At 41.4% G+C, this 60,948-nt stretch overlaps 1 protein-coding gene across 1 annotated transcript; it reads left to right on the top strand.

Annotated features, from left to right (window-relative positions):
- The first annotated feature begins 270 nt into the window (after positions 1-270).
- Positions 271-53,585, top strand: CPZ (carboxypeptidase Z). Its single transcript, XM_060778006.2, has 11 exons — positions 271-617; positions 16,444-16,473; positions 21,933-22,307; positions 26,262-26,471; positions 27,909-28,105; positions 29,172-29,333; positions 30,007-30,165; positions 37,094-37,229; positions 38,118-38,257; positions 48,862-48,961; positions 53,040-53,585. The coding sequence occupies exons 1-11, from the start codon at positions 521-523 to the stop codon at positions 53,390-53,392; spliced, it is 1,959 nt and encodes a 652-aa protein (XP_060633989.2). The 5' UTR covers positions 271-520; the 3' UTR covers positions 53,393-53,585.
- Positions 53,586-60,948: the final 7,363 nt, after the last annotated feature.

Raw genomic sequence — 60,948 nt, 5'->3', positions numbered from 1 at the left:
AGAGCTGGAGCAAGGAGAAAGGAGGCAGGCAGCGGTCCCAAGGACACCAGGGCAACGCTGGGTATAGATGTTAATTCACACTTTAAAAGTGAAGTGTGCTGTAGTCCCAATTGGTGCCCGAGGCAAGGCAGGCAGCCCAGCGGATTCCTTGAAAACCGGGCACGAACTTTTTCCTTGGCTGTTTTGCACAGGTTCACATTCCTCTCCTGCAAGTGACCTATATTCACTTCGGGCTCTCGTTTCCACGTGTCACTGGCTGGACGGGGAGGCAACAAAGCCTACCGAGCGTCGCATGTTGCTAAAGGGAGCTTTGGCGAGCTTCTCCCCGCCCACATCCTCCGATTTCTTCCGTCTCCCCCTTTCCCTCTTCTCCCCATTCCTCGACCCAGGCATCCCAGGCAGCGCTGTGTGTAACACGATCCCGGGGCCGTATATCCCCGAGTAGGCGGGCAGGCGCTTTCCCCGCTGGCGCGGAGGAGCATCGCCGGTGCCACATCACGCACAAAGGGCTCCCCCAGCAATGTGGCTCCTGTGGCTCCTGTGGCTGGAGGGGTCTCTGGCCAGCAGCACCCCGGAGCCAGCCTCTCCTGTCTGCCAGCCGGGCTCCAGAGCTCAGGGTAAGCCTCCAGGATCGGGGCTCTTGAGGCAGTGGGTAAACCTAGGTTGGATTGAGGGCTGGGGGTCTGTTGCTCTTCCAATATACAGTCCCTCCAGGTATATGGATGTTTGCCCTCTGCTGTGAGCAAAGCAAATAAATAGGGTAAGTGCAATGTGCAGACAATCTTAAATCTCTACTAAAGTGCTTCTGGGACATATTGCTGGAGTTTCCTATTCTGGAAAGGCACACCGGAACAGCCAGGTCTTCAAACTCTTCCTAAAGACTGCCAGTGTAGGGGCTTGGGGAGGATATTCGGGGGGCCACCACAGAAAAGGCCCTGTCCCTCGTCCCCACCAGACACGCCTGCGACGCAGGTGGGATCGCAAGCAGGGCCTCTCCAGATGAACGAAGAGAACGCGTGGGTTCATAGACGGAGATGCGGTCACGCAGGTAGGCAGGTCCCAAACTCATGGGCTATCCAGTCCAACCCCCTGCCAAGAAGCAGGAATATTGCATTCAAAGCACCCCTGACAAATGGCCATCCAGCCTCTGTTTAAAAGCTCGGCAGTGACCAGGGGAGCATTTGCACGACTAAAGCTTGTGCGCCAGCTGCACCTGTACCTTGGGAAGTCTGACTTGGCCACGGTAGTCCACGCTCTGGTTACATCCCGTTTAGACTACTGCAACGCTCTCTATGTGGGGTTGCCTTTGAAGACTGCTCGGAGGCTCCAACTAGTCCAATGCTCGGCGGCCATGATTCTAACAGGAGCGGAGCGAAGGGAGCATTCAACCCCCCCTGTTGCGCCAACTCCACTGGCTACCGATTTGCTACCGGGCTCAATTCAAAGTGCTGATGTTGGCCTTTAAAGCCCTAAATGGTTCCGGCCCAAGCTACCTATCTGACCGCATCTCTGCCTATGAACCCACCAGGACTTTGAGATCTTCCGGGGAGGCCCTGCTCTTGATCCCGCCTGCTTCTCAAGCACGGCTGGCGGGGACGAGAGATAGGGCCTTCTTGGTGGTGGCTCCTCAGCTGTCGAACGCCCTTCCCACGGACATTAGACTAGCACCATCTCTAATGGTATTCCGCATAAAAGTGAAGACCTGGCTGTTTGAGCAGGCATTCAATAATTGTGCAATGATTGGTTAATGAACATAGGAATGGAACAATGGATGACGAATCTGGATCATGTTTTCTGATGATGAGACGATAGTGAATGATTATTGTAGTAATTGTTTATTAATTGTGTAATGTGTTAGGTTATTAACTGTTTTTACATTGTAGCGTTGAATTTTTGTTGTTCTTATTGTTGTAAACCGCTGTGAGTCGCCTTTGGGCTGAGAACAGCGGTATATAAGCAGAGTAAATAAATAAATAAATAAATAAGAAGGAGCCTCCACCACACTCCAGGGCAGAGAGTTCCACTGCTGAACGGCTCTCACAGTCAGGAAGTTCTTCCTCATGTTCAGATGGAATCTTCTTTCTTGTAGTTTGAAGCCATTATTCCGCGTCCTAGTCTCCAGGGAAGCAGAAAACAAGCTTGCTCCCTCCTCCCTGTGGCTTCCTCTCACATATTTATACATGGCTATCATATCTCCTCTCAGCCTTTTCTTCAGGCTAAAGCTCCTTAAGCCGCTCCTCATAGGGCTTGTTCTCCAGACCCTTGATCATTTTAGTCGCCCTCCTCTGGACACATTCTAGCTTGTCAATATCTCTCTTGAACTGTGGTGCCCAGAATTGGACACAATATTCCAGGTGTGGTCTAACCAAAGCGGAATAGAGGGGTAGCATGACTTCCCTAAATCTAGACACTATGCTCCTGTTGATGCAGGCCAAAATCCCATTGGCTTTTTTTCGCTGATATATATTTTCTGTTCATTGTGGGAGTTCTGTGTGCCATATTTGGTTCAATTCCATCATTGGTGGAGTTCAGAATGCTCTTTGATTGTAGGTGAACTATACATCCCAGTAACTACAACTCGCATATGTCAAAGTCTATTTTCCCCCAAGAGCGCCCCTAGGCAAAATCAACTATACTGCAACTATACTCCCCCAAGGCACTTTCAAGCCATTTAATGCTAATCAAGGTGGTCAGTTGAAACATTCACACCTAGCTGCAGCAGAAAAAAGTCCTTTGTCCCACCCTGGTCTTTCCACAGATATGTAAACCCATTTTCCTAGTTCCAACAGACCTCACTACCTCTGAGGATGCTTGCCATAGATGCAAGTGAAATGTCAGGAGAAAATGCCTCTAGAACATGGCCATATAGCCCAGAAAAACCTACAACAACCCACATATTACACTGCCATATACAATCCAGATTATCTGATTTGAACTGGATTATATGCCAACCTAGCAGTTCGAAAACATGCAAATGTGAGTAGAACAATAGGTACCGCTCCAGCGGGAAGGTAACAACGCTCCATGTAGTCATGCTGGCCACATGAGCTTGGAGGTGTCTACGGACAACCGGCTCTTCAGCTTAGAAATGGAGATGAACACCAGTCCTCAGAGTCGGACACAATTGGATTTAATGTCAGGGGAAAACCTTTACCTTTACTTACTTCCTGACAATACCCTACAGCGCTGACTATGAGCACCAACTCCCAGAGTTGGACACGACTGGATGAAATCCTGAAGAAGAGGAAGTCCCCCAAAACAAGGCAACCTCAACCCATGGATCCTTTGTCACATTATAATTTGGATAATATTTTGAACTGCACAGCAATTTGAACTAGTTGGGCTTTATTTGGACTGTATTTTGAAGACCGTTTACTTTCTCAAGGACTACGAGATAACCAAGCAGCACTCAGACTTGTAATTTTTTTGTGTGTGGTTTATATGCAGTGTATTTATATGGTTTATGTTAACATAGTTCTGTTTGGATAACAGTTTGCAACTAATATTTTGTATTTATGAGCACCAACCCCCAGAGTTGGACACGACTGGACTTAATGTCAGAGGAAAACCTTTACCTTTACCTATATGCCAGTGTATAATCTTATAATCCGGGCTATCTGATTTGAACTGGATTCCATGGCCATATAGACCCATGTAATCTGGATTATCTGACTTGAATTGGATTCTAACACAGTTTAGACCGGGGGTCCTCAAACGAAGGCCCGGGAGGCTAGATACGGCCCTCTAAGGTCATTTATCCAGCCCTCTCTCAGGGTCAACCGCAATATAAAGCCCTATGAGAGGAGACTTGATGATCATGTATAAATATGTGAGGGAAAGTCATAGGGAGGAGGGAGCAAGCTTGTTTTCTGCTGCCCTGGAGACTAGGAGGCGAAGCAATGGCTTCAAACTGCAGGAAAGGAGATTCAGCCTGAACATGAGGAAGAACTTCCTGTGAGAGCTATTCAGCAGTGGAACTCTCTGCCCTGGGAGTGTGGTGGAGGGTCCTTCTTTGGGAGCTTTTTAAGAGAGGCTGGATGGTCATCTTTCAGGAGTGCTTTGAATGTGATTTTCCTGTTTCTTGGCGGGGGGGGGGGGTGGACTGGATGGCCCACAAGGTCTCTTTCAACTCTATGATTCTATCTGATTTGTACTGTATTCTATGTGTAATCCAGTTCAAAGCAGATAATCTGAATGATCTGTGTTGATTGTATTGGATTGTATGACAGTGTACAAGTGGCCCCAGTTTCCAACACAAACAGTCCCCAAGTTACAAACATTTTTTTCCTAACAACAAAGGAACAGTACTGGTCCTCTGTATTCAAAAATCTTACATCCATAGATTTAGTCATTCACAACTTGAAAATACAGGCAGTCCCTGAGTTACAAGCATCTGATTTACAAGCAATATATAGTTAAGAACGGGGGGGGGGGGGGGTCGATAATATGAAGTGAGAGAAATCTATCCCTAGGAAAGGAAATTCACTCCTGGAAGAGTTATTATCATGGGGGAAAGGTGTCTCCACTAAAGCTTTATCACTAATCTTTGTTTCCACAACAAACCAATGGTTTTTCAAATCAAATTATCACAGGGACATAATGTGAGGGGAAATTTTCTGAACAGAGGGACAGCAAAACAAACATCACAGTGTGGTACCAAATCTATTTGTCTGTCTGTCTGTCTGTCTAGACCAGTGGTTCTCAACCTGGGGTCCCCAGATGTTTTTGGCCTTCAACTCCCAGAAATCCTAACAGCTAGTAAACTGGCTGGGATTTCTGGGAGTTGTAGGCCAAAAACATCTGGGGACCCCAGGTTGAGAACCATTGGTCTAGACAGTCCCCAAGTTAAGAACAAGATAGGTTCTGTCAGTTTGTTGTTCTTATATTTATTTCACCTCACATTCTGTTCCTATTGGAATTCAATTTTGAAAAAAATAGGCTTGTTGTGTAAACAAGGATTGGTGACAAAGCTTCAGCGGAGACACCTTCACCCCATGATAACTGTTTCAGGAGTGAATTTCCCTTCAGAGGGGTATATTTCTCTCACTTCTTATTGTCTCACCCCCGTTCTTAACTAGGAATTGTTTGTAAATTGAATTGGGTTGTTGTAGGTTTTTTCAGGCTATATGGCCATGGTCTAGAGGCATTCTCTCCTGACGTTTCACCTGCATCTATGGCAAGCATCCTCAGAGGTAGTGAGGTTTGTTGGAACTAGGAAAAAGGGGTTTATATATCTGTGGAATGACCAGGGTGGGACAAAGGACTCTTGTCTGCTGGAGCTAGTTGTGAATGTTTCAACTGACCGCTTTGATTAGCATATAATGGCCTAACAGTACCTGGAGCAAACTTTTGTTGAGAGGTGATTCATATGCATATATGGTAACAGGGATAAGCCCAATGTATTGGCACTGTGGATTAAATAGAGGATGGTATGCCCATATGTGGTGAGAATGTTCAAAGGTCTGCCTCCTGCACTCTTTGGGAAAAAATAGTGTAGAAAATGGAAAACCTATTCAAAATATTACTTTAAGTCAATATATATTTGATGCTAATGGGTGTATTAGGCAATAACAAGATTAACGTAAAAGAACAAGAATGGTTTAAAACCATTATTTTAGCAGATGAGGCAGTGCTGGCATGGGGTTGGAAAGATGAAAAAAATGGACTATGGAAAACTGGAATAATTACCTCAACAATCGGGTTCAATCTGACATTATAGTACATTTAATTCAGGATGATACATAGAAGAATAAAATAAGTGAAATTAAAGATAAATAAATGGTTTGTATGGAATGGATAAAAAGTGGTGAAGCCAATGTAAATATTGCACAGAAACTAAGAAAATTGTGCCCCACGGTTAAAGCCATTGAGGAAATGTGTGATATGGTTGGGAGGATTTAAATAACCAAAATTAATTTTTAAAAATCTAGCTTGTGAGTAAATTTGCTCCAATGAATAACACTCCAATATCCCAGATGTCTTTTATCTCAAAAAATGTACAAGAAGGGGGAGGTTACAAAGAAACAGAGAATGTACATCAAACATCGACTACGTGTGAAATGCTCTTTTTTACAAAAATGTTGAAATGTGTAGGCAGTAACTGCATACCTGATAGCAATAATTCTAGCTCAAAATAGCCATGGCTGTAAATCAAATAGTGGGCCCCATATGGTTTTGTTTTGAAGTCTATTTTGAATTTGATTTGTAAGATGTTTCAGAGAACCCCTACAATGCCTAGGGACTGCGTCTCTAGTGTATTGTAAGACTCGAGGTACGTGAGAAGGCAGAGATCTTTGTGCTGTTTTGCTTTCCAGGAATAGAGTAGCCAGACTGTAAACAATTGGAAAGCCACTTGCCTGTCATTTTTGTCTGGTGGCTCTGTGATATTTTGCTTGTTTACTTTCATTTTGGAATGAGAAGGAAAGGCTTCACCATTAAACCAGTCTCAGTCCCTTGAGGGGCATCTTTCTGGGAATTTTGAACCGCAATGTGCCAAATCTTGTCAGTGGGGGAAGGAGCACTTTTGACCCTTGTAGTGCTCCCACTTTGAACCCTTGGCAGTTAAAGCAGTGTCTGGCTGCATTTATTCCACAGTGTAGATGTGCCCTTAGTCCTGTAATGTGTTCACAATGTTCACGATCTTGTCCAAGAGTCACTATTGGTGTATGCAGCACAAAGCAGCCTTGGGAAGGCAGTGCCTTCAGGTAGATAGCTAAGCCTTATCACAACCACAGAGGGACTTTGAATTGGCCTCCTTGGGCAATCTCAATTCTTTGGGAGAGCTTTGCCTCAGGGAGGAGAGCTGGGTAAATAAGGAGGCGAGGGAGAAAAGAGTGCAAATGTATTTTTGTTGAAACCATCAACTTCTCAAAAAGGAAAAGGGGGGGGGGGAAGCAGCACCTTATAACAGAGCTTTCCAAACTGTGTGTTGTGACAGTTTTGTGTATAGATTTGTCACGTGAATGTAATGAGAAACCTCCCGGCCGATGTGAAATGAGCAATACCAACTTAGATGCATGTTTATGCAGCAAAGGTGCCAATTTGTATGGAATAATTCAGACTTATTTCAATTGTGTTACAATACCCTAAGGCAGCGGTTCTCAACCTAGGGGTTGCGACCCCCAGGGGGGTCGTTGGGCCATTTTCGAGGGGTTGCGAAGCTGCCTTGGTTGGCCCTGTCCCCACCAAAATGGCTGCTGACCCCTTGTGCCAGGCCAAAAGCTAGGACTCCTGGTCAGCTCCTCCTGCTGCTCTTCCCACAGGGCTGTGGGCTGACAAGAGGAGGAGCTTGCAGGGAAAGGCGCGCATGGAAGAAGGCTTGCCTTTCTACCCGGCCCACGCATCTTTCCAAGTTCAGAAGGGCGCAGGGGCCAGCAGAGGGCTGCCCGCATGGGCTGGCCTTGAGGACAGACTTTCTGCCCGGCCCCCATGCCTTTCTGAGATCTGTTTTCTCCAACCGCCACCAGTGTTCATATTTGGGCATATTGAGTATTTGTGCCAAGTTGGGTCCAAATGTACAGTCCTTTGGGTTCACAGTGCTCTCCATATGTAGGTGAACTACATCTCCCATAAATCATTGTCAATTCCTCCCAGACCCCTCCAGTATTTTCTGTTAGTCATTGGGGCTCTTTGTGCCAAGTTTGTTCCAGGTCTATAATTTGTGGGGGTCTCAGTGGTCTCAGTGGCCTGTGGAACTCAGAGGTGAATTGGTTGAAGGTACTTTTAAAAGTTTTGGATAGCATAGGGAGAGGTGAACATACCTGTGGTGTCTGTTTTGCTGTCAGTGTCCCTGTTCAGAAGATTTTGCCTCACTTTCTGTCCCTGTGAGAATTGGATTTTGAAAAATTGGCTTGTTGTGGAAACAAGGATTGGTGAGAAAGCTTCAGCAGAGATACCTTTTCCCCATGATTACTCCTTCAGGAGTGAATTTCCCTTAGGAGGGTTTGATTTCTCTCACTTTCTGTTGTCTCACCCCCATTCTTAACTTTGTAAATTGAATGCTTGTAACTCAGGGATTGCCTGTATATGACTGACATCTGCCTACCTGCCACTTTGTATATGTGCCTGTATCTCTTATAAATGGTTGGTTTAACCTGTGGTTTGCTAGTAAAACTGAATTACATTTTTCAAAGAGCTCCATCTCTTTAATGACTTCCTATATGTTTACTAATGGTTCCTTGTCACCCTAGAGAGAAGTAACTAGTGGGATGTCACTGGGTTCTCTCCTGGGACTTTTTAAGAAGATGCTGGATGGCCATCTTTCAGGAGCACTTTGATTATGTGTTCCTGCATGGCAGCAGGTTTGACTGGATAGTGTTTGTGATAGTTTCCAACTCTATAATTCTATGATTCCACGACTCCGGCTGCCAAAAATTGCCTTGCTTCTTCCCTCTTCAGCCCCCCAAATATATCTGCAAGAAGCAAACTTCCCAGAACCCAGGAAGCTGGCTGTGTGGCGTGAACACAAACACCCACTCCTACCCACTGTTTTTCCAATAAAAGTTTCCCATAAAATCTTTGCATTGCAGGTCCTTGGTAGAGATCCAGTGCCTAGATCCAGTCTGGCATCAGATGTCCAGTTCTGTCTGTAGTCTTCTGGAAGCAAGCCTCATTCTTATATTTAGAAAGCTGTCTCAATGTTATTCCAAAGGGAGAGCTTCTGATGTTCTTAAAATGCCTCCTTCCTTTTATGCATAGAAATGAACACTGTAGTTAGGACCACTATTAAATTTATTTATGTATTTATTTACTATATTTATATACCCTCCCTCTCAACCTGCGACTCAAGATGGTTTACAGTTGGTATCAAGACCATAAAATACAATATCAATACAATAAAACCATTGAATAATAAAACCATAACAAAATCAGTAAAAACATGAACATTAGAGTGTCCTATTAAAAACATTGTCCAATCACATAATTCAACCATTCCTTTTTCCTATATCTGTTATATTGTATTTGGAAATGCCTGCTCAAAGAGCCAAGTCTTGACTCTCTTTCGAAAAGTTAGAAGGGAGGGGGGTGATCTAATATCCTTAGGGAGGGCATTCCATAGCTAAGGGGCCACCACTGAGAAGGCCCTGTCTCTTGTCCCCGCCTGCCATACTTGTGATAAAAGTGGGACCGAGAGCAGGGCTTCCCCAGACGATCTTAAAGTCCTGAAGGTTTCATAAGGGGAAATGCGTTTGGACAGGTAAGTTGGGCCAGAACCATTTAAGGCTTTATAGGTTAAAGCCAGCACTTTGAATTGTGCCCAGTAGCAGACAGGCAGCCAGTGGAGCTGATGCAACAGAGGAGTTGTATGCTCCCTGAATGCGGCTCCTGTTAGCAATCTGGCTGCTGTCCGTTGTACCAATTGAAGCTTCCGGACAGTCTTCAAAGGCAACCCCACCTAGAGAGAATTGCAGTAGTCTATACGGGATGTATCCAGAGCGTGGACTACCATGGCCAAGTCAGACTTCCCAAGTACGGGCGCAGCTGGCAAACAAGCTTTAACTGTGCAAATGCTCCCCTGGTCACCGCTGAAACCTGAGGTTCCAGGCTCAGCGATGAACCCAGGATCACACCCAAGCTGCGAACCTGCGTCTTCAGGGGGAGTGTAACCCCATCCAACACAGGTTGTAACCCTATGCCCTGTTCGGCATTGCAACTGATCAGGAGTACCTCTGTCTTATCTGGATTCAATTTGTTAGCCCTCATCCAGATTGTCACAGCAGCCAAGCACTGGTTCAGGACGTGAACAGCCTCCTTAGTAGCAGGAGGGAAGACGGGACAGAGTTGGATATCATCTGCGTATAGATGACACTGCACCCCGAAACTCTGGATGATCTCTCCCAGTGGCTTCATGTAAATGTTAAACAACCCTTAAAATGTTAACCCTTAAAATTACAAATACAAAGATAGAGCAAAGAAGTGTCTATCTTGTGCGTATTTGTGGAACTCATTCCCTAATCTGTGTTGACAAGATGGAAGGGAACTGAAGCTTTCTCAGAATTGAGGCTGCCATACAATGCAGTCTGAATTTGCACTGTGTGGTCAGTGTGGACCCATACAATGTATTTCAATGTAGTTAAGTTGCAATATATATGCCTGTACTGACCATATAATGTGGATTCAAATTGCCTTGTATGGCAGGGTGGATCCAAAAACTGAGAGAAGGGTGTGGAAATGTAGGATGTATTTCTTGCCAGTAAAAGCCAGAAAGAGCAAGAAGAGTGGTATGTGTACCAGTAATTGTAAACACTACAGGAGGCTTCTCAAAAATCTTAAAAGCTACGATATTGCTTGATATCACTTTTCCTTACACACCCTTTGACTAGATCATTTCGTTCCTTGATAAATATCTAAAACCATGATGGTGAACCTATGACACGCGTGTCAGCACTGACACGCATGGCTATTTTTGATGACACGCAGACACATGTGGCCACATACAGAGAAATACACCTTAAAAGAGCCAATCTAATTCCATCCTTAAATTTTTCTTATTTAAACTATAAATATTGCAAAATTATGGTTTTTTTCTTGAAGTGACACTCCACCCAAGTTATGCTCAGGTTTTTGGCAAATTTTGACACACCAAGCTCAAAAGGTTGCCCATCACTGATCTAAAAGAAACTTAGGAGCCCCCAGTGGCGCAGTGGGTTAAAGCGCTGAGATGCTGAACTTACAGACTGAAAGGTTGCAGGTTCAAATCTGGGGAGCAGAGCTTCTGCCAACCTAGCCGTTCAAAAACATGCAAATGTGAGTAGATCCAGTGGGAAGATAATGGTGCTCCATGCAGTCATGCCAGCCACATGACCTTGGAGCTGTCTACGGACAACTCCGACTCTTCGGCTTAGAAATGGAGAAGAGCACAACCCCTAGAGTCAGACACGACTGGACTTAATGTCAGGGGAAAACCTTTACCTTTACCTTACACATGTCTGACACAGCCACGGACCTGTAGCTAATGAGAAAACTCATGTCTAAACAAATGTCTTGCTGTAGCAGCAATATAATTGTGCTTTAATGCTTTGAATTGAGTATATTCCCCTCTACCTCACTCACCCCACCCCTTTTATTCTGGTCTGGATGGCAGACTTTTCTGACTGCAATGAATTGAAAAAAAGCTTTTTTTTGATACATTACAAGTAAAATACTTTTTAATGCTAAAATAACAATTTCAACACAGTATTTTCATGGTCTATTGATTGTAAGTGAAGCTGATGGTGAACTAAAACTCACCATCAGTGTATTTTATTGCAATACACTAGCAATAAAATACAAAGAACATTTCCCTCCCCTGCACGTGCCATGCATCAGAAAGGAATACTGTACTTGGAACTCTGTTAATACTTTTTCTTTCTGCCTGTACTGCCACCTAGTGAATAATGGCAAGTGTAAGCTTCATTAGAATGGAAGCATGGGATATTGCATGGAATGCAATGAGAAATGAACAGGTCCTTTGTAATTTTATGTATACTGATGATCTTCCCTGACATAGCTGTACTTGTAACAAAGCATAGGGCATGCATGAAGCTTCAGGAAGAAACAGGCCTACTTAGGCTTTGGCATCTATCTGATCATTGAATGGACTCAAAAAGAAGATATAGAATTTTTAAAAAGTTAGGAAAACCATGCTATTGAATTCCTGAATCAAAGCTCAGTTGAGAATGTTGTTGACTAATTTAGAATGGCTGTGGATTAGGCCCAAGCCATTGTGGGTTGCCTGGTGAGAAAAGAGAAGCCAATATTACAGAATAAATCTCACCAAGTTGAAGCAGAAGCCACCAAGATGTTTATTTCGTTCCAGCTGGAGCAGATGTCAAACTGCAATCATTTGCCAAAGCCGACATAGTTTGCAAAGGAAAACATTACAGTTTTAATAGAAAATACATGCTGTCAGATTCAAATTTCCTGCTCCTGCCCCCCCCCCCCCCTTGCCAGCTCTGTACTGATTGGATGGAGTCATCAGCTGGCTGGGGGTGTGGCCGGCTTGGCTGTGCCTCAGCCAATCAGCGAGCCAGTGTCGCTTCGGCTTCCCAGCCAGTGGGAAGCAAGGAGACAGTCCGGGCGGGAAACAATGAACCAGGAGAAAAAGATGAATGGATTAAGTGACTCAATGTTTGTACAATTGCCGGCGATAGCTTTCTTTAGCTTTCGAGCCAGCTTGGCTATTGTCCTTAGTATCTGAAGTATACATCTTTCGTCTGACTTGAAATTCAGACCCTTTGTAATCTTTGGGTCCTGGATATGGGTTTAGTGATGGTATCTGAAACTGGCATCAGCCGGAGGAATGGAAACAAAGAAAGAGGCTGTGGTGATACCTAAATCCTCCGCAGGCAGGATGTCACCTATTGTGATAGATAATTAGAATGTCCTTGGGATCCATTCTTCAGATGGGCAAGCCTTTGTCTTCTCTGAGGTCTGAAGAAGTAGAGTCATTTGTTTATCAGTCATGCAAAATGTCCTTGGTGAGTCCTTTTGTTTAGGAGAAGATTTCCTGGAGGCCTGGGATGCTGGGTTCATGAAGAGGTGACATTTCATATTTCATATAGGGATATGGGGAAGGGGAAGGCATACAAGGGGATCATAGGGGATACATTCGTATATAGGGAAAAGGAAATCATATCACCACTTCCCACCCACCAGAGTCCATTCATAAAGATCAGTGAAATATCATAAAAGTTCATAAGGTATAGGGTCCATAAGAGTTCCAAAGTCCATGAAAAGTTGATTAAAGGTTTTTAAAAGTTCATAAATAGTCCATAAAGTTTGGGTTACAGGGGCATTGCCATGTGGGGCCATGGGGCCATGGAAAGAGAGATGGGGGATTATGCGATCATTCCAGCCTGGTGTCCTTAGTAAAACTATGAATTTCTTGGTTTTGAACCATCCTTTACAGAGTCCTGAGGGGGGGAGGTCACCTCCAATATCAAGAAGACCAGTTCTAATGTCACAAATGGAGACAGAAGAGATAAGAACTTCCTGATGCTGGTGACCCTTACACCAGGACTGAAAGCAAAATCTTTGCATTTGTAACATTTATTGTGTATTCAGAAAGAATGTTACATTTATGAAGCAAGACCCCTTGGGGGTTGAGAAGGGCGGGGTAGAAACGTTAGGAATAAATAAATAAATAAATAAATTTATGGGAGCAGATTTATTTTGCCAAAATGGTATTACCACTGAACAGTGAAAGTTTGTTGTTTGTGACAAGTCAACAACTGGGAAACAAGATGAAGTAACTGTATATAATGTAATGTAGAATTTCTCCTGCAAAGCACAGTGACCTAGGCTTAGAAAGTGCAGATACATAAATCTTTACACACAATAAAATACTTAGCATTTTTTTTGCAAGGAAATTGACGTGCACTGTGGAGCTTGTTGCTTGGGGGTCCTTCCACACAGCCATATAACCCAGAATATCAAGACAGATAATCCACAATATCTGCTTTAAACTGGGTTATCTGAGTCCACACTGGCATATAATCCAGTTCAGTATTGAAGGGGGCTTGTAGACCTCATAACAGCAACAAAGTTCTGGTATCTTGGAGACCTAGTAAATATGTAAAGTCTTTAATGCAGCATGTTAAACTGAAAGTTTTGTGTTTACTGTCTATTACTTCTTCTCCTTGCACCCTCTCTCTCAATTTTCCGCACCTCAGTTTCTGTTTCCATTGTAGTATTACAGGTTCATTCATACATTGCCATCATCCGTGTGATAGTAATACATGTATAGCATTTCGGCGATCCTTATAAAACAGCAGTAACATAGGTGTTACACCAACTGGTGAAGGCATGATTTGGGTGAGATGTGAACCTAGGACTTTACATACTTTTAATTGTGAGCTGTCACAGCATAGTGGCCAACAATATTTCCTGGCAAGACACCAATTCAAATACACCACATTCACACTGCAATCACCTACAACCCTCTCCCCATAGGTTTGTCTTACTGGAGCCTAAGAGCTTAATGACATGGCACCAATATGACTGGAGTTTCAGGTAATGAACTATGCAGAACATTCATCATCTGTTGGTTGGTTATCACATAATACATAATCTGTGACAAGACAGCAAATAAAAACAAGGTGTTTCAAAATGAGAGCCAATTTCAAAAAGATATCCAGCTAGAATTTAGAGGATCCCGCCCAGGAGAGAAGAGCCCTCAGACCCACCAATGAGGATCCGGTACTCTGGCGAGCAAAGGAAAGAGCCAATAGAATTTTCCCTGATTTTTCCCAATAAATCACACCAAAGTTGAAGAAAACGCCACCGAGTTGTTTTATTGCGATCCAACTGGAAAAGATGCAAAGACACAATATTTTGTCAGGCAAGCACACATCCAATACAAAACAGAGCCATTTTATAGAAAATACAGAGTTGTAGAATTCCAATTCCCCTCCGCCCACCCATCTGCCAGCTTGGTGCTGATTGGCTGGTGTGTTACAGCTGGGAGGAGGCTTGGCCGCCTCCTAAGCATTCCAGCCAATCGGTGGGCTCGCGCTGCTTCAGCTTCCTGGCCAATCAGGAGGGGAAGGCGGGATGAGTGGGAAACAATGCGAACTGTGTAGATTATGGTTTTTAATGGTTGTCCATAGGTGGGTGAGTCCCCTTTGGGGCCTTCCAGGTCACCGGGTGCTATGGTGATGAGTTGTAATCTACATCTGTGTCTGGCAGATCTGCCAGAATCCAGATTTTTCCAAAGCTGGGATATGGAGACAGTGGGATGATCTTGATGGTGGTTTCCGTCGAAGAGTGGGAACAAAGAATGAAACGAACAAGGCAACCTTGTGGCTTTTCTAAGGCCAGTTGCTCCATTGAGAAATGATTACATCTGCCAAGCAGGCACACCCCAGGTGGGCTTATTCTGAGGCCTGAGGTAATTGTCCATGCAAGAAGTTTCTGTCTGGGCTCTGGGGTCACAGAGAGTGGCATTTCATATTTTTATACAGAAACTATATCTCTCTATCCCATCCACCTATCCCATCCACCAGAAGTCCATAAGCCATAACTGAAAAAAGTTCTGTAAAGGGTTCCAAAACTTTGGCCAAGTTTGCCAAAGTTGAAATAGAAGTTGATGAGAGCCTTGATCGTGGCTCAACGTATGTCCATAAAGTCCAACATAAGAATCCAACATTTAACATATGTGTCCATGGGAGATAAAGATAAAGGGTCTGGGAAAGTCCTTGGTGTGTGTGTGTGGGGGGGGGGGGGGCAATAAAGGAGTCCATAAAGGGCAAAAGGGCATGTGATATCCAAGAATGATTTCTGTAAGTCCACTGAGTCCATGCTGGGAGCCCTGCAACAGTTGGGGCCGAAACTCGCCCCTTGTGAGGGAAAACCACAACTCCCTCCTGGATCCGGAGCCGGGATGGCAAGTCAACTTCCCGAGGGTCTCAAGGGGTGACCACATCAAGTTCCCCAGGTCCTGGGGCTCTGTGAAGGCGAGGAAGCGACGGCAGGAGCAGCGCAGCAGTGGGAAGCCTCGTTTGACAATCAGCTGTTTCTTTATTAAGTATATTCTTTAAAGATAAAAGGTTATTCTCCGAGCGTAGGAGTCCAGAGTCCAAAAAGTGAGATAGCCGTTAGTCTTAGAATTAGGCTAAGAAAAATATGACACCAAAATGGAGGCGATCGCTTAACTCGTGGATACGGGGGCCCGAGGGGTTTCCGTATCCATGATTTAAGGGAGCGCAGTTTCGGCCTCCCCGGGACGCCTTGAAAGCATCCCAGGAAAAGGTTCATGCATTAGAAACCTTGAGTCAGTAAATAGACACAAGGTATCATTATGGAGAGGTAAAGGTTACAATTTAGCGATTTATACTTTTATTGGGGGTTTTGTTACAATGTTAGGGCAGGAGAAGGATGTAAAGGGGAGAATGAGAGTGAAAGAGTCCCTGGTTGAGGCTGCTGCTGAGGCACATTCCCATTGAAGTTGTCCTAACGGGGCATCCAGGAAGTGCAGAATTCCCTGCTGCAGGTCAGATTAACTTGATGGCAGGGGCTCCTGGTGGGTTCGCCATCAAAAACAGTATGTATACTTCATGATGACAAATGCTACAATTACACAAAAAATTACAATCAGTTATCAAGTTATCATGTTTTACGAGTATTTTGAACCAGAAACAAATCTAAAAAATAACATCACAAAGGGAGAATATCAGGCCCTATGTTGCAGAGCTGTCATCTTGCAAATGACTGAGGCTAGGGACAATTTGTGCACTGGGGAGAGAGATCTAGCGATAATCGTTTGAAATGACAATTTACATCTGTTTGAAACACCCTGTATTGGTCCAGCAGATGTAATGGTGGGATAGCAGCTGAGATGGGACTGCTCTGGAAAGAGTATAAATATGTTTTAACTGTTCCATTATTTCACTTGCAGTTTGAATCAATACTTTTTTCTCTCACTTCATAATAATTTTTCCACTTTTTCTTTGTTCATTCTTTCAGCCCAGTGCCAAACATCAACAGAAAACAAAGGTAAAATATATTTTGTGTTGAATTCATTGTACCATTTCTTCTACTTGTACATTTTTCCTTTAACATACTATTTTTGTGTCATATATTGCTTTATTGTATGATCTTTTCCCACCACATTTGCAGAATTTTACAAGATGTCCACATGACGAACCATCAAGGACTGTAAGATAGTCTGGGGAGGCCCTGCTCTCGGTCTCGCCTTCGTCTCAAGTACGTTTAGTGGGGACGAGAGACAGGGCCTTCTCAGTGGTGGCCCCTCGGCTATGGAACACCCTCCCTAGGGAGATTAGATCTGGTCCCTCCCTCTTAACATTTCAGAGGCAAGTTAAAACATGGCTGTTTGAGCACGCGTTTACAAATGCAGAGTAGCTAATATAGGAAATCGAATGATTTGACAATGGAACTGGATAATGCTTGATAATAATGAGATGCTAATGATGTTGTTTTTATTGCTTTTGTGGTGTTTTATATTGTTTAATGTTTTAATCTGTATTATGTTTTTATATGTACTGATTTGTTGGAAACCGCCTTGAGTCGCCGATTGGCTGAGAAAGGCGGTATACAAATACAGTAAATAAATAAATAAATAAATAAATAAGGACGTTGACTTGTAACCAATTTTTACCTGCCACTTCTTTTCTTTGTATCACAGTAATCCAATTAATAATAATATATAATAATCATAATAAATACTTTATTTATAGACCTCCATCTCTCCCCGAGGGGACTCAGAGCAGTTTACATTTTAAAAGGCAAACATTCGATGCCATCGTTAACAAAAACACACAAATCAAAGTAATACAAAATAAAATCACGAAAGACAAATCAAAAAGGGAAATATTAACGTTTAAATAAAATCAATTACACATAGAGACACATGTGCTCTGAAATGTTCAATGACTAAAATGCATAAAAAGTGCCAAACATGTCAGTGAAGATCTATAATTTAGGTAAGGGAGGTTCTTTTATTAGAGAAAAAGGACACATGAAACATTAAGGTGATGTTCAACCAGTGGATGTCATAGTCGTTGTCTCCTCCTCCTCCTCCTCCTTCTTCCTTCTCCTTCCTCTTCTTCTTCTTCTTCTTCCTCCTCTTCTTCTTCTTCTTCCTCCTCCTCCTCTTCTCCTTCTTCTTCCTCCTCCTCCTCCTCCTGTTCTTCTTCCTCCTCCTCCTCCTCCTTTTCCTCCTCCTCCTCCTCCTCCTCCTCCTCTTCTTCTTCTTCTTCTTCTTCTTCTTCTTCTTCGTCTTCTTCTTCTTCTTCACCACCACCACCACCACCAAAATACTCTTTCTTTTTTGCAGCTCATTCTAACAGCCTGTTTATAATAACTATTTCCTGTTTCCCTGGCAGGACAAATAATCTGATTGTTATTAAATACTGTTTCTTATTCTGCCAATTGGAAAGTGACAAAGTTTCCACCATGCCTCTTGCAAGACAAACAATAACACAACTAATACAGTGCATGTTTTAATTTCTGCACTAGTTCATCATCTTCATGTATAAACAAATAGTTCAATGACCTTCATAGCTTCTGGCATTTCAAAGATGCAACTACGGACACTTTGTGAATATAGTATATAGACTGGGGGTTATGGGGGCTTTGATTCAAGAGTTGGAGCCAAGCTGCAGCTAGTGTTAGTGGCAAAGCTCTTGGACATGCGGGTTTCATAAGGTCTTCTATGGTCATGTAGCTCCACTCACATCCCCTTCTTTTCCACTTCCAACACCTTGCTTGCCTTCCTATCTGCTAAATCCCTCTATCTACCACAGCTGTGCTTCTTTTCTTTCTCTTCTTCCATCTTAGAACATGTTGGTCATACTGCAAAGGAAGCTGCAGTCATACCTGAGACCTTTGCTTTTCCAGATGACTTTGCAGGTATATTTCTGCTGTCATGCTCAGTGACCAGAAGTCAATAAGACCCTTTCTACGTTGCCATATAATCCAGATCAGCAAAGAAAATAATCCATTTTATCTGCTTTGAACTGGATTATATGAGTCTACACTGCCATACAATCCAGTTCAGAGCAGATAATATGGATTTTATATAGCAGTATAGAAGGGACCTATGTGAACATGTGTGTTTAAGGCCCCTTCTACACTGCCACATACAATCCAGATTTATGGTCTTTGAAATGGATTATATAGCAGTATAGACTCAAATAATCCAGTTCAAAGCAGATAGCATGGATTATGCAGAGTAACTGACATAGGAAAATGGAACAACTAGACAATGAGTCTGGATAATGTTTTTAACAAGGAGACACTATGAATTTATGTTTTATTGATTTATTTAGTTTTTATTATATGTTATGTTTTTAATTGTATTTATGACATTGTAAGCATTGAATTTTGCACTTTTAACTGCCTTGAGTCACCTACAGGCTGAGAAAGGCGGTATACAAATACAGTAAATAAATAAATATCTGCTTTGATAACGTTGATTATATGGCAGTGTAGAAGGGGCCTAAAAAAAATCTTCTTGTGGCTATACTAGACTTGCCTAAACTGTACATCTAAGGAAAGAAGAAAATAGGACTTTCTTCAGAATTGTTAATAAAAATTATCAAGAGACATTAAAAATTATCAAAATAGTTGGAGTGCATGCATTTTTTAAATCAAACTCTGCTCTAAAACAACAATAACAACTTATATTGCATTGGCGATGAGGGACAGGCTCTTGCAATGGAAAAATACTGTGTGAGCGTGGAGGTTTTAACCAAAGGAATCTTCTAATCCTGAGCACTTTTATTTATAAATTGCCATTAATCCATGTGCACTTCAACTGATTCTAATTAGAACCAGAAGAAAGAACATGTGTGTTCTCAGGCTGCTACTATGAAAGAAATGGCTCCCAGTAGCTGCTGGCACTATTTTCTCTTTGCTGGTTTTCTCATTGTGAGGGAGGGGAGCAACTTCACAGCAACCATGCCTCTGGTCAGTGATAGTGGCCAGAATTTTCTTTTCTGCAACTGTAGCCATAAGAAAACAGGAATAATAACAGCAACCAAGATGTTGCTCAAAACAGTCTTTGGTTTCTTCCAGTAAGCCTTTCAAATTGCCACATTCATGCAATTTTATCAGGAATTCAGATAATACTGTGTTCCATTTGTAAATCTTGTGATTCTGTTCTTCTGCTCTCATTTTTATTGCCAGTAGATGTTGGTTAAGAGCAGAGGAGATGGCACAAAAGAATCAGCATCTCAGGTTGAGTGTTCCTAATCTGAAATGCTTGGAATCAGAAGTGTCTTAGATTTTGGATTTTTGTGGACTTTGGAATATCTATAAATGGATACATGTCCATAATGAAGTATCTTGCAGATGGGGCCCAAGTCTAAGCATGAAATGCATTTATGTTTCGTAAACACCTTATACCAGTGGTTCCCAACCTTTTTTTGACCAGGGACCACTTGACCAGGGATCACTTGACCAGAGACCACTTTGACCAGGGACCACTTGAACAAGGAACACTCTCCAATATTAGTACCAAAAGCATTACAAATCAATTTTTGGTCAACTTTAGATTCGGTTTGGTTATTTGGAGTGCTGATTTAGAAAATTGCATTGCAAAGACCACATCAGCTCTAGTTTCTGATACAGAACATATGCCATCCAGTAGTCGCCATCTGCTCACCCACAGAAAACCATATTTTAAAATCTAGAGCTGATGTGGTAGTAGTAATCTTTTGTGGGTAGTCAGCCTCTCCTCTCCTGACATCCCTGTTACCTCGGCATTATAAGAGGGTTTCGTGAGACCAGTCGCTCTAGTTGCCAAGTGGTTTCCAGGCAACAGTGTAGTAATGGTGAGGCCATGAACCATATTTTCATACTTCGAGACCACTGGTGGTCAACAGACCACAGGTTGAGAACCACTGCCTTATACAAATATCCCAATTTTCTGCACAATTATTTAAATATTTTTGTGCATGAAACATGCTTTGGGCATGTTGAGACTTTAAAAAGCTAAGTTATCACTATCTTCTCAGTCAAATCATGCAGACATCTTCAGATTTTGGAGTATTTTGGATTTCAGAAATCCAGATAAGGGGTGCTCAACTTGTCCAAGCATTCTTCGAGTTGCCCCCTTTCTAGTCTTCCCTTTTCCTGTTTTGTGAATGTTACGGAACAGGCTGATTAAAGAGAACCAGTATATTGAACCACAAGTCAATCAGAGCTAATGCTAAGCACAGATGCCTGGAATCACTTTGATCTAAATAAGGAAAGTTACAATCAAGTTGATAAAGGTTTGGCAATGAGAACAAAGATTAAAGGTTTCAAAATATCTGATTGAGATGTATTTCTGTTCCTTCATCACTGAATCCTTGCAATCAAGAAATAAAAGTCTGTTGGCTAAAAATCTGAAAATGCAGTAAGTCAAACGTGATATATTATGCTGGGTTTTCAAACTACCCGGGAATAAGTCAATTAAATTAAATTACTACCAAATTGCTTTAGACAGATTATTGCTGCAATGTGCTTTTTAGTTGGCTTTAATTTATGATGATCCTGTAACCCCAATACTTGGTAAAGTGGAAGGCAATGGGAAAAGAAGAAGGTTGCAATCAAGGAAGGATTATGTAAGTTTTGGGAGTACAGATCACGACTGGGAGCTCTCGAAACTCTCATATGCATATAGTTTCCTTAGGTCAAAGTTGACTGAATGGAAAATAGCAGCAGCAGCAACAACAACAACAACAAATCAATAGATAGCAAGATGCTTTTCTCTTAGCCACTGCCTTTCTTTTTATCACGAGAGAGCATGATTTAGTTATGGATCACTCACTGAGGACCTCACACATTGAGAAATTTCCCGGCCTAGGACACTTCAACCTCTTTTCAAGAAGGTAAAGGCAGAGAGCTCATCATATGACATTAAACTACTTCCAACCATCATGGCTTTCTGTAGTTGAAAAGAGGCTGAAGTATCCTGAAAGGAGGGAGGGGTGAGCAATCGTGTTCAGGACCTCATCACATTGAGGAATTACCCCATAATAGGACATGTCAGCCTCTTTTCAAGCAGGGAGAGACACAGAGTTCATCACAGGTTTTAAAATTACATTGGTCTGATAAAGGAAAGGGAGACATGAGAAAGGCAAATGAGTTTTAAATTCCCTGCTTCCCTATAAATCCCCTGCTTTCCTCATGAGGTCTATAGTAATCTTGGTTCTAGATATTGAAGTTTTCCATGAGGCTCCTCAGTGTGATGGTTCGAACTGGGGGAAAACTGAAGAGGGAAACACGTGTGAAGACAGAACCTGAAAGGTTCAAATCCTTTCCATTAGACAGATGGGTAGCCATGCTTCTCAGGGACCATGTGATGAGGTGGTAGGTTTGCAGGACTAAGTGGGGCTTGAACCCTGGTTTCCTAGATTCCTAATCCAACACTAAACTACTACACTGTATTGATCATTATAGACTGGTATACTACATTGATGTACTTCTCTTTCAATTTCTCACAGGAAATTGTGTTGATATCAACTTGACTTCCTGTGCTGATGTGTCTTATTCAAAAACAATGTATCCCAATTTGCTGGATCAAGAATCCAGAGCAGTTGTTGAACACAGCTCTGAATATATCTTGATGAGTGTGGTCCACAATCTGCTGCAAGGAGAATGCAATCCTGACCTGAGACTTCTGGGCTGCTCCATTATGGCCCCAAAATGTGAAGAAGGAAAAGTCATCAGACCTTGTCGTAAAACATGTGAAATGCTGAGAAAAAATTGCCTTGCTGCCTTTGATGCCATTGATATGGCTTGGCCATACTTCTTCGACTGCGATCGATTCTTTGTCGATGAGATAGAAGGATGCTTTGATCCCTTAGCAAAACTGAGAGGTAAGAAGCAAAGGTGTGAGGAAAGAGGGAAAATGAGTCTGTATTTTCACAGTGCGGATGTGGTTCAAACATGCCAATATATCTGATGGACTGAATGACAGCTAAGTGAAACAATAAGGCTTCTGTGCCCCTGTATCTAAGGATGCATCTACACTGTAGGATCAGTGCAGTTTGACAACACTTTAACTGCCATGACTCAATGCTATGTAACCCTTGGTAGCTGCAGTTTGGTGAGGCACCAGCACTCTTCAGCAGAGAAGACTTAAAACAATGTAATGCTACAAGGTGTATATAACTCCCATGGTTCCATAACTTGGAGCCATGGCAGATTAAATGGTGATCTAACACATTAATTCCACAGTGTAAATGCACTCTAAAAAGAAACAAATATTCATTGCTTTATGCTTGTCAATCTGGTTTAGTTGCATTTCCTTAGAGTCTATCATTTTAGGCACATGTTCCCAAGGTTGTAAACAATAGTATTGTCTAGTAAGTAGATCAACATCAGAATTTTTAAAGCTTTGGACTGGGAAGTCAGTCATCCAATACATTAACAAGTTTACTGTATTACACTGCAAAATCAACCCTGATTGACCTCACATTCATATAAATTGATCATGCATGAGAGGAAATGTTTGGTGTCCAGGGGAAACAAAGGCTGCCAAGCTGTACAACAAAAGCTGCCAAGCTGGACAATACATTGGCTATAGCCCAATTTGCTTTTAACGTTCTCAAAAAGAAGCTACTGTCCAAAAGAAGCCAATACCCAAAAGGTGCCTCTCTTTCCTCATGAAAGAATAATATTACCGGTTGCATTTCCATGTATTAAATGGAAATTTGGAATTGCTGAGACAGAATAAAGAAGTGCTTACTTGTAATTCTTCAACCCCGCACAGGGTTTAAAACAGAAAAGAATTTTAAAATAAAAAATTGATGAAGCAATCTGTCAGTAAGCTTTACAAAGCTGTTTTTCTATGCTAGGGTAATGGAAGCTGATGAACATCCTACTGACAGTTCAAGACCCATTTGCTTTAAAAACTCCTTGCATAACATATTACTATCCATTTTCTGACCCAATCTAGTTTCTTGTATTCATGTTAGCAAACTCCTGTTAACACCTCTAAATAGATTGATCACCATCAGTGCCCCCATGCAGGTGGATGCCCATTCAGAAATCATGGCAAAGGTGGCATCCACAAACTGGGAGCCAAGGTAGGGAGACAGCCATAGGATCTTCTCACAAAAAGGTTGTTGTAGCGTATAACTTAGCTGGCTGAATTTTACCTGGAATCTAAACATGCTATCTGGTGCCTGTTTGCACTATTGGCAACATAGATTCTAAACTTTCGTTCTTTTATTATTATTATTTTTTAAATGATTAAATTGTGAGATAAAGTCAGGAAGAAGAGAGGCTGTATATTTCTATGAGTTTTCCTTTGATGATCCTTCTCAGCCTGACCAAATTTACAGTGTGTTGTGGAGAAAATACTGATATCAACCCCCCACCCATTGCTGTTGTTACTTTATTTATACTATAATAGTAAAAAAAAAAATCATGTCAGGAGTGACTTGAGAAACCGCAAGTTGCTTCTGATGTGAGAGTAATAGTAATGTTTGTGGCAGAGAGTCAGCATGATGTAGTGGGTTGAGGATGGACTCTGGAGATCAGGGTTTGAGTTACTGCTCATCATGGAAACCCAAAGAGGGACCTTGGCCAAGTGACATCCTCTCCACCTCAGAGCAAGACAAAAACAACTCCCCTCTGACAAATCATGCCAAGAAAATCCTGTGATAGATTCACTTTAGCATCTCCAAAAGTTGGAAATGACTTGAGGGCATACAACAACCACAAAATGTATATGGCCTCTTTAAATAGTTTGCCTTTATCCATTAATATACTATGGTTCTGTAAGTTCTGAATCTCCCCTGTCCCAAGATCTTATTATCAATAAAGCAAGCTTCTATTATCCATTCACTGAATGGTGGTTTTAATGATAAATTAAAAATAAGGGCTAATAGACCAAGTCTCAGATTCTAAAACATACTGTGACCACACATCTTAGCTCAAGACAGGTCTTAAGAACTGCAGATCCATCAGAAGCAAGAGAGGTATAAATGGGAATTGATCTGGAGGAAAATGACTTTGCTAGAGTGTTGTGTGTTTCTGCACTGCCATAAAAAAAGTGAACTGTGCTAAAGTGACCATATCTCTTTTTTAATAACATAACAAAGGGTGGAAATAGGTGTGTGATGTCAGTAGCTTGTGGCATCTCTCCAGGACACACTCTGCTACCGATAAATGTGATGACACCAGATTTGCTCCTTTTATCTCTTTTCCGTTCTCTTTTCTATGGATAAAATTCTAGGTAAGTATTCTCGTAACACCGTCAACACAAAGCACTGACACAGAATTGAACCTATAAAATTTGTTAGATGTAGAATTTGTTAGGTGTAGGACAAGGTATTATTTAGGGCTTCTATAGTTTGTGGTGGGATGGAGTCTTTCTGCACTACGTTTTTCCCAGACCTTCCTGTCTATCCTTAGCCCTCCTTGTGGAAGGTCAAACTCTTGGTTGATGATAGAACATTTATGTTGGAGACAGGATTTGAAGGTTGCCAAGAGGAGAGTAGGAATCTAACTTATGCTTCAATTTTATTTACATTACCATCCAGATCTTGAGTTAATTTTAGGGTGTTCAAGTCTGTTATGTTTTTGTTTTGAATTTCAGGGTGCTCCCAAATTCTGTTTTCAGGAAATTTCAGGGAGATTAGGAGGGGAGCCTTTCAGATTTGTAATTCTTCCCAAAAACAGAACTGTGGTAAGGCACTCAAAAACAGGATGAAAACAGAATGCATTCTGTGCCATTTCACACAGCCCTAGAATTTTCCCAAGATCCTAGCAAAAATGAACCCCAATTCTGCTACTGCCTTCTGTTGTTACTAGAGCTACCATTTTAGAGTATCAAACTACATTTCATAATGTATTGTTGAAGGCTTTCATGGCTGGAATCACTGGGTTGTTGTAGGTTTTTTTCGGGCTATATGGCCATGGTCTAGAGCAGGGGTCCTCAAACTTTTTAAGCAGAGGGCCAGGTCACAGTCCCTCAAACTGTTGGAGGGCCAGATTATAATTTGGAAAAAAAACAACGAATTCCTATGCACACTGCACATATCTTATTTGTAGTGAAAAAAACACTTTAAACAATGCAATGATTAAAATGAAGAACAATTTAAACAAATATAAACTCATTAGTGTTTCAATGGGAAGTGTGGGCCTGCTTTTGGCTGATGAGATAGTGTTGTTGTTGTGTACTTTCAAGTTGTTTCAGACTTAGGTTGACCCTGAGCAAGGGCCAGGTAAATGACCTTGGAGGGCTGTATCTGGCCCCCGGGCCTTAGTTTGAGGACCCCTGGTCTAGAGGCATTCTCTCCTGAAGTTTTGCCTGCATCTATGGCAAGCATCCTCAGAGGTAGTGAGGATCCATCTGAGGATCCCACCTCACTACCCCTGAGGATGCTTGCCATCGATGCAGGCGAAACGTCAGGAGAGAATGCCTCTAGACCATGGCCATATAGCCCGAAATAACTTACAACAATCCTACATTTCATAATGGTCGCTTGACCATAACTTTCCACATTCTATTTCCAAAAATGAATACTTTTGAGATATCCACAAGCAGAATGTTTGTGTGAATATGACCACCAACAGCCCTCATTCAAAAGCTTGTTTACCCTTGATACCCTTTGTTTGTGATACAGGAAGAGGATAGCATAAGCATTGTCAAATGATCCCCAAATGTAACATTAATCATTTTCTGAATATGGCTATCATGTTTGAATTGGATAGATCTTGTCACTTGTTGACTTAGGTGTGAAAGAATATATTTGTATATGCTACGATTTTTTACATGTGCAATTAGAAAGCTTAGTTAAACCAATTTTGTTGACTTTCAGGGGAAACAGAATTTGTAGATGATGCACCCAATGCGGCACCAACCTTCATTCAGTTCACCCACCACTCATTCGCCCAAATGGTAAGAGTACTGAAAAAGACGGCATCCAGGTGTTCCCATATTTCCAAGATGTACAGCATTGGTCGCAGCTTTGAAGGAAAAGATCTGTTTGCAATTGAATTTTCTACTAGACCCGGACACCATGAATTACGTGAGTATAGCCTTTTGGTGGAGATCAGAACTATGTGAAACCAAGGGTCAAAGCAGATGAAAGATGTCTTGCCGCCTGAGATGTCCTCATTGATGTGATTGGAAAAAAAATATTGTGAAATAATTCTTCTGGACCTTCCCAGTCTTCTGCCTTATGTTAGAATCTCACCTTATCTTATGACGATGCTGGCCCTGCTGCAACGATTGGTGTTCCTTGAGCCATGGTCAACTAAGCTCTTGAAAGAGAAGAGATGCTGGAAATTACACTATGCAACACCATTTTTGTTCCTGGACTATAAATGTCATTTTCTAATTGGTTCCATCATAAAAACATGGAAAAGGTTTATGAAACTGCAAAAACTTTGTTTTTGTAAGACATCCTGCAGCACAATTTGTGATAATTTTTCAATGAATATCTCATAGTCGCAATCAATTCAACATGGTTTGTGGCAGTTTCTGAAGCATAATAACAATTACTTTTAAAGTAAGTAATAATAATTAAACAGGAAGTAAGACTTTCAAGCCAGGAACGGATTTTCTTTTCAAATTTTGTTACATAGTGATAGAGTTTCCTGGGAAAAATGTATGATCAAAACAATAGAGGCATCGTCCATCACAATTGTTCTCTTGTCCCCGGGGCTACAAAGGACAAAGTACATTTTTGTAGTGATTCATATGAAGTCAGTTGATGAAAATAGAAGGGATTTGCTTCAACAACAGAGCACTTTCACTGAAAACAAACAAAAAGCAAATCATTCCCATTATACCATCCGTAAGTTAGCTAGATGGATGGGAATTGAGCAAGTCTGGGAATGTGTTAAATTTTCGCTGTCCCATCCATATTGCAGGATTTTTTTTTAAAATGGCCTCTGCATATTGAAATTGTGATTAAACTGTTTTCAAAAAGGTGGAAACTACAATTAATACATAAATTAATCTTGTGGAACTCTGGCTGATAACCAGAAAATTGTTCATATGAAGAAAAAATATTAAATGACAAGGCAAAAGATGTGTCTAACCCTTTTTCTGCTGAGGCAGTACCTAGTGATCTACTCACATTGCATGTTTTTGAACTTCTAGGTAGGCAGAAGCTAGGGCTGACTGTCAAGAGCTCACCCCGACTCGCAGCTTCAAAGTGCCGACGTTCCAGTCAGCAGCTTTCCTGCAGCTAGCAGTTTAGCCCACTGTGCTACCTTATAGGGTATTCATCCTAGAGCTTCTTCCTTCCCTTTGTTGACAAAAATAGGCTTCCAATTTTCATGAAAAACCCTTCCTCTTCAACCGATCATTGGTCTGCCAATGGCTCTTGGACATCTTCTTTGACCAGGGTAGCAGAAGCCACAATAAGAAAAGAAACCATATCACACTTAGCAGCCGCCACTTTCCTGTCTCTTGAAAGTGAGTGAAATAAAACCTATCTTGGCTCATATCTTCACAGTTAAGCCAGAATTCAAATATATTGGCAACATGCATGGAAATGAAGTCGTGGGAAAAGAATTGCTAATCTACCTTGCCCAGTATCTGTGTTCTGAATATCTCCGTGGGAACTCCAGAATACAAACACTGATCAACAATACTCGAATTCACCTTCTTCCTTCCATGAATCCAGATGGATACGAACTTGCAGCAGAAGAGGTAAGCACAAAGGAGGATCTAGGTTAGGGAAGATCTTTTTTTACTATAATATTGATGATGATAGGGATTATGGATGCTACAAGTAATAGGAGAACTTTAAAAAGGAACTTGTGATATGACATGGGGGGGGATCTGAAATGTAAAGGATAGATCAGTAACCTCACTAAGGACCTCCTCACACTATAGAATGAATCCACTTTAAATCCAGAATTCTGCAGAATTCTGAGGTTTGTAGTTTAGGGAGAATCCTTTAACAGCTTCACTAAACTACAAACCCAGGAGGCAGAAACTGGATTTAAAGTGGATTCATTCTCTAGTGGGATGAAGTAGATGGTGTGCCTGAGAGGACTGTAGAGCTCGATTGAACTCCCAGAATTATCTATGCTAGTTCCCTGCCAATGAATCTCTGTAAACAGATATCCATCCTCTGCTTTAAAACCTCTTTTGGTTTGGGCCCTATCTATAAGCAGCAGGAAACAAACAGGCTGCATATCTTTAGAGCCTGTCTTTTCTCTATTTTGGTTGTCACAAAAAGCTTCTTTAAAAAAGGAAATGTGATACAAATGTTGTGGATTTGTATTTGTTTTTTAGTTTTTCTTAAAATATTTCTCTTTGAATTGAATCCATTTATTGTACTAAAAATTAATGTGAATGTTCAGTTCTCCATAGTTACATGCAGAGGCGGCCCTAGGTAATTTTCAACGATAAGCAAACAGTATTTGCCCCCCCCCCCCCAACCAATCACTGATATATATATTCTGTTCATCGTGGGAGTTCTGTGTGCCATATTTGGTTCAATTCCATCATTAGTGGAGTTCAGAATGCTCTTTGATTGTAGGTGAACTATACATCCCAGTAACTACAACTCGCATATGTCAAGGTCTATTTTCCCCCAAGAGCGCCTCAAGAGTGCCCCTGGGCAAAATCAACTATACTGCAAATGCTTACTTTGCGTAATGGGTTGAGCCGCCCCTGGTTACATGTGGACTTCATGCCGTCCTACCATAAATATGTGTATGGATTCACCAGTGTTTATGTTTTTATCTTTCTGTTCAATGCTAATTAGGGAGCTGGCTACAATGGATGGGTCAATGGGAGGCAAACAGCTCAGAATCTCGATCTTAACAGGAATTTCCCAGATTTGACATCTGAAGTGTACAGATTGGCAAGGATCAGAGGGGCACGTACAGACCACTTGCCTATTCCACAGTCTTACTGGTGGGGTAAGGTATGGAACACCAACATTCATGAACCATATCCTGTTCTTTGCCCCAGAAAACCTGTTTTATAAAGCACACATTCCTTCAGCATGCTACGCAATTGTATTGTAATAGTGTCAGATTACGAAAGCCAAAATACAGGGTGGGGAATATCTACTATTTATGTGACTTAAAGTGGAGTGGTGTGTTGATGCTTTTAGGAGCATAGCCTCTCACTAGCTTGTGTCAGAACAACCTCAACTTTTAATCTTATGGGCTCATTTTAATACTTCATTAATATGTCCTAATGAGATAATATTTTGTGCCCACTAATGCACCGGAGTGCCCGGTGGCGCAGTGGGTTAAAGTGCTGAGCTGCTGAGCTTGTTGACCGAAAGGTTGCAGGTTTGATTCCGGGGAGCGACGTGAACTTCTGCTGTCAGCCCTAGCTTCTGTCAACCTAGCAGTTCAAAAACATGCAAATGTGAGTAGATCAATAAGTAATGCTCCGGTGGGAAGGTAACTGCGCTCCATGCAGTCATGCTGGCCACATGACCTTGGAGGTGTCTATGGACAATGCCAGCTCTTTGGCTTAGAAAAGGAGATGAGCTCCACATCCCAGAATCAGACATGACTTGACTTAATATCAGGGGACAACCTTTACATTTACCTAATGCAGTTGGTTTTTTAAATGTTCTCCAGGTAGCACCAGAGACAAGAGCTGTTATGAAGTGGATCACCTCCATCCCATTTGTATTATCTGCCAGTCTCCACGGGGGTGATTTGGTGGTTTCTTATCCCTATGATTACTCAGTACATCCACTGGAAGAAAAAATGTTCTCCCCTACCCCAGATGAGAAGGTAATACTATATTGCAAAACAACTTTAATAGTATCAAATATAATGAGTATGAATTTTTAAAATGTGTGACAAGTAAAACGAACCAGGATACAATAGCCCCACTGTATATGTCCAAATGGCTTGAGTACATTTTTGTTGTAGTGTAGAGTAAGGGACTGGATTGACCTTGAAGGAGCTGGGAGTGGTGTTGGCTGACAGGGAGCTCTGGCGTGGGCTGGTCCATGAGATCACAAAGAGTCGGAAACGACTGAACGAATGAACAACAAAAAAAGAGTAAGGGACATTATATTTAATGAGCGAAAGGTTGATTCTTGCTTGGTATTTAACCTAGAAGCTGTTTCAAGAAATTGAAATTATCATCCTCCAAAACAAGAAAAAATCAAATAAACCAAAAAACCAAACAAACACCACCACCAATGACAACAAGGACAACTCAAAGCAAGAGCTGTTCTGAACAAGATAAAAAGAGAGCAGAAGGGGGCAGTCATGCTTTATTTAAGCACATTAAGAGAAGCAATTTCAACTGCTGGAGAAGTCTGCTAGAAGAAGATATGTTATTTTCTTTTCTTGGGGAGATGGAGGGGGAAGCTCTTAAGACTTCCATATAGAATTTACTTCCAAGTATCTTATTTAGGAAGGATTAAACTTAGCTATTACTCTTTGTGCAGTTTTGAAATGCACAGCACATTACTCATGTTTCTCTTGTGTGCCTTATTGAAAGAAAAACGCTTCATCTTTATTTTTTTTAAATGCACTCTTTTCCTCCTTTAAATGTGCACAATGAATAACTGAGCATGTGGTGTGCCCAATATTCAAGACAGCAAGTAGATAAGACAGCTGCAAGATGGAGTCCTTCACCTATCAAGGAGAATCCATGTTTTGTGCAGATGAGCTTTTAAATTCCAGCAGTTTAGAGACTCCTGGACAGAAAAATATTAATACAAGATTTAGAAACGGAAACTATGTACAATGCAAGACCAAGTCGAAGTAGTGCAACTCTTGAATGTCATAGGGAATGGAACAATTTTTTATCTAGTTAACTTACCACTGATTGTTAAACTGGCACAGATCATGTAGTGGTATAAGATTTTCATATCACATTACTGGAGAATATGTATATACATATTCGCACCCCCCATTGATAGACACCATAAACCTTTTGGAGATCTGAGTCTGCAATTGTGCCACCTATGGAAGACAAAATATTTCAATGTGTCTTCATACCAGTGTTAAAGCATTCATATTTTCCTGTAGTTTATTTTTAGATGTTTTATGACTACATCGTGCTTCATCTATGATGAGGAATTGAAAAGGTCCTTGTATATACAAGACTTTTAAAATCTAATTTCTAGGAAATCTGTTCTGAATAATCCAAGGCTACGTGGCCCAAAATGATCACTTCCAATGTTAAATAGAAACCATGATTATTTTTAATGAAACTCAAAAGCCTATGGATTATAAAGGCATCTGTTTGCTAATATGTGGTTGACAATACAGTAATCAGTAGGAACCAGTACGGATTTATCAACAAATTCTGCCAAATTAACCTTTTATCAAGTAACTAATGTAGTAGATGGTGGGAATGCAGTTGATATTGTTTATCTGCATTTAAGCAAAGCATTTGATAACATCTTCCGTGCTATTTTAATCAGCAAGTTGATTAAATATGAAGTAGATGACAAAACCATCAGATGGATCCATAATTGGGTTGTTGTAGGTTTTTTGGGGGGCTATATGGACATGGTCTAGAGCAGTGGTTCTCAACCTGTGGGTCCCCAGGTGTTTTGGCCTACAACTCCCAGAAATCCCAGCCATTTTATCAGCTATTAGGATTTCTGGGAGTTGAAGGCCAAAACATCTGGGGACCCACAGGTGGAGAACCACTGGTCTAGAGGCATTCTCTCCTGACATTTCGCCTGCATCTATGGCAAGCATCCTCAGAGGTAGTGAGGTCACTACCTCACTACCTCTGAGGATGCTTGCCATAGATGCAGGCGAAATGTCAGGAGAGAATGCCTCTAGACCATGGCCATATAGCCCGAAAAACCTAAACAACCCAGTGATTCCGGCCATGAAAGCCTTCGACAATACATGGATCCATAATTGTTTGGAAAACCATGCTCAAAGACTTGTCATAAGGTTACTGTGCCGCAGATTAGATGGAGGGCTCAAGTGAAGTGCTGTTCTGAGACCATCATGTTTCAATATTTTTATCACAGACTTTGATGATGACTTAGAGCAGAGGTTTCAAATGCATTTTCATCAAGGGCCACATCAGCCTTATAGTTGCATTCAAAGGGCCTATGGATCAACTGATGGAGAATTGTAGATGCAGAGAGCCAACTATAATTTTTTTTTACATAGTAATTGATTCTTTTTAGTTTTTACCCAATTTGAGTCCCCAGATGTTGTAGAACAACAACTCCCACCACTTTTAATTATCTGCCAAGCAGACAGATAATGAGAATTGCAACACAAAAGCAGTCGTGGCTTTGAAATTGGGGAAAGGTTGAAGGACATTTTAACACCAGGCAATATATCCATAAGCCTTTTATCTAAATTCAAACCCCACTCTCCTGACTAAAAAGAATAAACTGCAGCCTTCCAGATGTTACTCTACAGGAATTGTAGTTCTGAATCTGGAGAGTCAGGAGCCATGGTGGCACATTGGGTTAAACCCTTGTGCTGGCTGAACTGCTGTCCTGAAGACCTTAAGGTTTGAATCCACGAGATGGGGTGAGCTTCCATCTGTCAGTCCCTACTTCCCATGTGGGGACATGAGAGAAGCCTCCTAATGGTAAGACATCCAGGCATCCAATTTTCTCATTCTAGAAGCGACTTGCAGTATATTCTCAAAAAAATCTGGAGAGTCACATAAAATGACATGGAGGGCCAGATTCAGCCCATGGGCCTTGATACATGTGGATTAGAGAGATTCCTTATCAAGTTTGAAGATGATACAAAACTAGGCAGGATATTTAACACATTGGAAAGAGAATTCAAAAGGATCTTGAAAAAAATAGAAAATTGAATTGAAACAAATAAAATGAAATTCAGAAGTGACAAATGCAAAATTCTACATTTAGGCCACAACACCAAATGAAAAGATATAAGATAATTGGTGTAGCAGCAGTACATATGAAATGAAAGTTTGAGATTACTATTGATCATAAAATGAATATGATCCAACAGTATAACGATGCAGTAAAGAAGGCAAATAATATTTTATGTGTGTGCCTTCAAAGTGTTTCTGACTTACAGTAACCCTAAGGTCACCTTATCATGGGGATTCTTGGTAAGATTTCTTCAGAGGAGTTTTAGTCTTTGACTTCCTCTAAGGTTGACAGAGTATGACTTGCCCAAAATTGCCCAGTGTTTTATGGTTAAGTGGGAATTTGAAACCTGGTCTCTCATTGTCCTAGTTGAACACTCAAACCACTATACTACACTACACTGCCCTTTAAATAGCAATGTAGCCTGAATTATGGTACAAGTTGAGAGAAATAATAACCCCACTATATTTTGCACTATTCAGGCCCATTTGAGTGGCTTATTTTTGGAAGAATATAGGCAAGTTGGAGTAAGTTCAGAGAACTGTAAATAAGGGTTTTATTTATTTATCGTGTCAGGGGCACACCAAACAGTTGCATTGCATTTTTTAACAAACAAACAAACAGACAGACAGACAGACAGACAGACAGATAGACAGACAAAACACAAAGTTTGCAAGCTTGGCAGTTGATTAAATGTCCTTTGACCAGTATGTCGCCACTTGGAGTGCCTCTGGTGTTGCTGCAAGAAGGTCCTCCATTGTGCATGTGGCAGGGCTCAGGTTGCATTGCAGCAGGTGGTCAGTGGTTTGCTCCTCTCCACACTCGCATGTCGTGGATTCCACTTTGTAGCCCCATTTCTTGAGGTTGGCTATGCATCTCGTGGTGCCAGAGCGCAGTCTGTTCAAGAGGTAAGGAACAAAACACACAAGGGCAGGTTGAACGAGGTGGATATGTTCATCCTGAAGAGAAGACTGAAGGATGGCATGGTTGCCTTCTTTAAATATCTAAAGGCCTGTCATGGTGAGGAGGATACACCTATCCCAGGAAGGACTTGGTGTAATAATTTTTTAGTTTAGGAAGGTAGATTCTGATAGAACATTAGAAGTAACATGTTGATGTTATGAATGGTTGAGTTCTGAAATAACTGGCTAGAGACAGGTGGTGGGGTCTCCTTCTCTGAATGTCTTCAAAAAGACATCCAAAAAGACAGGGTGTGGTGAATTTGGAGCCAGGATCTTTAAATAGAAATCTGAGCATGGGATGACTGCTGACGTTCACACAAAATGGGACTTTATCACTTAACCTGAATATCTTGCATCCTAAGCTTAAATTATGTTGGATTATACTATATTTGCTCAGCCTTTCTCTCTCTTTCTCTGTTTTTTTAACTAAATGAAATCTTTCTAGGCTCAAGTAGATTCTGAGGCACAGACTGAAATGAAGTCTTGATAGCCTTCTATCTGAGCTGTTTGGTCAGTTCTCAGACTTTCTCAGCATATTCATAAAATCTAATAAAATCTAATAAAATCTGGCTACCAGTATTAAAAAACTCTAAAATTAGAAGAGCAGAACAACAGAGAGGAAACAAACATGGACATCTAATCACCTCTCAACAAAGGATTCCCCCAGGCATTGCCAAGCCATCAAATGCTAAATGTGCCATCGCGCTTGGCTGTTAGTCTTAATGAAGGAGGGATGGACATGGCACCTTTTCCCCAAGGGATTGCTTCTAGCCCTCCTATAGGAAACTGGCACTCCCAAAAACCCAAAACACTGTAAATAGCTCAAGATAAGTTTTATTTATCACAAAGCCATTTCTTCAAAGCAATGAGCTGGAAAACTTTAGAGGGGTGAAGGAAAACATACGTTACAGTCTCAATCAGTCCTGGGACCAAGGGGTTTGAAGCTGAGAAGCCTCACCAAGTTTCCTCTTTCCTCAATGGCTGTGAATGCCGGAGCAAACCATAACCCCCAGTTCAGATGGCCTATGATTTGAAGACTCAGGATCTTCCTCTGGTGCCAAAAGAACCGGCTTGAAGGTGCTTGGGATCTCCTCAATGTTATCCAGGATGATCTGTACATAAAGCATGAGTCCCAAGGGTAAAAAACCTCAGAACTGGTGCTAAGGGGTAACTTAAATCAGGGTCCTTTAGAATGAAGTCTTTTACTCACGTCCATGTGGTATGAACTCTGATGGCAGAATGAAAAGAAAAAAGGAAGCTCTCCCCTCCTGCAGGAAGAGGTGGAGCCAAACAGTACTGATTGACAGCTACAAGCAAGCAATCTATACAACTATACATAAGCAGAGTAAAAAGGGGCAGGATTAAGCATGATACAACAGTTTAAATCTTACAACTAACAGTTCTATACATAGGTGGCGCCACTCGCGCCATCACACTAAATAAGGTGGTCAGTTGAAACATTCACACCTAGCTCCAACAGACAAGAGTCCTTGCCCCACCCTGGTCATTCCACATATATATAAACCCATTTTCCTACTTCCAACAGACCTCACTACCTCTGGGAATGCTTGCCACAGATGCAGGTGAAACGTCAGGAGAAAATGCCTCTAGAACATGGCCATATAGCCCGGAAAAACCTACAACAACCCAGTGATTCCGGCCTTGAAAGCCTTCGACAATAAATCTAATATTGTTATGCCTACTGCTATTTCATAAATTGTCCAGCATCCTCAATACCTACTATGGTTTAATGCCTGCCACTGGCCATATGCAAAGGGTACTGTGTCCTTCTTTGCAAAAGAACTGGAAGAAAGAAAAGGAAGAAAAATGTGCCCATCACTTACACAATCCCTATTGAAAGGTTCTGGGTGGAGTGTGAATCAGAACTTCAACATATACTCAGGAAGAAGTGTAATACATAGTAATACATTACTAAATGCCTTGCAGCCTGTTTTATCACATGTCCCTGTCACTTTGTGGCCAGGAACTCTGTTCTGAACATTCAGGCCCAACAGAGTGAAATGCAGCATGCAAGTGTTGGCTTTCCCTGTCTTGATGCTCCAGCCTGCTTCGCCCTCCGCCAGAGGCTTCTTCCAAGCGGTGGTCCCTCTGCTGACTGCTCAGTCACAAGTAGTCCAGGCGTTGCTGTCTTCCCCTCTTAATTCTGATGGTACATGTGTGCCTTTGTGGCTTTATAGCATTTGCTGGTTTCTCTGCTGCAGAAGAACACTTTATACCAGAATATTTTAGCTAGGCACATGCACAGCTGAGTGCTTTTCTGGATGGTTGATCAACTGTTGTTAGCAGAATATCTGCAGTCTAGTACTACTGACATTAAACAAGGGCTGATATAAGCACTTTTATTTTGTTCTAAGAGAAATGATTTGCCCTGGAATAGACATGCATTGCTTCATCTTGCAAGCTCCTACAATGAGCCTCAAAGCATTTATCACTTTTGGGAGGAGAGCAAGGGAAGCCACTAGCAGAAGCTTCATCAATTACCATGTATGGTTCAGACACACAAATATGAACTCTAAGTAGTAGTCAGATAAGTATTGAGAATCATTTGTTATACCAGTAAGTTAATTGAAAAGCACAAAAAATTAATTTGAACGAGGCAGCATGAAATAAGCAGGTAAAATTATACATGCCTAAAAATCAACATTTCATTTGGAGGAATTCAGGTATTTTTTTTCACAGTGCAGTTATGGCCTAACAAGTGAAGAATCTTACATCCTGATGTGTGTTTTTGAACATGGTCCATCAATGAACTGAGTCTTCAGGGGATCCTATGTGGCTTTTGGATAACTGTGCATGATAATTAGCATGTGTCAACTGGTCTAGAGTTTCACTAAGAGGAACAAAAATCATACTCAACAACAATATTTATGTCATTTATTTCTCTTCCCCCAGATGTTCAAGCTGCTTTCTAAAACCTATGCAAATGCACACCCTGGCATCTCAGACAAGTCAGAAATGCGTTGTGGTGGAAATTTTGTGAAACGAGGGGGCATCATAAATGGTGCTGATTGGTACAGCTTTGCTGGAGGTAATTTTTTTAGATATTTGGTAACACAACAAATAGCCTGACATTGCTACTCATTACTATTAATTCTCATTACGCGGGGGGGGGGGGGGGGGGGGGATGGTAAAGATGGAGAAGCTATGACTCTTACACAGTATTTTCATTAAAAATCACCATATTCCCCCCTTAAACTGATGTGATAATGCTTTGGAAATATGCAATCAAGGCAGTATAATTAAAAAGAGGAGTGCCCAGCTAGATGTGTTAATATAGGTATCTATCTTTTCTGACTCACTAAACTACACCCATAGTACAGTGACACTCCTGGTGCAAGACTGTGGACACTCTAGCTAGCTTTACTCCATATTTCCTATGCAAACATGTTCCTCTCAAGAGAGAAATTAGTCTTTGGTAAGCTACAAAAAGCAGGGGTGGAGATATCAATTCAATATCCACAAAGGAGTGCTCCATTAGGAAGGATTACCAATGTGGAACATCCCTTGACTGAAAGCCCACCATTGGTTTATAGAGTGATGCTGGGGGGGCGGGGGGGGGGCATTTTCTAGAGATTGTGAATGTCCAAAATTTCTGGAGAGCATGAGATAGGAAAAAGCTGAAAGACTCCTATTTAAAGTGATGTTGCTTATCTTTAAAGGCCTAAACAGCTTGAGGTCCAAATATCTGTCTGCATATTGAAATAATGGAAGGAGGCTATTCTCCATGCACCACCTATGTGTCACTTATGTATGCTCCACTTGACTGCAGTTTTAACTTTTCACAATTGCATTGTTTTAATTCTGTGTTGTATTAATTTCAAATGCTTGTGTATAATGCATGAAATCTATTTTGGATGAATGAATGCAAAATATTAATTTTAAAAAGAGTAGTTTTTTCACTCTTCTTCTTTTCTAGGCATGGCAGATTTTAATTACCTTCATACCAACTGTTTTGAAATTACTTTGGAGCTTGGTTGTGAGAAGTTTCCTCTAGAAGATGAACTTCATTTACTTTGGCAGCAAAACAAGGAAGCCCTTCTAAGGTTCATGGAAATGGTATAGTCTCATGTCATTTCTCTAATCTTTCTTTAATTGAATTGTTCACCCGAAGTGGATTAAGACAGTAGTTCTTGAAGGCAGCTTCTCTGAGTGGCAATTCACAGATGACTCTGATTTAGCCCTAGACCATATTGGAGATTATAACATATATTGAAATTCCCGCTATCTAACTTGCTTCTTGTGTTCATTTCTCATTGCAAATTGTACTCTGGAGTTTCATAAAGTACTAAAGATATTGACAAATATATTACTTAATTAGGACCTGGTTGTACTGGTCCATTTAGTTTTCTTGGCAAGGATACTGGAGTGGTTTGCCATTGCCTTCCCCAGGGATCACGCTTGGTCTGACCTCTCTGCCACAACCGTCCCGTCTTGGGTGGCCCTTCACGGTTTCACTCATGACATCATTGAGGTGCTCAAGCTCCAGCGCCCCGACAAGGCGGTGATCCTTTGCTGTTGCGCCCGCTTCCCTTCTCCTCCTCCTTTCAGCCACCGACGCCGCTTGAGACATTGTTCAGGAGGCGGCAACAAAGTACGTCCCAAAGAAAAAGAAAACCAAGAAGGCAAAATGGTTGTCTGCTGAGACACTGGAAGTAGCCCAAGAAAGGAGGAAAGCAAAAGGAAACAGTGAAAAGGGGAGATATGCCCAGTTAAATGCGCAATTACAGAGGTTAGCCAGAAGAGATAAGGAACTATTTTTAAATAAGCAATGCATGGAAGTGGAAGAAGACAACAGAATAGGAAGGACGAGACCTCTTCCAGAAAATTAGAAACATTGGAGGTAAATTTCAGGCAAAAATTGGTATGATAAGAAACAAAGATGGCAGGGACCTAACAGAAGCTGAAGAGATCAAGAGAAGGTGGCGAGACTATACAGAAGATCTGTATAGGAAGGATAATAATATTGAGGATAGTTTTGACGGTGTGGTGAATGAATTAGAACCAGACATCCTGAGGAGTGAGGTTGAATGGGCCCTAAGAAGCATTGCTAACAACAAGGCAGCAGGAGACGACGGGATCCCAGCTGAACTGTTTAAAATCTTAAAAGATGATGCTGTCAAGGTGATGCATGCCATTTGCCAGCAAATATGGAAAACACAAGAATGGCCATCAGACTGGAAAAAATCAACTTATATCCCCATACCAAAAAAGGGAAATGCGAAAGACTGCTCAAACTTCCGTACAGTGGCCCTTATTTCTCATGCCAGTAAGGTAATGCTCAAGATCCTGCAAGGAAGACTCCAGCAATACATGGAGCGAGAGTTGCCAGATGTTCAAGCTGGGTTTAGAAAAGGCAGAGGAACGAGAGACCAAATTGCCAATATCCGCTGGATAATGGAGAAAGGCAGGGAGTTTCAGAAAAACATCTACTTCTGCTTCATTGACTATTCTAAAGCCTTTGACTGTGTGGATCATAACAAATTGTGGCAAGTTCTTAGTGGGATGGGCATCCCAAGCCACCTTGTCTCTCTCCTGAGGAATCTGTACAAGGACCAAGTAGCAACAGTAAGAACTGACCACGGAACAACAGACTGGTTCCAGATTGGGAAAGGCGTACGGCAAGGCTGCATCCTCTCACCCAACCTTTTTAACTTGTATGCAGAACACATCATGCGATGTGCGGGGCTGGATGAATGCAAAGCTGGGGTGAAAATTGCTGGAAGAAACATTAACAACCTCAGATATGCAGATGACACCACTCTGATGGCCGAAAGCGAGGAGGAACTGAGGAGCCTTCTAATCAAGGTGAAAGAAGAAAGCGCAAAAGCCGGGTTGCAGCTAAACGTCAAAAAAACCAAGATTATGGCAACAAGAATGATTGACAACTGGAAAATAGAGGGAGAAACCGTGGAGGTCGTGACAGACTTTGTATTTCTAGGTGCAAAGATTACTGCAGATGCAGACTGTGGCCAGGAAATCAGAAGACGCTTACTTCTTGGGAGGAGAGCAATGTCCAATCTTGATAAAATAGTAAAGAATAGAGACATCAGACTGGCAACAAAGATCCGCCTAGTCAAAGCCATGGTATTTCCTGTAGTCACCTACGGATGTGAGAGCTGGACCTTAGGGAAGGCTGAGCGAAGGAAGATCGATGCTTTTGAGCTGTGGTGTTGGAGGAAAGTGCTGAGAGTGCCTTGGACTGCGAGAAGATCCAACCAGTCCATCCTCCAGGAAATAAAGCCCGACTGCTCACTGGAGGGAAAGATACTAGAGACAAAGTTGAAGTACTTTGGCCACATCATGAGGAGACAGGAAAGCCTAGAGAAGACAATTATGCTGGGGAAAGTGGAAGGCAAAAGGAAGAGGGGCCGACCAAGGGCAAGATGGATGGATGGCATCCTTGAAGTGACTGGACTGACCTTGAAGGAGCTGGGGGTGGTGACGGCCGACAGGGAGCTCTGGCGTGGGCTGGTCCATGAGGTCACGAAGAGTCGGAGACGACTGAACGAATGAACAACAACAATTAGGACCTGGGGTATTACTAATAATGGAATGTTACAACTTTTAGATTCAGGGCACTAGGTAAATATATTTAATTTACACAATCTTACTTTCTTCACCATATGTTTTAATTCCAGGTTCTTTATTTTTTCACATTTTCTTCTGAATCCATACCAATCCGTACCAAGACTTACTCTCACAACTGTCCAAACTATCCATCCCCAGCATGTCCCTCTCTTTCCATGTTCACGGGAATCCTTTACCTTTACCCTGCTTCTTGGCAGGGGGTTGGACTGGATGGCCCATGAGGTCTCTTCCAACTCTTTGATTCTATGATTCTATGATTCTATGATTCTATGATTCTAAGCTCCTGACATGCATATACACAGTTTGCTATTTTCTTTGAAAACTGGCTTCCCTATGTTTTGTCTAGCCTATCTCTTTACATACTGTCTCAATTATGGTTCTTTTGCCTCATATTCTTTCTTGATATCGGAAAGATGTGATGTCAGGAAAAAGGAATGCAGCACAGAATGGGTAAAGAGGCAGTACAGGAATATCTGGCTAATCTGAATGCATTACATCCAGGGGCCAAATGCATTCAATCCAAACATATGAAATGAACTGGCAGAAGTAATTTCAGAACCAATTGCAATGATCTTTGATAAATCCTGGAGAACAGGAAAAGTCCCAGCAGACTGGAGGAAGGGAAATGTTATCCCCATCTTCAAAAAGAGTTGCTAAGCAGTTATTGTGGAGCCCCCGGTGGCACAGTGGGTTAAACCACTGAGCTGCTAAGCTTGTTGACCAAAAGGTCGCAGATTAGAATCCAGGGAGCAGCGTAAGCTTCTGCTGTCAGCCCCAGCTTCTGCCAACCTAACAGTTCGAAAACATGAAAATGTAAGTAGATCAATAGGTACCGCTGCAGCAGGAAGGTAACGACGCTCCATGCAGTCATGCCAGCCACATGACCTTGGAGGTGTCTATGGACAACGCTGGCTCTTCATCTTAGAAATGGAGATGAGCACCACACCCCAGAGTCAGACATGACTGGACTTAATTTCAGGTGACAACCTTTACCTTTACCTAAGCGGTTATCAACAAGTCAGTCTGATATCAATACCAAGAAAGATTCTAGAGCAGATCATTAAACAAACAATCTATAAGCACTTAGAAAGTCAAGGGATGTTCTGAAGAGAGGCAAAAGCACCCATGATGTCTCAGGAGAATAGCCACCCTTTGCCGCTGCCACCATTTACCTATTTAGGCATTCAGAAAAGCCAGAGGTGGTGCCATAATGGAGAGATTAGAGGAGTGGTGGTTCTTCTTTTAGGTTCTTTCACGATGAGCCTGCTTTTGGCTGATGAGATAGTCAAGTTAATTAGGATTGTTGTTGTTGTGTGCCTTCAAGTTGTGATCCTAAGTTTAGGGTGTAGACCTTGGTGTAGACATCCAGCCCGTGGGCCTTAATTTGGGGACCCCTGATATAGGGTACATACTGATCATGGACATCGGAAGAGAAACGGTAGCACATGAGCATGTAGGCTTTATTTGCAGATGTTTCCATGTAAGACCGATTTCAGATGTCCACTCTGAATGTACCGATACTTTTGGGGGGGGGGGGGGATAACAGTTCAAGACCTAGTTATGCTACTTATTAGGCTAATCACCCAACATAAATTGCTGCAGTTCAGAAAGTAACTCCCTGAATTAATTGCATCTAATGTTTTGCTGCATTACTATTATGCATTGATGTTGCATACCTCTGCTCCTCTGTATTCTTTCATATAGCTCACACCACTTCAGCCCATTCATCCGCCATTCTTTGGTGCAGTCAGTCTGGCAAAGCAGACCACTCCTCCACCACTCTAATGCACTCAAATGGGCTCTCTCTTTTTCTCTGTGGCAGCAATCTCTCTCATTCATGCAAAGTGGAATAATATAGAAATGACAGACTAAAGTTTAAAGAGTTTTTTTCTTTTCAAAAAATGCATCTCTCCTAAGTATCAGGAACAGCTAATGGTTCCAATGTGTGCTCCTCCTTTTTATTCCTCCTTGCAGGCCTATCTGTTTCTCGCTCCCTTCACAATAGCCTTTAAAGAAGGGTTACAAAGGTAGCCAACCACCCACTTTTTTCTCCCCCTTTCTTATTGTTTAGACCAGTGGTTCTCAACCTGTGGGTCCCCAGGTGTTTTTGGCCTACAACTCCCAGGAATCCCAGCCAGTTTACCAGCTGTTAGGATTTCTGGGAGTTGAAGGCCAAAACATCTGGGGACCCATAGGTTGAGAACCACTGGTTTAGACCAAGAACTTTATTGCACTGATCTGTCATTCCACTGCAGTCACACTGACATTGATAGTGGATATGTATTGGGATGAGCACCTTCAATATCACACCTCTCTCCAATTGTGCATTTGTGGTCCTGCAATTATATTTCTGCATTTCCTGCACTACTGCTGTTCCTTAATTTTTTAGTTTTAGTCCAATTGTGTAATTCAGCTTTTTTAAAATGCAATAAGTTTAATATGACTATAAGTTAAATATAAAAGCAATCTCTTCATGCTGGTTTGCCTGCTTTACTCAATAAAACCTACAGCTAGTAGTGAATGAGGTATAACTTCGTTATATTATATTGTAAAGTAGTGGCTTACTTTATACAGAAAGAAAGGGTTCTACCCCTTTATATTACACTAGCTGTCCCCGGCCACGCTTTGCTGTGGCCTCAGTCTGGTTCCTAGGAGCCCCTGGTGGTGCAGTGGGTTAAACCCCTGTGCCGGCAGGACTGAAGACCGACAGGTCCCAGGTTTGAATCCGGGGAGAGGCGGATGAGCTCCCTCTATCAACTCCAGCTCCTCATGCGGGGACATGAGAGAAGCCTCCCACAAGGATGATAAAAACATCAAATCATCCAGGCGTCCCCTGGGCAACGTCCTTGCAGACGGCCAATTCTTTCACACCAGAAGTGACTTGCAGTTTCTCAAGTTGCTCCTGACACGACAAAAAAAAAAGTCTGATTCCTTCCTTCTCTACCTCTTTCCTTCCTTATCCTTCCCTTTTTCTGTCCCTTCTACTTTCTCTTCTTCCTTCACATGTACACATACTTGGCTCTCAAAGCTGGTATGGCCAGCTCTTTCCCTCGCACAGGAGGGGGCGGTGCCAAGGGAGTTGTTTCTACACCTGCACTGTATCATCATTTATGTTTTTTTGCTTTTCAAGTCCCTTCTGCTGTGTTTTTCAGTGTTTTTATGAGTGATGGTCACTTGTTGGCCTGGTAGGTGTATTGTGTCCATATTTCATGTCAATTCGTCCAGTGGTTTTTGACTTATATTAATCCCACAAACAAACATGACATTTTGATTTATATAAATTGGTTACTTTGTTAGTTACAAATAAAATATTACTATCAAGTTCTGAATGGAGTAAGCAGCATAACTACAATTTCTTAGTCACTGAATTGCTATGTTATTATTATCGCTTAGGCCCTTTTCACAGGGCTGAATAAAATCCCACATTATCTGCTTTGAACTGGAAAATATGGCAGTATGAACTCAGATAATCCAATTCAAAGCAGATCTTGTGGGATTGTCTGCCTTGATGTTTTGGGTTATATGGCGGTGTGGAAGGACCCTGAATCACTGAGCGATAAAGGAGAATTATTGTGTCAATATTATTTATTTTAGAAAGAAGCAAAAGTTGTAGATTTATGCACAAAACAGAGTAGAACGTTTCACTCAACTCTGATGGATTTGATGCCAATTACACTTACAGAGGTCTGTGATATGCAAAACCAATATTAAATATTAGATTTCTGATATGATTTACAGAATCGTTTTAGTGCTATTAGTTTTAAACCTGTTCTTAAATCCTTCCTTTACTAGTATAGTAAAGAATACAAGTAGAATTTTCAAAGAAATGCTTCTTAAATTACCAGCCCAGGACACCCATATAAAAACAACACACTTCTCAGGAACAAAGAGCTACTGTACCAAAGTGTCCATCTTGACAGAGCGGAAAAGGTGAGGTTAATCCAAAGTGGGATAATCCGGATCAGCATCACTGGGGAACAGAGTGCCTTCCTCTGAACAATCTTGGGAGCTGGATATAAGATGCACCCCATGTTTGAGAACTGCTCCCAGTGGTTGGATAGCAGGTGCATGGTTTGAGTGGGGCTAGAAATGGTTCAGCGCCACTCGCCCGCAACCCTTACCTGGCTCCCCTCATTCAATCTGCTGCTTGTGGTGCCTATTGGGCACAAAAATGACACTGCTCATTGTTCGGTGCCTGAAGAGATGATATCTAGAGTGCTGAAGTGATGGGGGAAAAGGGATGGAGGAGAGGAGGAATCGTCCCTTCCTTTCCCACCTCCTTTCTCTGATCACCTTGGCGTTCCAAATATTGTCATGTCAGTGCTAAGCAATGAACAGCACCATGTTCATTCCTGGGTATTGCAAATGGCAGATTGAGGGGGCAAAATAGGTGCCACCTCCTTTCCCTGGGCTGCCCAAGCCCAGGAAAAGTGGGATGGTGATGAATTCAACTGAGATCAGTTCCTGAACTGAGGTCAGTTCCTGAATCACATGTCCAAAGTTGTTGGTTGCTCTGGAGTTTTGCAAAATCTCTGGAGTATCCAGCAACTTCTGTTAATGTGGTTCAAGCGTAATTGCCACAGAGGAATTATGTAGCCAATGAAAACGCATCCAAAGACTAGGAACAACGAAGATATCACTTTCCCCATTATTGCCAGATAACTATCTAAGAAACCCACTCATAACAGTGATTTAAATGTGTTAGGAATATGCCTGTTTCTCTTTGTAAGCTTTAAGAGTCACTCTTTATTAAGCAATCCCAGAATAACTCTTCAATAAAAGGTGCAGTCCATGCTCATAAGTTAATTTAGTTTTACAGCTGATCTATTTGAGTGAATCCAAAAGGGTCTTGAAACCTTCGAGATGAAATGGCCCTCTGATAAAGACGGCTCAGTCAAGTCAGCCTTATTGTATTTAGCCATAGGCTAAACATTAGCAAAACACTGACTTCATGTAATAATGACAGGGAAGATTACTGAATACGGTAACACACAACAGGACATTAAAGCAAAGAATCACCTGAACAAATAAAAGCAATCTTAATTCAAAACGATAGCCTTCGTTTTTTTGTTTTGCCATTGAAACGTGCTGCCATGTGCATGTTATATCAATCTTCATCTAGATACAAGATGGAAGTGCTATCAGTTATAGAGCAGCCTACTTACAAGGGAAGCGAAAATAAAACTGCAAGTATCAATGTGTCTTCACACAAATAGTATAAGCACATGTGGAGTATGTTGCACTGTTCTGATTGTCGCCTGACCCCAAACTGGACAATTTACAACTGGAAAAGAACAAAATAACAAAATCAATAATCAATTCAACATCAACTTTTCCCCAAAGTAAATTAGGGGTTTCCAATCTATCAAAAACATTAATTTAAAAAAAAAATGAAATAGACTATTTGACCGTTTTTGTTAAACCAGTCAATTTTAATTACCAATCTGTAGTCAGTACTAAGTCTTGCTTCTGTTTCTGAGCTTATAATATTCTTGGACTTTTTGTCAAATATTAAATATTCTTACATGATATTCTAATCAAGCATCAGTCCCCAAAGAAAAAGTTCAGGATTTAATTGGAGATTGGTCTTTGTGTGTTTGTGCATATATGCATCAGACTCTGTATTTGGACGCAATATTTTTTTAGCCTTATTACAAGTCCACCACATATGACAGAAATACTCTTCTTACATTTCCAACATGTATTTGATATTTCTTTCAATACTTTAGAAAATTTCTGTGATGTCATGTACCAATGGTACATAATTATATGAAATTTCTCTTTAAGGTCAAAACATAGAGTGAATTTCAAGCCTTTTAACCATATCTTTTCCCACTGTTCCATTTGTATGTTATATCAACATTTCTAACCCATTTTACCATGCACTGTCCCTATTCACCTTCCATCTCAAATTTTAATAAAAGTCAACATTTGACCAATTACCTGCTTATTATTTGTACAGAACTGGCCTTCAAGTTTGGTCTAATTTAAATCTTTCAATCAATTGTACATAAATATATGGAATGTATAATCTTCTCTCAATAGCTTTTGTTTTCTTTTTCATACCATATTGCCCGCAGCAATTGTTCAACATATTTTGATATTTTTACCTTTTCCTTTACTGTTTTTTTCCCCAATACATTTTTCTTGTGTTGATACCTATAGTGTCATTTTCTTCTTTGAAGTTGATCCTTATTCTCAGTAAGGCACATCTTACATAATAATTATTAAAATCTGCATTCACTTTAATCTTATTATGTCATAAATATTAATACCATCCAAACCAGGTGTTGGCCTTTCTAAAATTTCGAAAATTCTTTTATTTTTCAACAGTATCCATTCCTTGAACCACAGTGAACAATAGACAGCAAAATAGAATCTCCAGTTTGGTAGACCAAGTCCTCCTCATTGTTTCACATCTTGCAATATTCTAATCTTCATTTTTTCCTTTGCCAGTTAAATCTCGATAAATTCTTCTTCCATTGTTTCAAATATGTGTGTGTGTATAGTTTTTTTATCTTCATATTTTAGTCAGCATTGCAGTCTTTTGTTTATTCATTTCAAAACCTGCCAAATCTCCAAATTATTTTATATTATCATCAATTTTTCTGCACTGTTGGTGGATTTGTCAAAATAATCACCACATTATCTGCGAATGCCCTTAACATGTGATAACCTTTTAAACTTTATGCCTGTAATCTTTTCATCTTGCCTGATATCTTTATTCAAGACCTCAAGTGCTAAAATTCACTTACGTGACACTAAACATCCTCGTCTAGTTCCTTTTTGTAGCTTACATGGGTTAGATATTGATCTAAAATATGTCATAATTTTGTTTCCAAAGGACATCTCTTCCACCACTCTAAAAACACATACAGTTTAGATTATCAAAAGCATTTTCTGCATTTTAAAAAAGTGACCTATTTCGCATTATTTTATTCTAAACATTTCTGTATAATTAATACATTTCTAATATTGTCTCTTGGTTATCTTTTAGGTAAAAATGGATTGATCTTCATGAACTGATCTTCATATATAAAATCTTGAAGAATTGTTTTCAATCTGTCTGCCAAAATCATTGTGAACAATCTACAGTGTTTATTCAACAATGATATTGGTTGGTAGTTTTTCAAAAAAATCAAAATCAAATCCTAGTTTTTTAAAGTTATCAACCTTTCTAACTGTCAGGGATCGTGCTAGTTTTTAAAATTGAATTTCTTGTCTGATGCAATTGTATTATAAGCTCTTCTTCAAAATATTTGTAATGTATCATGGATACCACATCTGGTCCTGGTGTCTTGGCTGTGGCAATCTTGTTTATAACATCACAAATTTCTTTTACTACATCAATAAATCATTTCTGTTATTCTGTAACGTTGAATGAGTTCTTTTTGGCCATATATTATTCTGGTTTGTCCCTTGGAATTTCTTGTTTGTATAGCAAGAAATAAAACTGATGAAACCTTTTCCATATTTTCTCATTATCAGTAATCATGGCATGGCTCACTTCTATTTTCAGAATCGTTTCTTTTCTTTTTCTTTTTATAATGTATATGCTTATAATCTTCCTGTTTAGTTTGCATTATTTTATTTTGAATTTTTCCACTAATTGCCACCTCATTCATCATTAGCACGATACTATGAATTTCATAGGGTTTTCTTAGGCAAGGAGTACTCGGCAGTGGCTTTGCTACCCCTTTTCTCTGAAATAGAGCCTACAGCACCTGGTATTCTTTGGCAATCTCCTATCCAAGTACTAATAAGAGCTGAACATGATTAGCTTGTAAAATCAAACAGGATAGGGTGCCTTTAGAATATTACCTGGGGATCAATGTTCCAGCTGTCCAGTTGGGAGAGCCAGCCTATAAGATTTCAATACTTCACAGACAGGAGAGCAGTAGCAGTGATGTAAGCAGACTCATTGAATCAATGGAATTTGCCTATGTGTTACCGCACAGTTCGGTTAGACTGCTTTAGATAGGACCAACCAGAACGATTGAGGTCAATAGGTAAACCAAAAGACATGGGCTTAAATATATTACCTCTGATTAATATTGTTCTCATCTTGATAGGTTCATTGTGGAATAAAAGGAGTCGTATCTGACAAAGTTGGAAATCCAATAAAGAATGCTCGAATTTCAGTCAAAGGCATCCGTCATGATATTCTTACAGGTAACGAAACCAGAAAAACAAACCAATGATTTTGGATTTTCCCCTTTGACTGTTACATGGTTTTGATTTCAGTTTTAATATATAAATATTTCAATGATTGATACATTTCCTCTCGGGTTTCTCCTTCCATCAAATCAGCTTACAATTTTTTAAAAAACAACAACAACCTGTAGAGTAATTGAAACATTATTGTAGAATATTTATTTATTTATTTACTTACTTACTTTATTTGTATACCGCTCTTCTCAGCCCTAAGGCGACTCAAAGCGGTTAACAACAATAATTCAGTATACACAACAGGAAACCATTGGACATTTAAAAACAGTAGCATAGCAATTAATTAGACACCAATACATCAATATAACAAATCCACCACATCTCATCAATAAAATCAGAATCCAATTTCATTATCCATTATTCCGTGTTCCAATAGTCAATTACACTCAATTATACTGCTTGATTGAATGCCTGTTCGAACATCCAGGTCTTCACTCTCCTCCGGAATGCCAATAGGGAGGGGGCCGATCTGATATCTGTAGGAAGGGAGTTCCACAGCCGAGGGGCCACCACTGAGAAGGCCCTGTCTCTCGTCCCCGCCAGGCGTACTTGTGAAGCCGGCGGGACGGAGAGCAGGGCCTCCCCAGACGATCTTAATGTCCTAACTGATTCATAGGAGGAGATGCGTTCGGACAGGCAGGTCGGGCCAGAACCGTTTAGGGCTTTAAAGGCTAAAGCCAGCACTTTGAATTGTGCCCGGTAGCAAATTGGCAGCCAGTGGAGCTGTCGCAACAGAGGAGTTGTATGCTCCTATCTAAGATCTTAAAATATGCACCAAAGAAGAGTTAAAACGTTTATCCAAAAATAGTTTGCATGGTTTGCATGGTTTCTCATAACGTAAAATGGTGATGTATTAGTGAAGTTCTTTAAAAAGTGACAGTTGTACTATTGGGTGATAAAATCCTTGAGTGCCCTTTGTAACGGCCCTGGTGTCAGCACTGAATTCATTTTCCTAGTTGAAAAGACTGTAACTAGAAGCAAATCCTTTCCACTTGATTTTACATGTGAAGAGGAAAACACATAATGGCTGGCTACTTGTTATGGCAAGTGAAGGAACAAGGCCACCTTATGTTTGCATATGCCTTTGGTAGTTGTCTTTCTAGTCTCCAAAATGGCCATAGCAAATCCCCCACTGCATAGCTGCATCTGGCTGTGTCCCTGTAACCAGAAACAGAATAATTATGTCATCTTCTGAGACCTCTGAAGAACACAGCCAAGTGCTTCTTGGATCTCCCAATCCACAGAGTTAAAACAACACTTAACACGTTCATACGAAAACAGCTTGCGTAGTATGTGTGTTGCAGTATGAGTTGCAGCAGTTTAATAGTGAGTCCAGTGGGTATGGAATGGACAGCTTCAGCCTGTTTAAATCGTGCCCAGAAAGGTAAAAAATATGAATACTTTCAGACTCATTTAAGACTCAATTAAGATTTGTTCACTGATTAATTGAGCACAATTACCTATCAATAAATAATTATTTATTAATAACTATATGAGTTATATTTATTAGTAATAAATATTAATGCATTAGTAATAACAATTACTAATGATTTTAGTTTGAGTGGTAGTCTGGACACTTGTAGAAAAAAGATTTTCCCTCTATTAGAATTTCTACTCTCTCTGCCAAATGTCTATCCAAATCAACCACTCTAAAGTACATAAAATCTTAATTTTATTGTATAACTCTAACACCAGTTCATAAAAGGATAGCAGGCGAATGCTAAGATGAGTGACAGCAGGAGGTCGAAAAAGTCGATAAAATGAGAAAAGGACAGAAGAGAAGAGCTTGGCTTTCAGACTGCAGGAAAATATAACTGAGAAAAAGTAGAGATCTGCTAAAGGCAACCAATCATGTGCCCTTATAGGTTGCTAACAGAGCTCTATACGAAAGCGGGGGGGGGGGGGGGGAGAAAGATCTGTGCATTTTGTGTCTCAGGGCACATCTATATAGGCTATATAACGCAGAGTGAGTGAGAATCAGCCCCATGGTATCCACATGATGCACGGGCCCTTCTTATCATCTAAGGGCCTCATCAGATTGAGATCCTCAAGCCAGGGGAAGCAGCGGCATTCTCACAACTCGCATTGCCTGCTTCTCCATCCCACAGGGGAAACCGTCACTGCCCAGCTTCCCCCAGCACTTTCCACAGATTAACTTATGAGAACACAGGAAACCTCCCGTGTCCTCAAGGCTCCATCCTAGGTCACTTCCAGGACAGAGCCCACTGAAAGTAGCCCTGTGTCATGTGATGACTGCATCGGGCTCCGTCCAGGAAGCATTCTAGGATGGAGCCTAGACCACATGTGGTGAGGTCTTATATGTCACTTAGCCCCATGTTAGCCAAAATTGGGGAATGATCTGGAGCCCCGCGTTTTATAGACTTATAAACAGGGCCAGGTTTGAATCAGAACTGGGTGCCACTGTTTGCATGGCCATCCTGCTTTCCCCTGGGATCCATGGCTTGGAGGCAGGACATGGCATTATTATCTTTGTCATCTTGATGCCATCATCATAGCAGGCATGAAGTTCAGAAGAGCTACTGGTCATCACTTGTTACTTTTGGTCATGCTCTCAAAATTACCAGTGCTAATGTGGGACAAAATCTCATTTCGATGCCTTGTGGGTGATCTGCTGTTGTTATTTATTTATTTATTTATTTATTTATTTATTTATTTATTTACATCTGTATCCCACCTTTCTTCAAAGTCATTCAGGGGAGTTGTCAACTCTCTTATCCACCCCCTCCCCAACTGCACAATGGTAAACTGGGGTAGACCGGGTTTCATTGAGTGTGGTTTTGAATTGCCCACTCGCCCTCCATGTCTGACAATAACAACAACAACAACAACAAACTTTATTTGTATTACGCCCTATCTCCTCAAGGGGACTCAAGGCAGATTCCAACATAACAATGGCAAACATTCAATGCCCTACATAAAATACATTGTTCTGTCACCGCTGGAGCTAAAATTAAATGCTTCTAAGAGAGGATACAAGGCTTGCGTCCAGTGGGAAGCCCAGGGGCCCGAGAAGGAGCCTTTAGAGGAACTTTCCCTACTAAGCAGGCTTTAGGAGACTTGAACTTAAATACAACAGTCTATATTAATGAACAAGCAGGAATTGTAAGATTTCTACATAGTCTATTGGATTTTGCAGTCTTGTTTACAAGAAACAGGCACTATCTTCAAGAAACTTTGTTTAACAGAAAAATTCCCCTTTAAAGCTCCTCCCAGGCTGCTGTGAACTTAAACCTAACTGGTTTGAGTCTGCTACCGGCTGAACTGCGTCTCAGAACCGAACAGACGTACCATCAGGCTTGAAATCACTTAGCTGAAAATGAAGAGCTGTTATTCCCTCCGGAGGTCCTCGGGGCTGTGAAGCTGTTCCCTGGAACCCTTTGGGAATCCGTACAGGCCTTTGTTCTTCCCCAGGAACTCTTAAAAGACGAAGCCTTTGCACAGGAGGAACGTCTGTACGCATCCTCTGCCTTGGCTTCCCTTTTTGTGACTAACTGAAAAATGGCCCCTTCCCTCCAAAAAACAAAAAGGGAGTGGGACCAGGAATCCTAACTATAATTGGCAGGTGGCTTGCCCTATGAATGCAGCCAAAGGAAGCCACCTATCTGCAAAGTCCCTGCAACTTAGGACTATGAACAAACACTCAGTGCAAAACACAAATTTGGAGCCCCTGGAACACCCGTTCCAGAACACACATGATACTAACATAAAATCTCAGGAAACCCCCCATATAAAAGTAGCATTAAAACCTAACATCAAATTAAAAACCTAACATCATAAATTAAACCTGGCATCAATAAATTAAGCTACAAGTAACAGGTAAAATTCTATAATAACATAAATCTAAACAAAACATCCATATCAGTGTACAACAGCCAGCAAAGGTTCACAACAATCACTGAAGCACACCATTTTATCAGAATACCCCAGTTTGAAGGGATATGTTGTTAAGTATGTGTAGTAATACAGCTTTGTATTAGTAGAAATATATGTTTTCTTTTAGCTGCTGACGGAGATTATTGGAGACTCTTGCCTCCTGGAACATACATTGTCAGTGCCCAAGCTCGTGGTTATAGTAAACTCCTGAAGAAAGTGACTTTGCCTGCCAAGATGAGAAGGGCTGGAAGAGTGGACTTTGTCTTGAGGCCCCTCAATGGTAAACCTCACCTTGTCCGTGACTCTGCAAATGAGCAATATAATCCACTGGAACATTTTGACCCTCACACGCAACATGCTCAGCATGAACGGAGAGGAGATGGAAGGCGATCTCTCCAACCAAGGCAGAAGCCCTGGTGGTGGTCTTACTTCAGCTCTCTAAATCAGCCCAGACCTTTGTGGCTGCTTAAGTACCAATGAACTATTAAACGTTGCACCCTTCACGCCCTGGTCACACTCGCAATTCATTGTATTCCCAAAGCTATTTTTGGATGTTCGTAGAAGTCTTTAAATAGGATTCATCAATGAATATGCCACAGTTTTGCTTTTGTTTGTCTGTGTTTTACTTCTCTGCATACAACATTTTGCATATTAAAATGAGTACTCTCTTCAAGCTGGATGTTATGTCACTGTTGTTCCCCCACACTCTGCTTCCCTCGTGCCAGGGTTGCTAATCATCAGATGCATTATTTATTGGAATCTAAAGTACCTGAAGAGAAATCCTTCTGATCTGTTAATGCATTTTCATACATGTCTTAACACATTAATTACTGCAAGTGAAAACACCCTTTAGGAAAAATTGGAAAAGCCTTTTCTTCTATATACATTACTTCTGCACAACTTGGTACATTAATTTTATCATCTCAGATGGTTTCTTAAAAACATCACTTATTGTTTAGGTTGATTTTCACATAGTCTGCCAAGAACTATGAATTAAACGGTTTATATTTAAGGTACCAACAACTTGAATATGCCAATAGGGCTGAAAAGCTACATTTAACACTGGTACTAGAACTGGGAGGGAGTGGGGCTAGTGGTGATATAACTGACCTAGGAAAGGAGGCTAGTCTCGGGCTTCCCTTCCAATCACAACTGGTTCAAAGCAATGCCATAACTAAATCAAACTGGTTCAAAGCAATGCCATAACTAAATCAAACGTTCTCTGACCTACAAGAAGCACTGCCTGAACATCAAACAAAACGTGGGTGCTAGAAACAATATCATACGAAAGCTGACTGGCACAACCTGGGGATCACAACCAGATACAGTGAAAACATCTGCCCTTGCGCTATGCTACTCTGCTGCTGAGTACGCATGCCCAGGGTGGAACACATCTCACCACACTAAAACAGTGGATATGGCTCTTAATGAGACATGCCGCATTATCACAGGGTGTCTGCGCCCTACACCACTGGAGAAATTACACTGTCTAGCCGGTATTGCACCACCTGACATCCACCGGGAAGTAGCAGCCAATAGTGAAAGGACCAAGGCAGAGACATCTCCAGCTCATCCCCTGTTTGGGTATCAGCCAGCACGTCAACGACTTAAATCAAGAAATAGTTTTCTTAGATCTACAGAGACACTCGCTGGAACACCTCAGCAAGCGAGAGTTCAAAAGTGGCAGGCTCAAACCCAGCACCTCAATCCGTGGGTGATACCAGATGAGAGACTCCCCCCTGGGCACACAGAAGACTGGGCGACTTGGAAGGCGCTGAACAGACTGCGCTCTGGCACCACGAGATGCAGAGCCAATCTTAAGAAATGGGGCTACAAAGTAGAATCCACGACATGCGAGTGTGGTGAAGAGCAAACCACTGACCACCTGCTGCAATACAACCTGAGCCCTGCCACATGCACAATGGAGGACCTTCTTGTGGCAACACCAGAGGCATTCCAAGTGGCCAGATACTGGTCAAAGGACATTTAATCAGCTAATCAGCTACCAAGTTTGCAAAATGTGTGTTTTTTTCATTTTGTTTTTATCTGTTTGTTTGTTTTGTTCTGTTAGAAATGTAATACAATGTTCTGGTTGCGGATGACATGATAACTAAATCAAATATAACTATTGAGTGAGAGAACCAAGTTTGATTTCAAAAAGGATAGAATTGACTAGTGAGATGTTCTCCCCAGAAGAAGGACTGTATCTACAATTTTGCTGTTCTGGCAGGCTTTTCCAACATTCCTTAGTTTTGCACTTTAGATTCTAAAGAAAGGATGGAAGTTGTGCATCCTTTTGTAGGATCAAGTATTGTCTTCAGGATCCTGGCTGATCGCTGAAGTTCTCTGGCAGCTACCCTCAAAAATTTGGAGCCAAAAAGTCATTCTTCAACCAAAGAAGAAATGTCCAAAGGAAACAACACTCCCCAACAGCGATTCTAAACACAATGGTACAAGAGGTAAGAAAAATGACTTATTATTACTTTTAATTGGTTCAATGGATTGAGCCACAGCCAGGGGTGGCTCAATCCATTACGCAAAGTAAGCATTTGCAGTATAGTTGATTTTGCCCAGGGGCGCTCTTGAAGGAAAACAGACCTTGACATATGAGAGTTGTAGTTACTGGGATGTATAGTTCACCTACAATCAAAGAGCATTCTGAACTCCACCAATGATGGAATTGAATCAAATATGGCACACAGAACTCCCACGACGAACAGAAAATATATATCAGTGACTGGGTGGGGGGCGCCAAAATACTGTTTGCTTACCGTTGAAAATTACCTGGCCACAGCAGTGCCGTCCCTTTTGAAAATGGAAATCTCTAGGAACTTTTGGAAATGTTCTGATCTTTGGAAAATCATTACCTTGTTAGAAGTCATAACCTTTTGAAAAATGATGCCAGTGAACAAACATACAAGATATATTCGTATATATATTCAGAAGTGTTCCAACTCTTTGTGACCTCATGGACCAGCCCACACCAGTGCTCCCTGTCGGTCGTCACCACCCCCAGCTCCTTCAGAGTTAAGCCTGTCACTTCAAGGATGCCATCCATCCATCTTGTCCATGGTCAGCCCCTTTTCCTTTTTCCTTCAATTTTCCCCAGCATCATTGTCTTCTCTAAGCTTTCCTGTCTTCTCATGATGTGGCCAAAGTATTTCATCTTTGCCTCTAATATCCTTCCCTCTAATGAACTGTTAGAGATAAAGATATGCCAATAAACAGACATATATATTTATATTCAGCAGAGTTTCAGAAGTGACTTTTAGTTGCCCAAAACCATCTACTCTTCCTTAAAATATATTTGCCTTTAAATCATGCTCTCACGAGACAAAAATAAGCAAACTTATTTAAAAATAACATTGTGCCGTCCACCCAGACCCTATAAAAATAAACTAAGATGTGCTTCTCTCTTTGTCTGGGCGGACCGCTGGGGTCTTTCTTTAGAAGCTTGAGATTTTCAGCAATTGAGGCTACTTCAGTCTTTAAACATCAAAACAGAATATTTATTTCTCAAAGTCCTCGCAGACTTGGCACAGCTTGGCAAAGTTGCAAACAAAACAGTCAATTGATGAAGCAGTAGAGATGGTCTTTCTTTCCTTTCCTTGAGGCAACCTTTCCCCAAAATGGCAGAAGAAGTTCCTGGGACGTTTTCACCCTAACCCTGAGCTGTTATGGTTAGAAAAAAGCAGTTTTTTCCCCCTATCTATAGCTCAAGGTTAGCTTTGGAGAAGAAGTAATGCTCAATATATAACTCAATACCTATTCTATCTATCTATCTATCTATCTATCTATCTCTATTGTACTCAATAGCTTCTCTATCTAAATCTCAATATGCTTCTATATAACTCAATTACTATTTCTCAATACTAAATTTATCTATATCTATTTCTCAATCCTAAATTTATCTATCTATTTCTCAATCCTATCTCAATCATTCTTGTAATGGTTTTCTCAGAGTTACCTGCTGACCAACAGCACATCTGAAGCTTTCTTTCTCTACTGAACAAGGCGGGGGAGATTCTAAAATGGAGATCTCAACCCAGGAGAAAAGGTGGTCCCTAGACCCAAAGAGATACCTTTCTGAACCAATAGCAGCAAAGGAGGCCTGCAGACTGGCTTTCCAGCCTCTGATAATGTTAACTTTCAGAGTGCAGCTAAGATTGTAGCAACCCTGGGGAAATGCAAAAGAACACTATCCTATGCAACTAAAGGTAAAGCAAACTATGCTCCTGGAATATGGAACAAACATAGTTGGTTTACTCAACTATGTTTACTGTATTCCGCATACAGATACTTTGCATATGAATCTAGTTACAAATAGATTTGAAGTAGTTTCTCTGTGTAGGTAACACAAGACATCTTTCTCTTAGAATCATTAGTCCATAGTCCAAAGCATCTCTCTGATCTGAGAGTCTCTGGCTAGTCTGAAAGTCCAATGGAGTCTAATGGCTTTTGTATAGCATACCGTTCCTACTGAAATGTAAAGCATACAGCATACTGCTCCTGCATTGAAATCTAAAAGCAAACACTATTCTAAAATGGAGTCTGAGTCCTGAACAAGCCCAGCTCTGATCACATGGTCTGCAGCCTCTCCCACAACAAAGAGTTAATGTCAAATTGCAAACCAATACACATATATACAATACAGTAAGCAATTATACACATAACAAATAACTAGTGGAGGTGTTCAAGAGGGAGGTGTTCAAGAGGTACGGGACATCCGCCAGAAGTTTTCTTGTACTTTTTTTTTTGCTTATTGGCCTTCCAAGATGCACTGCACCTCATAAGCTCTGATGCAGATATAACAAAGTACACAAAAGCAAATTTCCTGTCGTCATCTCTCCTCACCTTCCAGGTGCCTTTAAATTTGCCCTATTGAACCCCAGTTCCCTTTGAGGTCACTTGCCTACCATGCTGGTGCCCACTGTGTAAATTCAAGCTCTGATTAATTTCAGAAATATGAGAATAAAGGAATGGTTGGAGAGAGTTCTCAAGAGAATTGCTTTCTCCTCATGCTTCTATTTGGCTCCATCTGTTTACATCCCTCATCAGCTGTTTTGGGATTATAAAAAGAGGATAAAGATACACCAGTGTATCACAAGAAATTCATGTTGTTTTTTTAAGTGCAGGGATATAAAGTACTCTTTAGCAGCATGTTTTTTGCCCAATCATGGATTTTAAGTGAACCTTTTTATCATGTGTTTTTCATTCCATCCTGTGATCCAGTGCGCATTCTCAGTGCGCATTATCTATTCACCTCCCCCTTTATCCCACTTTCTTCCAGAATTTAAGGTCTGTGCAGAAGGAGCACAAGTCACAGGGTTTTCTAGGCAATATGTGTTCAGAGAGGGTTTGCATTTGCCTTCCTCCAGGCTGAGAGAATGTGACTTGCCCAAGCTCATCCATTGGATTTCCATGGCTGAGCAGAAGTCAAAGAATGGTCTCCGGAATTGTAATCTTAACACACAAACCACTACACCATGCTGGCTCTCACACTGGAGCTACACTGTCCTATATCCCAGGATCTGATACCAGGTTATCTGCTTTAACTGGATTATATGAGGCCCCTTCAGGGCCCTTTCAGACAGGCCCAAATACTTAGAGAAACTGGGACTTCAGATGCCAGTTCCTTTCAGGATTGAGGCCTCACAGCAGCCGCAAACCACAGGATAACGTATCTAGCCAGCCCCCAGCCCCCATTTTCTCTTTAAACTTACCAGAGGGACCTGGCTATATGCTCAGACCCCTTGGGGAGAGCTCCTGGCATGTCAAAAAGATGCATTGGGAGCTTTGCATAGAGGCGGGACACCTCCAGGAAGTTTAGAGGGAAAACGGGGGCTGGAAAGGAAGGGTAAGGTGCCATTGTGGTCCTTTGGGATCATGGTAGGTGAACCAGAGTGTCAATCCCCACAGGCCCAACACCTGGAACGATCCAGACCTTGAAGCACAGTCCGGATCTTTACAGGTGCTTTTTTAATCCAGAGTACTGGGAAATCCCAGTTTACTATGGATTAATCTGGATTAACCTGACGCATCGTTTAGATGCCTCAGTTTAATCTGCAATCCATCACAGATTTTGGGCTGGGTTGAAGGGTCCTTCTACGCTAACCAATATTTCTTATTCCAGATTATCTGACAGTGTAGACTCATATAATCCAGTTCAAAGCAGATAATTTGAGATCAGATCCTGGGATATAGGGCAGTGTAGATCCAGCCTGAGGTTGCAGGGTGCAGAGCAGCAATGATTTCAGTTGCCATCCACCTTCACCCAAATCTGCTGTTTTGCAGACTTTGGTAGTCAGTTATTGTGCTGGTACAGCTGTATCAGGAGCTCCAATTTTGTTTGCTTTGCATTTAATGTTTGTTGCAGTCCTAAGTTTCAGGGTCTCTGCAGATAGGTGGCTTCTTTTGGCTGCAATCATAGGGCAAGCCACCTGTCAATTATAGTTAGGTTCCCTGGTCCCGCCCCCCTTTTGAGTTTTAGAGGGAATAGGAGCTATTTTGAGTTCAGTCCACACAGAGCAGCTTTCCATACAGGACATGAAACCAAGAGCTCCTGTAGAAAGCTTCGTCTTCTACAGCTTGGCCGGGGAGAAAAGGCTCTACGGCTTGGCCGGGGAGATATACAGCTTACAGCTTGGCTGGGGTTATACAGCCCACAGCTTGGCCGAGGATCATACAGCCTTACAGCTCCTTTGCTGAAGGACTTCAGCCAGCCATCACCGAAACCTGAACTCTTTCCCCCTGGAAGTCTACAAAGCTCTGCTTGGTAAGGGTCACTCACGGAAGCCAGACACAGTTGGTACCGGGTGCAGGGGCTCCACGCCAACAGAGGCAAGTACAGACTGCCCAGATTAGAAGTTAAGGATTTCCCCATTAGTTAATTACAGTTAAGAAGATAGTGCCTGTTCCCAGTGAACAAGATTGCAAGAGCCAATAGACTGTTAAGAAAGCTTGAAAGTACCTGTTTGTTTTCATCAATAAAGAACTTTGTTGGACTTACTTTAAGCAATCTAAAGACTCTGTTTGGGGGAATCTAAGGGCCTTTAATCTGAGGCAGCCCTGGTGTCCTGTTGGGCATACAGAATTTATGTCCTGTCTACAGTCTAATGCACAGGCCCAGAGTGCGACAGCACAGTTATGTGTGGCAGTTATGGCTCCATATGAAAGGTCCCTGAAGACAAATCATAGCTGATAGGAAAACTGAATCCTATACATACCAATGGCCAAGAATCAAAACCAAAAAAAGGAAGAAGGAAGGCAGGAAGGAAAGAAGAAAGAAAGAAAGAAGAAAGGAGGAAAGACTATGCAAACTTGCGTATAGCGTCACATACATCATAGAGACCCCTTAGTTTGGAAAACCCACAAAGACCTTTTGAGATTACTGCTAAAGTAAAAGGAACACATATGGATGGTGTTTTCTCTGGCCTGGAAGCAGACGGGTCAAGAGAGGGAGCAGATCCATGTGGCCCCAAGATGTGGTTTAAAAGTGCCAGGAAAGCCAAAGGCCATGAGAAGCAGGGGGTTGCCACAGCTGTCTCCGGCACTCCCAGGCCTGGCCAGCTGCCCATCTTGAATAGATTAAAATGGGACTTTTCTTGGAGGCAAAGAAAAGAACAGCAGCAGGAAAAATATGCAAATACTGGAACAATGATGTTATGAAATGCTGGTTATCACTAAGGGAGATTTCACTATAAAATGCTAGACAAAGTTAGCATAAAGCTGATGCACATCCATGCACTTAACTGAACAAAATATATTAGTTTCTTTGCACACTTGCAAGTGGGCTCTGACTTGCAGGGCAAAATACCCACACAACAGAGTGGAGCAATTGCATTTAAAAACAATTACATTTCTTTCTTCTTGCACAGAATAACCTAGTATTTTGAAATAAAATCATATTTTTCTCAAATACAGCATTTGGGATTGAATTCCTATTTTATTATGATACTCTGTCCCGAAACACACACATGCACACCTTTTACCATGTTAAATACAAATACTCTAGAGCCAATGACCTGAGGAAAACT

Source organism: Anolis sagrei, chromosome 5, assembly GCF_037176765.1.
Source record: "Anolis sagrei isolate rAnoSag1 chromosome 5, rAnoSag1.mat, whole genome shotgun sequence".
Lineage (NCBI taxonomy): Eukaryota > Metazoa > Chordata > Lepidosauria > Squamata > Dactyloidae > Anolis > Anolis sagrei.
The sequence above is the reverse complement of the archived record's forward strand: the minus strand, read 5'-3'. Positions and strand labels throughout refer to the sequence as shown.

Coding starts and splice junctions, on each gene's coding strand:
- CPZ (XM_060778006.2), top strand. CDS start 521: ATGTGGCTCCTGTGGCTCCTGTGGCTGGAGGGGTCTCTGGCCAGCAGC. Junction 16,474..21,932: donor AACATCAACAGAAAACAAAG/GTAAAATATATT, acceptor AATTTCTCACAG/GAAATTGTGTTGATATCAAC. Junction 26,472..27,908: donor ACCCGGACACCATGAATTAC/GTGAGTATAGCC, acceptor ATATCTTCACAG/TTAAGCCAGAATTCAAATAT.